General features: G+C 42.0%; 2 pseudogenes; both read right to left on the bottom strand.

The window, feature by feature from the left end:
* Nucleotides 1-35,993: 35,993 nt before the first annotated feature.
* LOC749973 (RNA-binding motif protein, Y chromosome, family 1 member F/J-like) lies at nt 35,994-52,360 on the bottom strand (annotated as a pseudogene).
* Nucleotides 52,361-71,389: 19,029 nt separating this feature from the next.
* LOC129138918 (endogenous retrovirus group K member 6 Env polyprotein-like) overlaps nt 71,390-72,089 on the bottom strand; it is a 2,060-nt pseudogene continuing 1,360 nt past the window's right edge.

Below are 72,089 nucleotides of genomic sequence, written 5' to 3'. Positions count from 1 at the left end.
AAGACCATGCAGATGAAACGAAGCAGAGGCTACATTACCAGGCAAAAGCCAAACACGGCTGCCTACTTCTCATCCTACAGGAATCATGCAGCCTTCCGAAAGAAGTGAAAGAACAAGAGTTTCCTTGTTGGCAGCTGTAAAGGCAATTTACAGGATTAAATTATCAATGAGGCACAGTCATTAAAACCTCACAGGGTTTAGAAGAAAACACTCAGGCAATGGATTCCCGTGAGGGTGGTTCTCGAGAATTGGGAAAATTTACTTTGGAAGTCATTGGGTGGAGACCCAGGAAACCCTAGGCCAATGAGGAACATGGAAGTCAAGAAAAGAAGAGGCCAGTTTGGAGGCCACACCCCTCCCAGTATTAACCCATTCCAGTTCCATTTGGCTATGGGTATGAAAACCATACATCCAGACTTTGCCAGGATGGGCCCAATTTGCACTCAAAATGTTCCCTGCATGTTGGATTACTTCCACCTGAACGCCGGGTCATGGTTGGACTGCTTGTGCAATTAACAGAATAGGGGGATGGGGTTGGAAGCACCTTCTGTGTCATCTGTCTTCATATTTTTTTTGCAGTTGAAATTGCAGGACCCATCCACTCCTCACCAGATTGTATTCTCACCCCTATCTGGCCTTATTTCTGCTCACACTCTATGTCCCAGGATGAAATCTCAAGACAATTGAGGAGTGCCCCTTTAACCTGAAGTACCTGCTCAGCTAGAAACCGAATTCAAGGTAAATTCAACTGGTCCTGGGGACAGGACTGCTAGTGTCCCTTGCTGGGTTGACCGCAGGACAATGAAACACTGGAAGATGTCTGCTTTTTGGTGTGTTGGTGTGGTGTGTTCCTCTTCTTTCTAGAAGAGTGTTTTGTTTTGTTTTGTTTTGTTTTTTTGCAGGGGAAGGTGATTTAGACACTGCGTATTCATGATCCACAGAAAAATAAAAAAACATGGAGCCCCAGAGCCCAAGCAGAGCCAAACAGACAAGCAACCAAAAGAAAAGGTGAGGGACTCAAATAAAGAGGATTGAAATGTGTTAGCCACACTCTTTTAAGCAGACTCCATTTGCAGGCACACACACACACACACACACACAGAAATCCTACACTCACAGCACTCCCAAAGGAACACAGAACCTGACAGCTTCTGAGGCTGCATGTTTCTGCAGGAAGCCCTACCTGGGAGAGAGCAATCCCAGGGAACACAGGTGGGCTTTACCTAAAAATATCCGAGGGGCAAGTTTCAAAAAGACACACCCCTAAAACATCTAGGCAGGCCTGAGGAATCCTGCAGATGCTTTTGGATCCTTAGGGATTTTGCAGTTTATTCCTAGGGCTCTGCTTGACATTTCTTCAGGCTCGCTCACATCTGCCATCTCATAGGATCATGAGATTATTCTGTGGATCCCACAGAGAAGACAGGCAAAGAGTGCACCACCAACGCACCTCCACAGAGGTCTCCTCTGGAGTTCAAAATCAGGAATGGTTCCCTGAGCTTAGCTCATGAACATTCGTGAGGCAGGCTCTGGTGCCCACATGTCAGAGCTCTCAGCCTGACTAAGCAGAGGAAAATGCTACAGGCAGAGACGCCTTGGTATCAGGAAAAATGATGCCTATGAAAACCCACTGTGAGACTCTAAAAGTCTCAACCTCAGGGCCCCTTTGGGTCATCTCCGTAGTTGGGTCCCACTGGAGGAGGAGGCACTTCAGGACTGTGAGGTGGTCGCTGGAAACTGCTCTTCTGGCTGTATTCCTGAAAGAGGCTGTGCGTAAGAATTAGGTCCCATAGAGATTGGAATAGAATCTGTTGTGTTGTTGGGGTTCTTTGGGTGATAGAATTACACCTGAAAGCCCAGAGGTGGGCATCAGTGAGAGATGCCCGAGCTTGACCTCATGGCCTCCCTTCACCCTGGGCCTCACAGGGGCTCCCTGGAAAAGTCAGGAACCATGACCAAGGAAAGCCCAAGGTGGAGCAGTTGTCTCACACCTCAGACTGGTCTCTCCTTGGTGCAGATGATGTTGACACAGTGTCTCAGAGGCCATCTGTGGTGATAGTAAGCCTGAAAATTGTGTCCAGCAGTGCTGTTAAGGGGCATTGTGGATTTTCCATGAAAGCAAGAAAAAAACAAGGCTTGCCTGAGGAAACAAGCTGCCTTGTGCTGGAGTCCAAGCAATGTTCAATGATTTCTGTCAGGGGACCCAAAACCCTACTGTAAAGTGCAAGCAACTTCAGCCCCCAAAATGTGACCATAGAGCAAAATATGGAGCACAGTAAGCCTATTCGAAGTCCCTTTTGCTCTCTGAAACCCTGATAAGCTATACAATCTGTAGTGAGAGGCAGTCCCATCCAGCAACAGCTCAATGAATGAGCCCCTCCACAGTGAGAGAGCCATGCAGATTTAATGAAACAGAGCCTCGATTACCCGGTAAAATGTACACACAGCTGCCTTCTTCTCCTCCTACAGGAATCATGCAGGCCTCTGATAGAAGTGGTAGAATAAGAGTTTCCTTGTTGGTGGCTGAAATGGGAATTTATCGTTTTAAAGTATCAAAACTGTCTAGTCATTAAAACGTGACAGTGTTTGGAAGAAAACGCTCATGCAGTGGATTCCACTGAGGGTCATTCACCAGCAACAGGGAAACGTTTAGTGTGGAAGTCATTTAGCCAGACCCAGGAAACCCTAGGCTGACCAGGAACATGGAAGTCAGGAAAAGAAGTGGGGAGTATGGAGGCCACATCCCACCCAGCATCAATCCATTCCACTGCCATTTGGCTCTAGGTATGAAAGCCCTTAAATCAGGAGTTTGCCAGGATGGCGTCAATTTGCACTCCACATGTTCCTTGCACGTAGGAGTTCTGCCAGATGAACTCCTGGCTATGGTGTGGACCGCTTGTGCAATTAAGGGAATGCGGGCATAGAATTGGAAACACCTTCTGTGTCATTTGTCTTTATCATTTTGCAGGTGAAGTTGCGGGACCCCTTCCCCTTGTCACCAGATTATATCCTCACCGTTATCTGACCTTATTTCTGCTCATATTCTATGTCCCAGGATGAAATCCCAAAATGAGGGAGGAGTGTCCCCTCAAAATGTATAGCGCCTGATCAGCTGGGAACTGAATTCGACGTAAATATAGGGGCCCTGAGGACCAGACTGCTAGTTTCTCTCCCTGGGTTGGCTGCAGGAAAATGAAACATCGGGAAATGTCTGTTTTTTTGGTATGGTGTGCTCCTCTTCTTTCTAGAAGAGTGGCTTTTATTGCATGGGGAGATACCTTGGTCACCGGCAGGCTTGGCCCGCCTCCAAAATCACTGAGGATTCATGATTCACAGAAAAATAAATAACACAAGCCCGACAGCCCAAAAGAGCCACAGAGACAGGCCACCAAAAGGTTAATATACTCAAAAAAAAAAAAAAAAAACACTGAAGTGCTTTAGCCACATTCCTTTAAGCAGACTCCACTTAATGGCACACACACACACAGATACACAAACACACAATAACACACACACAGGCAGACATCCAACATTTGCAACACTCCCACAAAAACACATAGCCTGTCAGCTCCTCAGGCTGAAGGATTATGCAGGAAGCCCCATCTGAGACAAAGTAACTCCAAGGAAAAGAGATGGGCTGTACCTAAATATCACAGATAAGACAAGTTCCAAAAAGACACCCTTCCAACATCTAGACAGCATGCAGATGTTTTTTGATCCTTAGGGATTTGGCAGCTTATTCCTGGGGCTCTTCTTGATGTTTCTTCAGGCTGGCTCACGTCCTCCCTATCCTAGGATTATGGGACTATCCTGTGGATCTCACAGAGTAGACAGGTGAGAGACCTCAGCCGATGAACCTCCATGGAGGTCTCCTCCTTGGGAGTCTTCTCCACAAAGCCGCGGGGACTTGTCGCTAGGCCACAGTGACATTCACTGTGACTCTAGACAGAGTTCACACTCAGGACTGGTGCCCTGAGACTAGCTTATGTGGATTCCTGAGACAGGCTTATGTGTCTTGCTGTAACAGCGTTCAGCCTGCCTAAGCAGAGGAAAATGGTACAGTCGGAGCTGGCCTGGTATCAAGAAAAAGGCTGCCTGTGAAGACCCATGGCAGAACAATAAAAGCCTCGACCTCAGGGCTCATTTGGACCATCTCTGTGGTCGTGTCCTGATGGAGGATGAGGTGTTTCAAGACTCTGAGGTGGTCACTGAAAACTGCCCTTTGAAATCCATCCCCAAAAGAGAATGTGTGTCTGCAAGAATCGGGTCCCATGGTGATTGGCATATAGTCTGTCTGGTGTGTTGTTGATGGTTCTTTGGGTCACAGCATCATACCTGAGACCCCAGAGGCATTTTTTAGCAAAGATGTCTGGGCTCTTGACCTCACTACCTCCATCATCCTATGCCTAGCAGGGGCTCTCTGAGAAAGGCAGGAACCATGAAAAAGGCAAGTCAAAGTTTGAACCATATTCTCACACCTTGGACTGACCTCTTATGGGTGAAGATGAGGTAGAGACCACGTCTCAGAGGTCATCTTTGATGATGGCAAGCCTGAAAATGATGTCCAGTAGAGCTGTTGAAGGACACTGTGGATTGCCCATAAAAGCAAAGAAAAATCAATGCTCACCTGACAGAATGAGCTGCACTGAGCTGGAGTTTAAGCAATGTTCAATGCTTCCTGTCAGAGAACCCAAAAGCCTCCTGCAAATTGCAAACAACTTCAGCCCCCACCATGAGACAACAGGTCGAAACTTGGAGTGCAGCCAGACTCCTCAAAGTCCCTTTTGCTCTTTGAAATCCTGGGAAGCAAAATAATCTTTGGTGAGAGGCAGTCCCATCCAGCCACAGCCCAAGGAAAGAACACCTGCTCAATAAGATGACTGTGCAGATGAAAAAAATCAGAGGCTAGACTACCAGGCAAAAGCCAGACAGGGCTGACTGCTTCTCACCCTACAGGAATCATGCAGAATGCCAATAGAAGTGAAAAAAAAACAAGAGTTTCCTTGTTGGTGGCTATGATGGAATTTATGGTTTTAAAAGTATCAAAGCTGCCCAGTCATTAAATTGTGAAAGTGTTTAGAAGGAAACACTCATGCAATGGGTTCCCATTAGGGTCATTCTCTGTGAACTGAGAAACATGTATTGTGGAAGTCATTGAGCCAGACATAGGAAACCCTACACTGACAAGAAACATGGAAGTCACAGAAAGAAGGGGCAAGTGTGGAGGCCACTTCCCATCTACTATCAAACCATTTCATTCCCATTTTGCTCCCAGTATGAAAGCCTGCAAATTGAGAGTTTGCCAGGATGACCCCGGTTTGCACCCCAAATATTTCTTGCACATTGGAATACTTTCATCTGAACACTGGGCCATGGTGTGGACTGCTTGTGCAATTAAGGGAATGTTGGGATGGAGTTGGACGTACCTTCTGTGTCATCTGTCTTTATTTTTTTGCAGTTGAAATTGTGGGATCTCATCCGGTTCCCACCAGATTATATCCTCACCCCTGTCTGACCTTGTTGTTGCTCACACTCTATGTCCCAAAATGAAAACCCAAGATGATGGAGTATTGCCCCCTTATGATGTGAAGTAACTGCTTGGCTGGGACCTGAATTTGAGGTAAATTCAAGGGCCCTATGGACAGGACTGCTAGTGTATCTCCCTGCATTGGCTGCAGGACAATGAAACACTCAGAGATGAATGTTTTTTCATGTGGTGTGCTCCCCTTTTTTCTAAGAGTGGCTTTCTTTTGGAGTGGGAGGTGAGTTTGACACTGGTGGGTCTCAGCCTGCCTCCCAATTCACTGGGGATTTATGATCCACAGAAAACTAAAGAACATGGAGCCTCACAGCCCAAGCAGTGCTGTACAGACAGGCCACCAAAAAGTTGGGAGACTCAAAAAAAAGAAGTGCTAAAATGTGTTAGCCACATTCCTTTAAGAATACTCCACTTATATTCTAACATGCACACACACAGACACACACACACACGCAGACATCCAACACTCTCAATACTTTCACAGAAACACACAGGCTGGCAGCTCCTGAGGCTGTGTGGTTCTGCAGGAAGCCCCATTTGGGAAAGAGCAACCTCGGGGAACACAGCCAGTATACCTGGATATCACAGGAGAGCAATTTCAAAAAGACTCAACCCTACGAAGTCTAAACAGGTTTGAGGAATTCTGCAGATTGTTTTGTATTCTCATGGATTTCACAGTTTATTCCTGGGGCTCTGTTTGATGTTACTTCCGGCTGGCTCATGTCTGCCCCCTCCTGGGATCATGGGACTATCCCATGGATCCAAAAGAGAAGACAGGTGAGAGTCCACTGCTGACACACCTCCACGGAAGTCTCTTTAGCTGCCAAGCTGCAGGGACTTGTCGCTAGGCAAAGGTGGCATTCATTGTGAAGCTAGCCAGAGCTCACAATCAGGCCTGGCGCCCTGAGACTAGTGCATGCACATTAATGAGGCAGGCTTGGGCGTTGGCTCTCAGACCCGTCAGCCTGCCTAAGCAGAGGAAAATGGCAGAGGCAGAGTCAGTCTGGTATCAGGAAATAAGCTGCCTGTGAAACCCATTGCAGGACCCTAAAAGTCTCAACTTTGGGGGTTATTCAAGCCATCTCCATGGTTGTGTTCCACTGGAGGAGGAGGCATTTCGAGACCATGAAGTGGTCATGGAAACTGCTCTTCTGATTCCGTTCCCAAAGGAGGCTGTGTGAAAGAATTGGGTCCCATAGGGATTGATAGTCTGGTGTGTTCTGGAGGGGTTTTTTGGGTGATAGCGCAGACCTGAGATCCCAGAGGTGGGTGTCAGCAAAAGATGACAAGGCTCTTGACCTCTCTGCCTCCCTTCATCTAGGGCCTTGCATAGGCTCTCTGGGAAAGGCAGGAAGCAAGACAAGGCAAGTATAAGATCAACACTGTTCTCATACCTCAAACTTGCCCCTCATGGGTGCATATGAGGATGTGACACCATCTCAGAGGCTGTCTGTGGTGACGGCAAGCCTAAAAACAGTGTACAGTAGTGCTGTTGAGGAGCACTGTGAATTCTCCATGAAAGCAAAGAAAAATCAAAGCTCACCTGAAACAACGAGATGCCTTTTGCCAGAGTCCAAGCAATGTTCAATGATTCCTGTCAGAGGACCCCAAAGACTCCTGCAAAGTGCAAACAACTTCGGCTCCCACAACAATACAACAATCCACAATCTGGAGTGCAGCCAGATGACGCAAAGTCCCTTCTGCTCTCTGATATCTCTGGCAGCTAAATAATTGGTGGGAAGAGGCATTCCTATCCAGCAACAGAACAATGCAAGAGCCCCTCCACTATGAGAAGGCTATGCAGATGAAATGAAACAGAGGCCAGTTTACCAGGCAAAAGCCAGACACAGCTGCCAGCTTCTCATCCTACAGGAATCATGCAGCATTCCGACAGAAGGGGGAGAATAGGTGTTTCCTTGTTTGCTGTAACAGGAATTAATGGTTGTTAAAGTACCAGAGCTGCCCAGTCAATAACAATTGAGAATTTTTAGAAGAAAACGTTCATGCTATGGATTCCCATGAGGGTCATTCTCATGAACTGAGAAACATTTAGTGTGGAAGTCATTGAGCCAGACACAGGAAACCCTAGGCTGGAGAGAAACATGGAAGTCAGAAAAAGAAGAGGCAAGTGTAGAGGCCACATCCTACCCAGCACCAATCCATCCCACTCCCATTTGGCTCTGGGTATGAAAGTTCTCACGTTGGGAGTTTGCCAGAATGGCCCCAATTTGCCCTCCAAATATTCTTTGCACGTTGAAATACTCCCACCTGAATTCTGGGCCATAGTGTGGACTGCTTTTGAAATTAAGGGAATGTTGGGATGGAGTTAGAAGCACCTTTTGTGTCATCTGTCTTTATTTATTTATTTATTTATTTATTTTTGCAGGTGAAGTTGCTGGAACCCATTCTCCATTCAGCAGATTGTATCTTCACCCCATGTGACCTTATTGCTGCTCACACTCTATGTTCCAGGATAAAATCCCAAGAAGATGGAGAAGTGCCCCCCTCATGATGTGAAGCATGTGAGCAGCTGGGAACCAAATTCGAGGTTAATCCAAGTGGCCTTGCAGACAGATCTGCTAGTGTCTCTCCCTGCGTTGTCCTCAAGATGAAGGAAACACTGAGAGATACCTGGTTTTTGGTGTGGTGTGCTCGTCTTCTAGAAGAGTGGTTTTTTTCTGCAGGGGGAGGTGATTTTGGATGCTGGCAGGTCTTGGCCCACCTCCAAATTCACTGGGGATTCAGGATCTACAGAAAAATAACACGGAGCCATGCAGCCCAAGCATAGCCACACAGACAGGCCACCAAAAGTTAGTGAGGCTAAAAACAAGAAGCACTGAAGTGTGTTAGCCCCATTCCTTTAAGCAGACCCCACTTACAGGCACACACACAAAAAAAATGCCACACACACTCGACGTCAAACACTCGCAACACACCCACGGAAACACACAGCATGGCAGATCCCGAGGTTGCATGGTTCTGCAGGAGGCCCCACCTGAGAGACAGCAACCCCAGGGAACACAGGCAGGCTGTACCTAGAAATCACATTGGCGTAAGTTTCAAAACCCATACAACCTCTAGGCTGGCCTGAGGAATTCTGCAGATCCTTTTGGATCCTTAGAGATTTTGCAGTTTATTTGTGGGGCTGTGGTTGATGTTTCTTCAGGCTGACTCCCATAAGCCCTCTGATCGTGGTTGACATTTCTTCAAGGCTGGCTCACATCTGCCCTCTCATAGGATCATGGGACTATCCTGTGGATCCCACAGAAAAGACAGGGGAGAGTCCACCGCCAATGCACCTCCGAGCAGGTCTCTTTCTCTGCCAAGCCGCAGGAACTTGTTGCTAGGCAACAGTGACATTATAAGCCTAGCCAGAACTCACCGTCAGGCCTGGTGCCCTGAAACTAGCACATGCACATTCTTGGGGCAGGTTCAAGCACCCAGCTGTCAGAGATGTCAGCCTGCCTAGGCAGAAGAAAATGCACAGGCAAAGCTGGCGTCATATCGGGAAAATGGCTACCTGTGAAAACCCACTGTGAGACCCTAAACATCTCGACCTTAGGGCCCCATGGGCAACCTCCATGGTCTCGTCCCACTGGAGGAGTACACATTTCAATACTGTTAGGTAGTGGCTGGAAACTGCTCTTCTGACTCTATTCCTGAAAGAGAATGTGTGTGCAAGGACCAGATCCCACGGGGATCAGGATATAGTCTGTTGTGTTGTTCAGTGTTCTTTGGATGATAGAATCATATCTAAGACCGCAGAGGCAGGTGTCAGCAAAAGATGGCCAGGCCCTTAATCTCACGGCCTCCCTTCATCCTGGGCCTCACAGGGGCTCTCTCAGACAAGCAAGAACCACAAGAAAGGCAAGTCCACCTTGGAGACATGTTCTCACACTTTGAACTGGCCTCTCATGGGTGCCGATGAGGTTGAGACAGTGTCTCAGAGGCTGTCTGTGCAATTCCTTATACCCAGAGAGAAAAAAATCACTTGACAGCATTGTTGGGAAACCAGCCCCACACTGCCCAGCAGGTACCCCGAGTCCACCGAAGACAAAGGAATTAGAAAGAGACAGAATGAGAGTTTAAAAGGCAGGTCCAGGGGACCAGAGAATTGGAGTCTTGTTCATGGCCTGGAGCTCTCAGCCTCCACCCAATTTATTGGTTTACAAGCTTTTTGTTCATAGGGCAGATAGGAGGAGTAGAAAGGATGAGGGGAAGGATTAATCAGTGAAGGAGAACTCGTGAGTCATTCAATAGGATGTATAGCAGTGGCGGTTTCTGTGAATTTCCTTGAGCAAAGGTGTGTGTCTAAACTACTTAATGTATTTAACTTATCGGGACTGAAATGGGTGGGAGTAGGTTTCAGGAGAAGCCAAGACATTTGATTAGACTCCACTGCTTCAAGGGAGTGTTATTTCCCTGAGCAAGCTGTGGCATACCGCTGAGGTGTTATGCTCTCCAGGCATAAGGGCATGAAGGCAATAAGGAGACTTTTCTCCTCAGACACCATCCATGGCTCCCCATGGGAGTCTCACACAGGGGAGACCAACTCATCTGGCATCCCAGAAACTCTCTTTTCCATATGTCCCACTTTTTTGTCCCCATTTTTTTTTAAATTAATAACCACCATTGCTATCATAGCTCATTCACGGTGTCTGTCTTCTCTCCCAAGGTGCTGTCCGCAACTGTAGACTAAAAAAATAAATAAATAAATAAATAAAAGCATAAACAGACACAAACCAAAATAATATTTGCAGTTGATGATCCACCTATGGTTTTAATTCACTTTAAAGGATTATTGTTAAAAAGGCCATCAGTGGCTCTAGCAAGAATATCAGCTCCAGGCAACAAGCTGAGATGAGCCTGAGATGCGGCAAAAAGTTGTTTTTTCAGTTTAGCAGTATCTAACGTTAAATTATCTTCTCCTGGTAGGCGATGTCTAATCAACTCCCAATGGTGTTCAGTGGTATTATAAGAGCTAGGAGGAAACAAAAATCAGAAGTATTCCAATCACTTTTTATTTGAATTCTCTGCTCCAAGCTCATAATCTGACCACCCATTCAAATTACTGTTTGATGAAGATCATTAATTTGATTTGCCAATTTTTGATCTATTTGGCTTTGGGAATTCCAAAGCTTGGAAAAATTTTTCTGTCAACTATCCACAGAGCTCACAGTTTGAATAGAAGAATGCAAAGCTACACCAGCAGCAGCAGCTATAGCTGTGACCGCTATAAGGCCCGTGATGACAGCTATTAAGGTAAATATGAATCTCTTTGGTCTATTAAGTATTTCTTTTAGTACTGCAGTGATAATATATATGGAGGAAGAGGCGTCTCAAGGTCTATTGAGGGAAACAGGTATCCAAATTCCTTCTCAGGCCCTAACCAGTAAAGTGCTGTTATCTTTATTAAAGGTAGAATTAATGCAGGTAAAAATATGACAGCTGAGGCATGATATGGTTTGAGAGTCAAGTAGGATATTAACTTTTCCTGCTGCTAACATAAAAGGAGGTTTAACACAACTCTGCAATGGGACTGTCTGATTAGAGATCATGGCTACAACAAATCAAAGTTTTTCACTATGAGTCTCTGTTTTATATTCTCCTTTCCAAATCCCAACTGGGGTTTGAGCCAACATTAATTTCCACAATTCTGGATGTTCTGGACTTATAATTGGATCAATCATTTTTGGCTTTGGAGGAGCCATACCATTCTCCTCCCACTTAATAGGGCAATTTGTTTCAATTCTTCTATATAATTTTAGTGCATTATCTGGGAAGTCGTTTGCAAAGGAGCCTCTCCAAAATCTTTGCTGTGTCCGGTACAATTTACAGCAAAGTGACCCCTAGGGGCCCAATCAGTGATGATTCCAGTGGAATTATTTTGCAATACTGCAGCGCTGTTTGCAATACAATCTTCCCAGGTTAGCACCTCTAGATTTTCAGACCATTTAGTGGCCTGCCTGGTGCAGGACTTCTTATTAGGTTTAAGTTTATTAATCTGATGATGTGTCATAACATAGCCATGCTCAAGGTATTTAATAGTGTCCAAAGACTGAAATGTTCTTCCACTGATTACATGAATAGAGGTCTTTCATCCATTATGTTCAGGGACATAAACCATCCAATGTTGTTTATCATAATTTAAACATCCTGCTGCTGGCCCCAGGCAGATGGGAGGAAAGTGATAACCAATGGAAACATTCATTAACATTCCTTCCTCCTCTGGATGAGTAGGACCTTGGTTATCTATTGGTCCAGGCATCCAGACACTATCATTAACATAACTTCCACTGGGGCATCTAAACTTGTAACAGGCCTAATCAGTGGTGGGAATGCAATGTAGGTCCAATAAGTGTAATTTTGATCTGCCCCACTGCAGGGAGACTCACCACCAAGGAGATTACCACCATCATAGCTACCATTAGATTACCGGTGGTCAGCAGCTTGTGCTGAGACCGCAGGTTCTCTTCTTCAGTGTGAGCTAGTCTCTTCATCTGCCCCCAGGTCGGTGGAGTTGCTTGGTAAGTTTTACTGGTTTCCATCTGCTCAACAGAGATGTTCATCTGAGCCATCTGATGAACTGGGGGTGTAGGGACTTTCTGAGGTCTTTTCCTCTTCCTCGAATTCTGGCTCCTGGCACAGCTTAAGATGTCTTGTGGGTACCCAGACAAGAAGTTGATTCTCTTCTGGTGAGATACAACCAAATCCTCAATCCCAACAAGACCCACTGGGGCCTTTTGTTTGGGCCGGTTTTTGGGCCATTGATAAACGCTATGATTGACACATCTGCTCCTGTATCGACCAGAGCCTCAAATTGTTTTCCTTTAATAGTGACCTACAAATAGGACTATTGTCAGAGACTTGATTTACCCAATAGGCCGCCCTGCCTGCTGAATTTGTGCTTCTACATCCTCCTTTTTTTCTGAGCTTTCTCCTATCTTAACATATGGTAAAAACAACAGCTGAGCTATTCTGTCACCTGGATTAGCACTCCAGGGAACAGTGGAGGAGATAACAATTTGAATTTCTCCCTGGCAATCAGAGCCCACTACCCCAGTATGTACTTGAATTCCCTTTAATTTTAAGCTGGACCTTCCAAGTATAAGTCCCACCATGTCCTTTGGCAATGGGCCGTAAACTCCCGTTGGGATCTTCCTGGGAGTCTCCCCAGGAAGGAGGAATACAGCTTTTGTACAGCATGTATTTACTGCCCCACTTTTATCTGTGGAGGGGGACAATTGCTCTGCATTTGTGCAGGGATAGACTGGGCTGGGAATCCTCTGTTTGGGGTCAGGGATGACCCACCCTGAATTGGGAATGCCCTGTTTTGAATCAGGGCCTGGTCCTGAGTTTTGCCTTTTTTGGCTCTTTGTACACTCTCTTTTTGCATGTCCTATCTGTCCCCAATTATATCAAGATCCAGGGAACACTCATGTGTTTTTTGTTACCCTTAGTCCAGCCATTGCCTGAGAAAGGAGGCTGGCCTCGTATAAGGGCTCCTCACTGCCATCACAGGCTGTAATATATTCACTTACAGTTTTTTCCTCATTTAGATCTGCCTTTACCTTAATAGATCTAATTTCTGCCTGACATTCTCTATTCACAGTTTCATAAGCAAGCAGCTGAATGATCACTTTCCTGGCACAAGAATTTGAAATAGTCTTTTGAGCAGCTTCTTGCAAATGGGGTGATAAAATCTGAATAAATCTCCCTTGGACCCTGTCAAACTGAGTTAAAAGAAGGATAAATAGTAACAGGGTCATGAATTTTTTTCCTGGTATCTTCAGCATATAGTTCTGAGCTGATCAACAGACTCATCACCCATTACCATCTGTTGATTTGCAGTACCCCATGCCTGTCCAATTCCAAGCAATTGATCAGATGTGATATTAATAGGAGGTTGGGCCTGAGCATTTCTCCCTGCCTGACTTGTTGCTTCATCTGTCCACCAGGTTTTAAATTGGAGAAATTGAGAGGGAGACAGGGTGGATGGAGCTAATGACTCCCAATCCATAGGTATTAAGGGCCTGTTATAAGCCACAAATTATAATGAAGAATGAACCTAAGAAAAATTTGGCCCATATTGTCCAATTGCTTGCTTAAAGTCTTTTTAATATTTTAAAAGGAAATGGCTCCCAGCAGGCCCGAGCATGTTCTCTGGGCTCCTCAGCTGGAGAAATAATTACCAGAAACTGCCAAGCATCCAAATCCCCCATTTCTTGTGCCTGTCAAATGGATGCCTGAATTGCCCCTGCACCATAATTTGTATTTGGACTGGCTCACAGCATTTCTCTCCCATAATTAACAGGTGGACAAGCCTAGATCATTCCCTCACCGTAATTGGCTGTTGGGCTGTTGAAGCTTCCCTTTACCATAGTCAATGGTAGGCCGTGAAACAATGGGAGTGGCAAGCCGTGTCTCAGTCTCCCTTTCCAAAAATTCATAAGGCTGAGGTGGAGGTGGCTGTTCTGCACCTTCTTCTAAAGGGGCAGTAGGGGGAACTGTTTCTTTCATATGTTTTTGGAGGTTAGCATATACACCTTCCCATTTCTCCCCCTTTTTTAAACTAGACTGTGATGGTTGACTGTGCTGATTATCAGACTCCTGATTATTAAACTTTTTTATGTCACCCTGAAACTTCTCGTCCTCCTTCTCAGTGTGGAAGGGCTCCAGTGCTGTTTTAATTGCTGACCACACAGACCAAGTGGAGAAGGGAGTATCGTGGCCCTCTTGTTGTGCTCCTTTTAAGTCTGGTCCGATCTTGTCCCAGTCTTTTACATTCATGGTTCTGTATTCCAGGAACCAAGGAGAATACTTTTCTATGAGATGGAAAAAAGATATGAGATTTTTGGTACTCATAATTACTCCTCTATGGCTCAATAACTGCTGCACCAGGCTTAAGTAATTAACAAACTTGTTTCCAGCCTGACCCATATTTTCCTGAGGTTGCCCTGGAATTCTCTGTGTGCCCCACTTACCTGTAGAGTGTGAAGGGAAAAGGTACTCGGACATCCTTTGTCAGTCATCCTGCACTTTCTACGCTCTGGTGTTCCCTCACTGGATGATTTGTAGAGATATAAGGAGCACCGTGTTGGGCACCAGATGTTGAGGAAACAAGCCCCACACCACTGGGCAGGTACCCCGTGTCCAGCGGAGACCATGGAATTAGAAAGAGGAAGATTGAGAGTTTAAAAAGCAGGTCCAGGGGACCAGAGAATTGGAGGCTTGCTCACGGACCCGAGCTCTCAACCTCCACCCAATTTATTGGTTTACAAGCTCTTTGTTCTTAGGTCAGATGGGAGGGGTAGGAAGGGATGAGGAAAATGATTAATCAGTGAAGCAGAACTCGTGAGTCGTTCAATAAGATGTATAGCAGTGGTGGTTTCTGTGAATTTCCTCTTGCAAAGGCATGTGTCTAAACTATGTAAGATTTTTAACAGCCAGGAGCAGTGGCTCATGCCTGTAATCCCAGCACTTTGGGAAGCAGAGGCGGGCAGATCATGAGATCAGGAGATCAAGACCACGGTGAAAACCTGTCTCTGCTAAAAATACAAACAATTAGCCAGGTGCAGCGGTGGGTGCCTGTAGTCCCAGCTACTCGGAATGCTGAGGCAGGAGAATGGTGTGAACATGGGAAGTGGAGCTTGTGGTGAGCCAAGATCACACCACTGCACTCCAGCCTGGGTGACAGAGGGAGACTCCATCTCAAAAAATTATAATAGAAATAATAAAAATAACTTTTCAGGACTGAAATGGGTGGGAGTGGGTTTCAGTAGAAGACAAGATGTTTGATTATACACCACTGCTTCAAGGGAGTGTTATTTCCCTGAGCAACCTGTAGCATGCCGCTGAGCTGTTATGCTCTTGAGCATAAAGACATGAAGGCAATAAGGAGACTTTTCTCCTCAGAGGCCACCCATGGCTCCCATGGGTGTCTCACACAGGGGAGAAGAACTCATCTGGCATCCCAGAAACTCTCTTTCCCACAGAGAAAGGAGTGAAACAAGCTGCCTTGTTCTGGAGTCCTAGCAATGTTCAATGATTTCTGACAGAGAACCCAAAAGCCTCCTGCAAAGTGCAAACAACCTCAGCCCCCATAAGGAGACCAATACCCACAACCTGGGTTGCAGCCAGCCTACCCAAAGTCCCTTGTCCTTCCTGAAATCCCTGGAGACCAATAAATCTGTGGTGAGAGGCAGCCCAACTCAGCAAAAGCCCAGTGAAAGACGCTTTCCACAATGAGGAAGGACATGGAGATGGAATGAAACAGAGTCTAGATTACCAGGCAAAAGCCAGAAATGGCTGCCTACTTCTCCACCTACAGGAATCATGCAGCCCTCTTGTAAAAGTTGGAGAGCAAGGGTCTCCTTGTTGGTGGCTGTAGCAGGAACTTATGGTTTTAAAATTATCAGAGATGCCCAGTCATTAAAACATGACACTGTTTAGAAGGAAACACTCATGCAATGGATTCTTTGAGAGTCACCTTCCATGAAGAGGGAAGTGTTTAGTGAGGAAGACATTGAGCCAGACCCAGGAAACCCTAGGCTGATGAGGAACAGGTAAGTCAGAATAGGAAGAGGCAAGTGTGGAGGTTACGTCCTATATCGTATCAATCTCTCTCACTCCCATTTGGCTTCTGGTATGAAAGCTCTCATATGGGGGTTTGCCAGGATGGCCCCAATTGGCAAACCAAGTCTCCAAATGTTCTTTGTACATTGGAGTACTCCCATTGTAGCAGCATAAGCCATGGACAAAACCCTTCAGACACTGGCTTAAAGAAAGAAGTGACTTTATTCGGCTGGGAGCATCAGCTGACTGTCTCAAAAACCAATTTCCCCAGAGAGAGATTTCTGCCATTTTTAAAGGCTTACAACTCTAAGAGGGTCCCTGGGAAGGGGTCGTCATTGATTGAGCAAGCATGGGGTATGTGGCTGGGGCTGCATGTATGGGTAATCAGGATAGAAGAGAACAAAACAGACGGTTTCATGATGTTTCCTCATACAGTGTCTGGAATCTATAGATAACACAAGCGGTTAGGTGAGGGGTTGATTTTTAACTGCCAGTCCTGGAGTGCCGTGCATGTTCTGCCTGGCAATTGAATTCATCTCTGCCTTTCTTTAGTTTTTGATTCCTTTTTCTTTTTTTTAAGGTATGGACAATAAGAGAGGTGATCTCCCTCCTTATTCCCCGCTTTGAGAATCTCACTTATTAGTGGGAGTTCTCACTCTCATCCTCCCTTCCTAGGTCTTCCTGCAAGACAGATCTATAGTAGTTCACGTAATATACAGGTGCTGAAGCATTTTGGTGGACCAAGCAGACATCCGACACTCACAACAATCCCACAGAATCACACAGCCAGACAGCTTCTGAGGCTGCATGGTTCTGCAGAAAGCCCCACCACAGAGAGAGTAACCACGGGGTACACAGGTGGTCTGTTCCTCGAAATCACATTGGAGCAAGTTTCTAAAGGACTCACTCCTACAACGTCTAGGCAGGCCTGACGCATCCTGCAGATACACTTGGATCCTTAGAAATTTCACTGTTTATTCCTGGGGCTTTGCTTGACTTTTCTTCAGGTTGGCTCACGTCTGCCCTCTCCTAGGATCATGGGACTATCCCGTGATCCCACAGAGAAAACAGCCAGAATCCACCACCTATGCACCTCCATGGAGGTCTCCTTCTCCACCAAGCCACAGGGACTTGCTGCTATGCAATGGTGGCATTCATTGTGATGCCAGACAGAGCTGACAGCTTAGGCCTGGTAGCCTGAGAAGAGCGCATGTGCATTCGCAAGGCAGGCACAGGCGCCCAAATATCAGATCTGTGAGCCTTCCTAAGCAGAGGAAAATGCTACAGGCAGAGCCAGCCTGGTATCTGGAGAAAGGCTTTCTGCGATAACGCACTGCGGGACCCTGTAAGTCTCAACCTTAGGGCTCCGTCGGGCCATTTTTGTGGCCTGGTCCAGCTGGAGGAGTTTCAAGACTGTGAGGTGATTGCTGGATGCTGCTCTTCTGACTCCATTCCCAAAAGAGGCTGTGTGCAAGGATTGGTTCCTATGGGGTTTGGAATATAGTCTGGTGAGTTGTTCAGGGGTCTTTGGCTGACAGAATCATACCTGAGACCACAGAGGCATTGTCAGCGAAAGTTGGCCACGCCCTTTACCTCATATCCTCCCTTCACTCTGAACCTTGCAAGGGCTCTCTGGGAAAGGCAGGGACCATGGCAAAGGAAAGTCCAAGGTGGAGCAGTGTTCTCACACCTCAAAGTGGGCACTCACAGGTGCAGACGAGGTTGAGACAGTGTCTCAGAGACCATTTCTTGCCGTTGCAAGCCTGAAAATGGTGTCCAGTAGTGTTGTTGAAAGTCAGTGTGGACCCACCATGACAGCAAAGAAATCAAAACTCACCTGACAGAAGGAGCTGACTTGTGCTGGAGTCCAAGCAGTGATCAAAGATTCCTGTCAGAGGACCCAAAGCCTCTTGCAAAGTGCAAACAAATTCAGTCCCCACAAAGAGACCAGGACCCACACCCTGGAGTGCAGCCAGCCTAACCGACTTCCCTTTTGCTCCCTGAAATCCCTGGCAGCCAAGAGATCTGTGGAGAGAGGCAGTTGCATCCAGCCACAGTCCAATGAAATACTTCCTCCACAATGAGAAAGGACATGCAGACACAATGAAACACAGCTTAGATTACCAAACAAAAGCCAGGCATGCCTGCCTGCTTCTCATCCTACAGGAATCATGCAGCCCTCCAACAGAAGTGGGAGAAAAAGAGTTGCTTTTATGGCATCTGTAATGCTGATTTATGGTTTTAAATGTATCAAAGGAGCCCAGTCATTAAAATGTGACAGTGTTTAGAAGGAAACATGCAAAGAATTCCAATGAGGGTCATTCTCCATGAATGGGGAAACATTTAGTGTGTAGGAACTTAGTCAGACCAAGGAAACCCTAGGCCAACAGAGAACATGGAAGACAGGAAAGGAAGAGGCCAGTATGGAGGCCACATCCCACCCAGCATCAATACATCCCACTCCCATTTGGCTACGGGAATCAAAGCCCTCAAATCAGGAGTTTGCCAGGATGGCCCCGGTTTGCACACCAAATGTTCCCTGCACGTTGGAGTACTCCCAGGTGAACACAGGGCCATGGTGCAGACTGCTGGCGCAATTAAGGGAGTGCAGGGATGCATTTGGAAGCACTCTCTGTCTTCACCTTTTTTGCAGGTGAATTTGCAGGACCCCATCCACCCCTCACCAGATTGTATGCTCACCCCTATGTGAACTTATGGCTGCTCACACTCTCTGTTTCAGAATGAAATCCCAAGACAATGGAGGAGTGTCCCCTAATGACATTAAGCACGTGCTTGGCTGGGAACCGAATTGGAGGTAAATTCAAGGGGTCCTGTGGACAAGACTGCTAGTGTCCCTCCCTGGGTTGGCCACGGGACAATGAAACACTGGGAGATGTCACACTTCCTGGGTATGACGTGCCCCTCTTCTTTCCAGAAGAGTAACTTTTTTTTTCTTTTTTTTTTTTTTTTTTTTTGCAGGGGGAGGTAATTTGGACTCTGGTGGGTCTCAGCCAGACTCCCAATTCACTGCAGATTCATGATCCACGGAAAAATAAAGAACACAGAGACCCACAGTCCAAGCAGAGCCACAGACACACAGGTGACCAGAATGTTGAGTTACTAAAAAAAAAAAAAGAAGCTCTGCAATGTGTTAGCCACACTACTATAAGCAGACTCCACTTACAGACATGCACACCCACACATACACCCACAAATACACAAAGCCACACATGCAAGCAGACATCCAACACTAGCAACACTCCAACAGAAACACAGCCCAGCAGCTTCTGAGGCTGAGTGGTTCTTCCGGAAGCCACACCTAGGAGAGAGCAACCCCAGGGTACACAGGCAGGCTGTATCTAGTAATCACTGTGGGATAAGTTTCAAAAATACTTACCCTTACAATGTCTAATTAGGCCTGAGGCATCCTGTAGATCCTTATGGATCCTTAGGGATTTTGAAGTTCATTCCTGGGGCTCTGCTTGATGTTTCTTCAGGCTGACTCACATCTACCCACTCCTAGATTCATGGGACTGTCCTGTGGATCTCTGAGACAAGACAGGCAAGATTCCACCACCAACACACCTCCAGGGAGTTCTCCTTCTCCGTCAAGCCACAGGGACTTGTCACTAGGCAATGGTGGCATTCACTGTGAAGCTAGCAATAGCTCCCTGCTCAGGTCTGGTGCTTTGAGGCTATCACAGGCGCATTCATGAGGCAGGCTTGGGTGCCTGTCTGTCAAAACTGTCAGCCTGCCTAAGCAGACAAAAGTGGTACAGGCAGAGCTAGACTGGTATTGAGAAAAAGGCTGTCTGCAATAACCTACTGTGGGACCCTAAAAGTCTTGAACTTATTGACCCTCTGGGTCATCTCGCTGGTCAGGTCTCCGTGGAGAAGGAGGTATTTCAAGACTGTGAGGTGGTGGCTGGAGATGGCTCTTCTGTCTCCATTCCTGAAAGAGTCTGTGTGCAAGAATCAGGTCCGACGGGGATTGGAATAGAGTCTGGTGAGTAGTTGAGGGTTCTTTACGTGATGGAATCACACCTGAGACCTCAGAGAATAAAAATGGCTCGTCACTTTACCTCACTGCCTCCCTTCATCCTTGGCCTCACAGGGCCTATCTGGGAAAGGCAGGAACCACGACATAGGCAAATGCAAGGTTGAGCAGTGTTCTCTCACCTTGATCTGGCCTCGCTTGTGGGCAGATGAGCTTGTGACAGTGTCTAAGAGGCCGTCTGTGGTGATGGCAAGCCTGAAAAAGGTGTCCAGTAATGCTATTGATGGGCAATGTGGACACCCCAGGAAAGCAAAGAAAAATCAATGCTCACCTATGAGAATGGGCTGCCTTGTGCTGGAGTCCAAGCAATGTTCAATGATTCTTGTCAGAGCACCAAAAATCCTTCTGCAAAGTGCAAACATCCTCAGCCCCCAAAACGCAACCAGGACCCACAACCTGGAGTTCAGCCAGTCTATCTGAAGTCTCATTTCCTCTCTGAAATCACTGGAAGCCAAAAGATCTGTGGCAAGAGGCAGTCCTATCCAGCAACAGCCCAACAAAGGAGCCCTGCAACAATGAGAAAGGATGTGCGCATGAAATGAAACAGAGCCTAGATAACCAAGCAACAGTTAGACACTGTTGCCTACTTCTCATCCTAAAGGAATCATGCCACCCTACAATAGAAGTGGGAGATCAGTAGTTTCCCTGTTGGTGCTGTGTGGGAATTTACATTTTAAAACAATCAAAGCTGTCCAGCCATCTAAAACATGAGTGTTAAGAAGGAAACACTCATGCAATGAATTCCCACGAGGGTCATCCTTCTTGAACTGGGAAATGTTTTGTGTGGAAGATGGTGAACCAGACCAAGGAAACCCTAATTCGATGAGGAACACAAAGTCAGAAAATGAAGAGGCAAGTGTGGAGGCCACATCCCACCCACATCAATCCATCCCACTCCCATTTGGCCCTGGGTATGAAAACCCTCAAAGGGAAAGCCCCAGTTTGCACTCCATATGTTAATGGCAGGTTGGAGAATTCCCACTTGAACACGGGGCCGTGGTGTGGGCTGCTTGTGCAATCAACGGAACGTGGGGGTGCAGGTGGAAGCAACTTCTGTGTCATCTGTCTTCACCTTTTTTTCAGGTGCAGGTGTGGGACACAATCCACACCTCACCAGATTGTATCCTTTTCCCTATCGGACCTTATTGCTGCTCACACTCTCTGTCCCAGAATGAAATCCCAAGATGATGAAGTAGGGCCCCCTCATGACGTTAAGCACCTGCCTGGCTGGTCTGACATATTGATTAATCATACTTATAATTGTTTACATTCATTGTTAAACACAATGTTTCATTTTTCTTCCTTATTCTCCACCATTTATTTTCTTCTCATATTAGTTACAGTTTGTAACTTATTTAGTTAAATATATACAATGAAGTAACACTGCAGTATTGCAGAAAACATACTGCACTGGAAACAGATTCATATTGAAACAGGAAAATGTTCCTTATCCCCCATTACTGGGCAAGAAATGAGGACAGGTTTTGGGTCTCCGACCCCAGGCAGCATCCAGGGGTGAATTTTTACAGCTCCTGAATCCCCATTGGGCATATGTTACATGGTGTTAATTTAGTTTATGCTAGGTCAGTGAGCATAGTCCTGAGGGTGGATCCCTAGCCAAGAACCACACCCTCCTCTACCAGACACTTCCCTGCCCCCCTTCCATATCAATAGTTTTTAAATTTAAAACTCCAAAAGTAGTACCCAAATCCTTTAGGGAAGACAATTGGAGAAGATGGCATTAGAAGAACCAGTCTAGGATTAGGATCACTGCATAGAAGATGGAAACACAGAGAGCATGTCCTGTAGGCCATGGAATCACTGTGGAAACATATCTCTTACTGAGAAGGAAAGGGAAACAAACTGGCTTCTCTCATCTTGTTCTCTAATCTCTGCAGTGTCACCCATTAACTGAACTAAAATAGAAAGTCAATTTTATGTGAGCCTAGGAACCGTGCTTCTCAGGGGCCAGGCCTCTCTATAACAGAATAGTGCCAGGGAGAGGTGAGTGATGTTATCTGTGGGCATACAAACCCAGGACCTCAAACAAAGGAGTATCAGAGACAAATATAGTATGAAGAGATTAAGAGAGAAGTAATATCAGGAACAATTCATGCATGATATTTGTGAAAAGACCAAAAAATAAAACAGAGCTTATGAGGTAGTAGACATAATAAGAACATAAAGAAAAGCAGGCAAAATTGTAATGTCCAGGGTATTTAACTTTCCTTTATAGGATTTTGAAAATCCCTTCCAGAATCGTTTTCCCAATAGCTTCCTTTCATGGATTCATTCAAGAAATATTTAGTGAGCTAGCATGGTCTAAGAATTGGTCAGATGGCATCATATGCATTGTTAGTACTTCTTTCATTGACAAAAAGAATGTTTCTTTTTTTCTACAATGTTTTTCTCCCAAACATTCTTCATACAAATTCGAATCCTTACTGATCCAGTCAATTGTTCCTGCCCTAAGAATGTTCTCCAAACCGCTGCAAACCCCGTTAAGAACTTCATTCCTCTCCAAGTTACTAAATTGTGTCTATTTTAACACTTGTCAGAGTACATTGCAATTATCTCTGTTCTCTTTATTCTCCAATTAAACTATGACTATTTTGAAGGAAATATCTATAAACACAATAGCTTGTCATTTGTCAATACTTATTGTACCAAAGGTTATTAGATATTAACATATAATATTCTAATATAATTATCCTAATTTTTGGAAAACAATACAAACAATGTTCACTGCCCATTCCTCATGAACTGCTCAACTTTAAACAATGTCTATGCTTTGGAGCAATTATACAAACTTCCAAAGAACACCTGAAAGTGTTTTTATTTTGTTTGACTTTGTTTTGTTATATTGAATTATTTTGTAGAAACAAAGTCTTGCCCCATGGCCCAGGCTGAAATGCAGTGTGCAATCACAGCTCACTGGAACTTTGATCTCCTGAGTAAATAGAAAAACAGGTGTGTGCCATCATGCCCAATTTAATTAATTAATTAATTAGTTACCTTTGTAGAGATTGGTCTTGCTATGTGGCCTGTGCTAGTCTCCAACTCTGGGTTTGAAGCAATTCTCCCTTCTCAGCCTCCCAAAGAGCTGTGATTCCAGGCATGAACCACCAGATCTCAAAGAGGAAATTTTAGATTTTAGAATATTGCAATATGTTAGACTTCATTTCTTCTTTCAATTTTGCATTTGCAGTGGCACTTAAGAAGAATTATTTCTTATGGTGAGAGTGTGATTTCTCATATTTGGTCAACAAATTTTGAAATCTTTGTTTACTTAAACCCTAATAACTGGTAGTCAAGTCAGCTGAAAGTCAAGTACATGTCAAGTACATGGGTGTTTTTGTGTTGAGGTTTTGAAGGCAAATGTAGAGAGATATTAAGAACCAAAGACATTATATATATATATATATATATATATATATATATATATATATGCTAAAGTTTCATCCTTGCAGGTGAGGCATCATACACAGCAAGGATAGTTTTTATAAAATACCGTGAAATACATAATTTAGTAAACAATTCAGCACTTGAAATTTCCCAACTTTGTTTTCACCAGGAGTTAATGATATATGGCACTTCTAGTAAGTAAATTAATGTTTGAACTGCTGTTATTTAAGTCATTGCTCAGCTAATCATTTATCAAAGATTTTTACTTGTGCAATATCATAAATGCTGGACATTAAAAATTAACCACTAGGGTTTATGTATCTAAGAGCTACCATCTAATGTGATATTCTTCACTAAGTTGACAACAATAATTATGCGGAAAAATAGTCATTCCCATAGTGTGAGCCATTACAGCAATTTCCACCGGAGGATTTCACAGTCAGAGTCCAGATCTAGGCAACAGTGATTAATATAAAGGTTTTTTATGAGAAGAGATTTTGATATATCTAGCTGTCTTTAGATGTCAGTGCCTTGAATAGACGGTTTGGTATTAATAAGAAAGGGTGCATTGGACTGGATACTAAGAAACATACTGAATTGTTTTTCTTGTTCTCTATAACATGAAAGCTCAAACAGAGATATAGAAACAATGGAAAATTTCACAGCATGGCCTGACATTTCACAGCACTTTTATTTTTTTTTAGCCATGTACAAATTCTTTAAATATACAAAGGTAGGACTGTTATAGGAAAAAAGTGTTGGCGTGAGAAGTCACAATCCACAGCAAAGTAAGTGTCTTGTGGATGGCACCTTGAGTGATGAATTAGAGTGAGAATCAACTTTCAGGCTGCCAACAGGGGACAAAGAGAATGAAGTTATCATCAGTTAACATTATTGGATCAATTAAAGTGAATGTTGACAGAGATTTTGTTGGTTTTACATCAAATTGAGTATAGTACTTCAAATTGATTATTTGATAAAGATAAACTCTTACCAAATTTCCCACATGTAAAATTGAGGATTAAAAGATTACACAACCCACACATTATGGGTATCTCATATAAATTTATATACACATGTGCAAACTTGCAGTGTGCTAATATTTGTCTGTATCTAAATATATCCAAATCCACTGATGAACAGTTAGAAATTTAGAAATTATTCTCCCATTTTACCATTCCCTTTCTTAGAATTTTGTCACAAATATAATTTTTCCATCTATTTGAAGGCTACTCTCTGGAGTCATGTAATGTATGGTTACAGTAAAGCCATGAGCTATCACAGGGTTTGTATCAGAGAAATCGATAAAACTGGTTTTATAAAAGATCCACTGTGAGGAGAAATTTATACTTCACATGACTACAAATACAGAAGTGCTATTTCATTGAAAGCTGGTGTCAATACAATTTGTTTTTAAAGTTTTATTTAAAATACTTAATCTCAAAAGGATTATTCAAGTAGAATAATGTTATTGGTAATAAATAATGATTAAGAATTTCCTTTCCTTTGTTGATTATTTAAAATGTAAGTAAAATACTAAAAAGTATTGTATAGTGTAGTTTCACAATGCATTCTCTATGGTTTTTGTAAAATTAATGGCCTCAATGGAATTTTTTTGGCACAGAGAAATTTCCTTATATCATTTTATTAGTGTACTTTCACTTTGTTACTTGCTTGCACATCATAACTGATGGAAATAAAAATATTTTTATTTACACATATACAAAGCATGGAATTTTGTTTTCTAGTGAGAAAAAGTCACCAATAATTTTATCTGTATAGGAACATTTTGACATGCCCAAAGTTCTTAACTTCCTTTTCTTTAGAAGTTTCATATTTCAGTCTAGGTATGAGATGGAATTGACTGTGATCATTGTTTTTATTTCACTGTGACTACTGAGTTTCTGACACAGTGATACTAATGTATAGACTTAAAAGCTTGCCACTTCCTCCTCCTCCTCTTCCTCCTCCTCCTCCTTCTTCTTCTACTTCTTCTTCCTCTTCTTCTTCTTCTTCACCTCCTCCTCCTCCTCTTCCTCCTCATCCTCCTCCTCCCCGCTTTGGACCTGTCCATGTGATTTCTGCAGTAATATGCACCGTTTTCTGAAATAAGGTTGCTGAAAGATACAAGCGTAAGTGGAATTCTTTATTTTTGGGAACCCTTAGGAAGAGACAAGTAAAACTGAAACATAGTTGTGATATGAATTTAAGTCTGCAGTTTCTCAGAGAAGTACAAAAAGGATGAAAATAAATTTAAAAATACATGGCTTATCCAAAACAAGAGGTAGAATAATGAAAAATTTAAATTGACATAAAGACCAATTTAAAAGTTATAATTATTCCAGGTGAGAGAAAGTAGCACTAAAAATCCTATTTTCCCTGTTTAAATACATAACTATTACTGTATCTTCAGGCTTAAAAAGTGTTAAGTCTAACTTAAGCAACAATTTGGCAATTTCTAACAATGAGTGCATCATCTTAGAATTTCTCCAAGAATCTTTTGGGAGAAATATAATCTAATCTTGCTCTATAAACAATTGAATTAATCAAGGAAATTATTATGACTGTAGTCTTGCAATTTCATTGTCCTTCTCTTTTCAGTTTTTACATATTTTCTTTAAAATTCAAAATCCCCTGGGAAAATATGATAAATAACAATGACTGAAACAGTTGAAAAACAAAAACTGAGTAGCGGACACATTTCAAGGTTTCCTTTATGAGAATGCTACACTAACCATGTAATACACACGATATAAATCACTGTGAGAAAAAAAAAATATTTGTATAGCTACTTAACAGTTTATACAGTAACAGCAAATATTCTCATTTGAACTTCAAAAGGGTTTTTAAACTTGTGTTTCATAAATGAGGAAAATGTGGTTTCTATTTCCTGTATTTGCCTATTACAGCAGTTATCACACTTATTATTCCTCATTTATCTCTGTGCCTGTAACAACTGCACTCTCAGAAGGACCATGTTTTTCTGAGCTTCTTGCAGACTGCCAGGCTTACTGTGGCATTTAGAAACTATCTGCTGAATGTTTGTGATATCTTAATGCAAGTTAGATTCTAGGCCACAACTAATTTTCTATTTGGTATTTTGGTTTGTAGAGCTATTTTTCCTTTTCAGTTTTTTTTTTTCTTTTTTTAAAATTATACTTTAAGTTCTAGGGTACATACTCACAATGTACAGGTTTGTTACATAGGGGTACACATGCCATGTTGGTTTGCTGCACACATCAACTTATCATTTACATTAGGCATTTCTCCCGATGCTATCCCTCCCCAGCCCCGCATCCCACCGACCGCCCCATGTGTGGTGTTCCCCACCCTGTGTCCCTGTGTTCTTATTGTTCAACTCCTACTTATGAGTGAGAACATGCGGTGCTTGGTTTTCTGTCCTTGTGATAGTGTGCTTAGTATGATGGTTTTCAGCTTCATCCGTGACCTTGCAACCACAAAGAGATACCATCTCATGTCAGTTAGAATGGCAATCATTAAAAAGTCAGAAAACAACAGATGTTGGAGAGGATGTGGATAAATGGGAATGCTTTTAAGGGTTTTTTTAAGTATACTATAAGGATATACTTATCTGGACCTGGAGTGGACAGTGAGTGGACAGTGCAGGTCATGGTCAGTGGGACCTCCAAAGGAGGCACCCCATTCAAATTGGAGGCTCTGCAGGAGAGGGCAGCCAGGGCGCAGAGTTCGAAGGCACCCTTGGGGGAGGAGAAGGTGCTGGTGGTGGACAACATCATGGCATGGTCCAGGTGGTGGTTGAGGAGAAGCCTGACATGGAGCCTGGTGGAGGACCAGCAGACAGCCTGGCCCTGGCTCCAGCACACCCCAGCCAGCCACAGACTCGCTGGAGGCCCTTCACTTGAAGCAGAGTTCCATGAATAACCAGTCCACATGGCCTGCCCACAGCTGAGATGTAAGCTTTGGCAGAGGTGCCTTCCCGGCCTGGATAGCACAGGGGCCATCAGCCAGGGCATCTCCAGCTTCTGGGCCAGAGGCACATCTTTGCAGCTGCCCATTCGGAATGACTGGCAGCAGGGGGTGGGCATCTGGCTTCTTGGGGTGGGGAGCAGGGGAGCCAGGCAAGGGGCACACGGGGACAACCAGGAGGCAGGGGATGGGGGATAGCGAAGGGAGCTGAGGCCAGGGTCCTGCAGATAGGAGGGCAGCTTGCTTGGGGGTGCCCTGAGAGCACATGGTAGGGACTGGGAGCCAAGCTCAGCACTCACAAGGGAGAATAGCAGTCCCATGGACCCTTCACTCACAGCAGAAACTTGAAGGGCATGTTTCCATGAGAAAGTCCTTGGAGGAAGGGGAGTCTGCAAGCCCACGCCAGCCATAGAAACCACCCTGGCTGCCCATGTCTGTGGCCAGCAGCCTTACCCCAGAAACACAAGGTGCTTAAGACTCGGGTTCACGGTGCACTGGGCTGCTGTCCTCTGCAAGGCAGGCACAAACTCCCCAGATAGGCTTTCTTCCTTCTGCCTGCACTGCACCCAAAGAGCTGGAGGCCCTGAGCATATACAACCTCCGTTGCACAAACACCTCCATTACACACATGGGAGCCCCATGGGGAGCGACAGGCACAGCCCTGCAGTCCCCTCTGTCCACAGCAGCTCCCTCAAGTGAACACGCCCACCCCTCAGGAAGAGCAGGAGAAGAGGGGACTGCACACCTGGACACCCTCAGCAGAGCCTGTCCAGCATCCAGCACACAATGACCATGTGCAGCTCAGCAACTCTGAAGATACAGCCGCCTCACACAACAGCACCCCAAACCCAATCCCCTGCCTACTTGTGCCGCCCGCTCCTTGTTGGCAGGAGCTTTCTGGGCCTCCCTCCACCCTCCCACAAGACCACCACAACCACTACCATGCCCCCAACACTGGACAGAGACAGGACCACCAATGCAGGGTACCAGGTCAAAGGTTTTGGGATAGCCCTGCCAAACACTCTCCCAGCTCTTGCAAAGTTGTGGGGTGTTTCCTGGCATGCCCACCCAGTCATCTGGAGGTTCCTTGACCAGAGGCAGATTGTGCAGCACACCTACATGTCGGCAGAGTTCAGAAACCATGAGGAAGTCCTGCTAAGTAAGCTACAGGATGGATTTGAAGCTCAGGCTGAGGAGCCGGGGTCTGCGGGACGGGTCCAGAGTCCTGTTCAGGTTGAGGTCTTCCTGGGGCACAGGGGTTCTGAGTGGTAGAGCTGGGAAGGGGCAACACATGCTGCACCCCAGCCAGCAGGCCCTCAGCCCAGATAGATGAAATGGATCCTTTGAGTCTGTCCTCTTCTTCTTGGCATGGCAGGTGGAGGAACTCAGCCATCCGGGGTACCGGCAGCAGGATGAAGTGTTCCTTTCGTCACTACCTTTATTTCCACAATAAAGTGATCATTAAGGAATATCGTGTTCGCATCCTTGGTAAGGAGTGCCTCCTGGTGTGGTAGAGAGGGTGGAGTGTGGGACGCTAGGCCTGGCATGAGCCTTTCTGACTCTTGTTCCTGGATGCAGGGCTTCTGGCTCTAGTGTAGTCCAGTGGTTCTAGAGTCATCAGAAGAAGCCCCACCTTCAGTAAGGACACAGCCTACCTGAGCTTCCTCAGCTAGTTGGCTGACTGTGACCACTCAGGGTCAGCCAGGACTGCTGAGGCAGGGGCCGCTGTGGGGCGTCATGGGAAAGGACCTTGCTGGTCTTTCCTTGGCATCTTGGGAACTGGCTTTGAACTATGACCTGACCTTTCACAGACCACTTTCCCCACTCCTCCAGATCATCAGTCAGGGCTTCCGACTCAATCCCCTGCAGCACTACCTAAGGATTAGGTCCTCAGAGAGGGAACAGAGAGGAGGCCAGGTAAGCAGCCCACAGCTGGGCGCTCAAAGGCCTGTGGGTCCTGCAGCTGTGACACACATGGAGAACTCAAGGCTCAGGGAGGAGCCTGCAGTGAGAAATCCCAGGCCATCCCTGGACTGGGGCAGAAAGGCCCATCAGGGAACTGTAACACTCATATTTCAGAATTGGGGAACCTGAAGTGCCTAAGAGGCAGAAGTGGCAAAGGTCAATGGGTGAGAAGCAAGGCTCGAGGGATAGCTGTCTCATCATCCTTCTCTGGCTCCCTTCTATGCCTTGAGGCCTGCTACTACCTGGGGCTCAGTTTGGGCTCCACTAGAGTGCACGCAGGGCATGCCTAGGTCTACGTACTTCTAGAATGGCTATCCCAGCCGTGTCATGTTTTGTTTCAATGACCCCAGGCTCCCCTGACATGCTTTATGCCCACTGCCATCCTCATTCATGCTTCCCCGTCTCTCAAGACATTTCCTATGACATTAAAAAATAGACATAAAGTTTTTTAAATGCCTTAATAATATAGATGCAGATAAAAGATTTCATTATAAAAAGTGCTTTTCCTCTTTACTTGTATCAAAGTCTTTTTCATGATGGGGAAAAGAATGCAACATACTTTGGTAAGTTAAAAAAGTATAAAAGTAAAAATAAATCCTACTGCAGATGATCAATTAAATGGCAGGGGATCTTCTGTGTGTGTCCAGGGAGGGTACGTGGCTGAGCAGTAAGCCTCACCTGAGTATTGGTGTAGACACCCAGTTTCCGTCGTACCAGTGTGGGTATGGGCACGTTCCAGTTTGCGTGTCCAGCCTGTGTGTCTAAGCTGATGCACGCATGTGCACACCTGTGCCTGTGTGCCTTTGTGTACCTTGGTTTTGGGAGGGCCGACACTCCTGCCCACAGGTGTGCCTCAAACTCAGCTCTTAAGCTGGCAAGCAGGGTGCCGCTGGGTTTGGCAATCCAACTTCAGGACCCGCGAAGTCTGCATGCTAGGGAGAAGCAAAGAGTCCTCATGGTTCTCACAAATGGCAGAGGGAAGAGGAAAAGGGTGGCTGGCACGAGCTACCTAGAGGAGATGTCATAAACCTGAAATGACACCCAGAGGGATATAAAACCTAGTAGCTGCCTGTGTTTACCTGTGTGTTCGGCCGGGGCATTCAGGTAAGAATCAGTGAAACCTGCAGGGCTTTGGGATTCGCTATTCGGGAATCCCTATGCACCAGAGTCTCCGGCCCATGACAGAGGACAGCATGTGGGTCTGGCAGGACCTGAGTCTCCAGGGAGGCTGGCATTCTCCCCAAGAGGTCATGGGTCGGTAGGTGGAAGAGAAACCTGGGCTGTGGGTTCAGGTAGATGGGACACTTACCACTTAGCCAGGTGGGAGCTCAGGAGAGGGCCTGGTGAGCAGCGACCTAACTGGCCGGTGACACCCCGTTCCAGTGCCGGGTGTGTGCACACCAGCTTTGCCCCATGCACCCTCTCCAGGATGCCTCACCTGGGCAGACAGGAAGCAAGGCACACAAGATCCTAAGCTTATGGTCATGAGTGGACCCAGACTGGGGGGTCCCTAGGATCACTGTTCCCAGGAGAACCAGGCATGCAGGGTCTCTTCAGGACAAGGGTAAAATGCATAAGCCCAGCTCTCCACCCAGTGGGTGTCTTGCCCTGATGATGTCAGCCATGGCAGATACAGGTCTTCCACCTAGATTGCAGATCCACAGGCTTACAACCTCCCCCTGGCCTTCTCTGGGACAGACGCCTGGACTCTGGAACAGCCAGTGCCCCAGGACAGTTCCTTCCCCGCCTCCAAGCTTGCGGGAGGCTCAGTGGGGACTCTCCTCCTAGTACATGGCCACCCACAGGCACTGTCAACAACCCAGGGCCCTTCTACATTCCGCGGTCCTGCCACCTTTCCCAGCAGTGGAATAATGGGAAGGCAAAGAGCGGGAACAGACAGAGCGGGGGCCACAAGCCTCACCCTCCCACATGACAAGGGAATGAGTGGATCCTTCTAAGCGCAGGCAGCTGCTTTCAGAACATACCTGGAAGCCCAGCACCAGCTGAGGGATTCACTCTGCCACAGCTGGGCATGGGGGATTTCATTGTGTGCCGGGGAACTTGATCCTCATTACCATACCAGGTGTACCTCTCTTCCAGATCACAATATGCTCACACCCTCCTTTACCTGAATGGACTCCTTGTCCTCACCACATGGTGTTAGCTGGAACTGCTACTCCTGGTGCCCCAGCTGCAGTTTCAAGGTAAAGAGATAGAGCAGCACACCCCTGAGTCCTTGTCCTCTTATCCAAGTAATATCCATAGAAATAGTAAAATAGTGGCACATTAGACCTATTGACATTTTAAGGCTGATTTCTTTATAAGCATTTCATCCATATATTTATGACTTTATCTCATGTATTTTATTTACAACTCTCATTTCAAAATCAATTTTTGCTCAAGAGTTATTTCAACTTATAGCCAAATGTTCAGAGCTATGCTACATAGATTTCAAGTTTAAAAGTCTGTATCTGCTATTATTTTGGGAAAAAACCTATCCATCACTTGTAAAAATAAGTAATTATTAGGCATGGTCACTGTAGCAGTCTAAAACACACTTTGAAATTCTTCTCAAACCCATTTGAAAATATTCCTGATGGAGCTGAACACAGTACTTGCTTCTAATGTATAGCAAACACTGCAAGCAGTTTCTGGATACTGGACCACCTCTGGCCTAGTTTAGAGACGGTGACACGGCTCTGCCTAAGTCTCCTGCTCTCATGGGGACAAACCCCTTAGGAGCCCCCGACCAGTACATCACGTAGTCTAACACCCTGATAACACTATGCCGAAGGGACATCCAATGGAGAGACTCAAAGAAACAGAACAAGGTGTCTGAGCATCTCAGCAGTCCAGCCCCTGCTATTTGAGTCACGCTAGCCACGGCACCAGGGAGATGAGAAGACACCCGCCAATGTCCCCATCTTTGGCCATCACTAGATTGCATCCTCCTGAGTGCCCCTGAACCACATTCATTTGGCTGAGAGACTGAGGGCGATTGCAGAGACTGACCGTTAGGAAATTATAATTACGGTTTTAAGCCACTAAGTTTTAGATAATTCTGAAAAGCACTTTAGACTCCTAGAAAAACTGAGTTGTCTACTGACTTCATTGCAGAGAGCTGTAAAGGCCAACATCATGAATGCTAATACCCTGGAAAAGTCAAATCATCCAGACTCTTCTAAGCACAACAGATCTTTAATGTCCCTTCGCTATGGCTGGAGAATAATCTAACATGTATCTGATAGAGTTGTTTGAAAGCCTCTGTTCACATCTCTCAGACTGGTATGGGTCAACTCTGGTCTGGTTTAATTCTAGGCAACTGCAGCAGCTCACCTTTCATTTAGGTCGTGGCCTACCCTGATTTTTTTGATCACTGACTGTGTCTTTGTCTGTGTGTGTATGTTTTGTGTGTTACCATATTTTATCTGAGGAGGCTAAATAGTAGTACTATAATTGTTTTGTAAACATAAAACATTCCAGGAAGTCAATATTGCTGATCAATCCAGCTTTAAAACAGATACGCAATTAGACATGACAAGATGCCACGTCTAGTATCATACCAAAGCTAGCCAAGCTTGGTGGCCCATGGATGTTATCCCAGCTACTTGGAAGGCTGATGCAGGAGACTCCATTGAACCCTGGTGATGGAGTTTACAGTCTAAGTGAGATCACACCACTGTGCTCCAGCCTGGGCAGCAGAGCGAGAAGCTGTCTCAGAAATAAAAAGAGAATAAAATAATAAAATAGGAGAGATCACGGGAGAGAGAAATGCATACAGCTGGGTGGGCACTGTGGCTCATGCCTGGATCCCAGCATTTTGAGAGGCTGATGTGGGTGGATCACTGAAGGAAAGGAATTCAAGACCAGCCTGAGCAAATATTGTGAAACCTGGTCTCTACTGAAAATACAAAGAATTTGCCAGGATTGGTGTCATATGATTGCAGTCGCAGCTGCTTAGGAGGGTGTGACTGGACAATTGCTTGAACCCGTGATAAGGAGGGAGCAGTGAGCTGAGATCACGCCACTGCACTCCAGCCTAGGTGACAGGGCAGGATTCTGTCTGAAAAAAAAAATAAATCAGTGAGAGAGAAAGATACAGAAACAAAAAGAAAGAAAGACAGGAAGGAAGAAAGGAAGGGAGGGAAGGAGGAAGGCAATGAAAATTTGTACCTAACAGTTGTAAATACTTTTGGCATACATGTGATATTTTGATACAAGTAATGTGAACTGGTAAGGGAGGGATCAAAGAGGGGATGGGGGTGGGTTAAATTATACTTGCTTAGAAGGAATCATATCTAGTGTTCAGTGGCACAGGATGACTACACTTAATAATGACTTATTTTACATCTCAAAATAATTAAAAGAGCAAAGGTGAAATGTCGCTGATACCAAGAGAAGATATGCCAGACTCAGTGAGGTGGAATGTCGCTCAGAGTAAGAAAAGATATGCCAGACTCAGTGGCTCACTGCTATAATCACAACACTTTGGGAAGCCAGGGAAGGAGGATCATTTCGGTCTGGGAATTTGAGACCAGCTTGAACAATATATCCAAAGCATTGTCCCTACCACACACACACAAACACAAAAGCTGGGCATGGTGGTTGGTGTGTGTCTGTAATTCCAGCTACTTGGGAGGCTGAAATGGAAGGCTTGCACATTTGAACCCCGTGTTCAAGGCTGCAGTGAGCTATGATGGTGCCACTGCAGTCTAGGCTGGACAACAGTGTGAGACCTTGTCTCTAAAAAAGAAAAAAGAATCGATAACTGCTTGAACTGAAGGATACCCTATTTATTATTGATATATTTGTTGATTGATATAATTATTTTTGTGTTGGAGTCGCACTCTGTCACCCAGGCTAGAGTGCATGGTGCAATATCTGCTCACCACAGCATCAGGCTCCCAAGTTCAAACCATTGTCCTGCCTGAGCCTCCCAATTAACTGCAACGTACTACAGGCAGGCACCACCATGCCCGGCTAATTTTTGTATTTTTGGTAGAGATGGGGTTTCATGGTGTTGGCCAGCCTGGTCTTCAACTCCTGTCCTAAAGTGCTCTGCAAGCCTCGGCCTCCCCAAGTGTTAGAATTAGAGACCTGAGCCATCACACATGGACAGTAAGATACACAAGACTCGGGGGATTTATCTTTTCACTTCATCCTCACAGTGCTACAGGTGAATGAAAACACTTCATAACACGAATAACTCACTTGAAAATCAAAGTTGGTAACTTCTCCCTTTAAAATTATTTGTAAACTTACCCTATAAAAATTGATGATTGTGTCAAAATTTTTCAAGAACATACTTCCTCCTTGCAGATTAGTCTGTCAATTGTAAGAATTATGGACTGCAAAACTTCTGGAACTTGATGTATTTCATTTCTTTAGTTTGTATGATCAGGAAAATTAATTCATTTAGTTATTTCGGTCTAAATATTTTTATCATTCAATGATGTCTTAAAACTTTAAGCAATCCCGTCGGAAACTTTATGCTGTTGTTTATGTTTTATACACTTCACTTTCCTCTAAGTATGAGGTTTAAAGTGTTTCCATTCGTATTATCAATTAAATACGATAGGCTGACAGTGGAGGCACATGCCTATGATCTTAGCACTTCGGGAGTCTGAGGAGGGTGGATCAGGATTTTAAGAACAGCCCGGCAAACAAGGTGAAACGCTGTCTGCACTAAAAATACAAAAATTGGCCCAGCTGTGCTGCACACATATCTAATACCAGTTACTCAGGATGCTGAGGCAGGAGAATAGCTTGGACCCAGAAGGCAGCGGTTGCCATAAGCCAAGACAGAGCCACTGCACCCCAGCTTCGGCGACAAAGCTACACTTCATCTCAAAAAAATGTGATACTATCCCAACCACTCTAGATTATTCCTATCTGTAAGAACATATTACTACACCATTATTTACAACATCCATTGGCAAAATATTCAAGAAAAAATTAACGTGGGTACCTCACAAGACAAAACACTTTCTTTCCACTATTTAAACTACAAACATTTAAATTCATTATGGTATGCACCTGAGAAACTTAGCTGGTTCACTTCTGATTTAGGTGAAAAAAAAAGTTTTCATTACCGTTATCCTCTTCAGTCACAGAATGCTTCACACAGAATGTTCTGGATGTCTTAAACTTTAGTATCAATACATCTAATTATTTCCTTTGACCTGTACTATTCCTCTAAAAAATAAACATTTTATGGTGAGGCAGACAGTTTTGTAGTCTTTCTGAAGACTTCTCCAACATTTTAACCTTGTTAGTTTTTAAAGAGAAACAGCCTAATTAGAAAACTTGAGCAGCTTGCAAGGGCGACATAACACATCCCTAATTTTGCATCTGTGTTCAAAGAAACAAAGGAAAACGTACAACAAACTACACAATTTACTCTCCTATTGAATTTGCTTTAAGCATGTGCGGCTAACCAATAACACCAGGCATCTTGCAGTACATGTAAAATTTTATTGTGAAAATTTTAAGGTAGATATTACATCTAAACACTTTTCAAATAGCATCAACAAGTATGAAATTACATTGAAAACAATTCCTTTTCCTTTGAATACCTCAAAAAATTCATGGAGGAAGTCAGTATCTACCTCTCTCCACAAAACCAACATGTTTCTGTCAGTAATATGCAGGTAACGATGCAGAAATAACATTTCAATTTTTGATTTGCAAACAAGGATTGGTATGCAATAACTATTATTTTGAATGCTTGCTTTAATATCTGCTCAAGTCTCCTTTTTCAGATCGACTCTCCCCACCATCTACTATAGATGCCACATAAAGTGAGCTACCATATGCTTCACGAGGATCAGGGAGCACCCTACCCAGAGAAGGCGGATTCCTTTGGTCTTTTCTGCAAACATGCTCATGATCACAATAATGAAAATCACCACAGCTCCTTGAGTAACTCTCCCAACTTCTGCCATATCTATCTCGTGTATTACTATATGCATGGCAGGTGCTTCCACCATAAGACATCCGAGGCCCTCGTGCAGGTGGTGCATCATGAGAGGTCCCTGCAGGGTTGATAAAATAATATGTGGGACTACATTTAAACATTTGTACTGCTATCATTAAAGCATGAATTAGTTAAAGTACTATTTGGAAATATCTGCTTTCCTCCGCCTTTGTTGACAGGATATTAATCAAGTCTTCAATAGTCAGAAGGTTTTATTTAAGAGAAGTGTAAGAGTAGTATTTTGCAGCTTAACAAACTTAATTCTAAAGTAAATGCTCAGTCACATTTTCTTAACGTTAACTGAAGTTCTCACCTTCATATCATTCCCTAGGCTTTATACTGATAATGAGTACCAGATAAGCACTGTTTATTTTATTATTTGTGCACAATGATGAAAATGAATAAATATGTTTCTTGGATGATCAAAAAAAAAAGAATACTCAATATTTAAACATGTTGCATATGTCCTTTACAATTTTCCTTAGAATTTCATTAAAATAACAATCCGGTCTATTAAATAAAATTCTGTAATTTACAAATCCATCCTGGACCCTTACCGTATCCCTGAAATGCATCTCTATAAGAACTTCCACGTAGATGTTCAGAATGATCTCTACCAAGGGCCTCACCGTAGCCATCGTGATAACTAAATTGAAAAAAAAAAGTCTTTTCAATTTCCGAATGAACAATTTAAGAAATCCATTTGATAAATCCAGATAACATGACAGTACCTATATCCTCTAGAGGAATGTTCATCCCAACTAGAATGACCATAATCACGGTATGCATAGTCTCTAGGTGGTGGAGTATAATCCCTGGTTTCTCGGGAACTTGGACTATTTCTGCGTGCACAAGTTTAAGCAAGGAATGTTAAATTGTCAACTTGTAGTATCCAAAATAGAACTACATTACAACTTAAACACAGTTAAATTGCCAACCATCTAAATAAAATACCCACAGATCCCAAATGCCCAAAATGCCCAAATGCCCAAAAAGCACATGAAACAGATACTGATAATCAATGATGCAGGAAATGCATTTCAAATAAAAAAGGAGCTTCCACACTTCACACACACACACTGGAAGGGCAATAAATTTTCAAAAGCAGGAAATAACAAGTGTTTGAGAGGATGTAGATAAATTGGAGCCCTGACACAATGTTATTTGGAATGAACAATATAAGAAATCTATTTGATAAATCCAGAAAAAGTTACAGTATCTATATCCTCTAGAGGAATGTTCATCCTGCCTAGAATGACCATAGTCTCACTATGCCTAGCCTCTAGATGGTGGAGCATAATCCCTAGTTTCTCGGGAACTTGGATGATTTCTCTGTGCATAAGTTTAAGCAACAAATTTTAACTTTTCATCTTCTAGTATCGAATACATGACTAACTTACAACTTTAAATTAAAAGGCCAAACATCTAAATAGATATTTCTCCAAATAAAATAGGCAAATGCCCAAAAAGCACAAGGGACAGATACTCATATTCAGTGATTCAGAAAATGCATTTCTTTTTGTTTTATTATACTTTAAGTTCTAGGATACATGTGTGCATGATGAGTTAATGGGTGCAGAAAATGCATTTCAAATCCAAAATGAGATATCATATTTCACACACACAGATGAATGGCAATAAATTTTCAAAAGCAGGAAATAACAAGTGTTTGAGAGGATGTAGATAAATTGGAGCCCTGATACAATGTTAGTTGGAATGAACAATTTAAGAAATCTATTTGACAAATCCAGAAGAGGTACAGTACCTATATCCTCTAGAATAACTTTCATGCCGACGAGAATGACCATAATCATGGTAAGCATGGCCTCTAGATGGTGGAGGATAATCCCTAGTTTCTCAGGAACTTCGATGATTTCTGTATGCATAAGTTTAAGCAACAAATTTTAAATTTTCTACTTCTAGTATCTGATATATGACTAACTTACAACTTAAACAAAATTAAAAGGCCAAACATCTAAACAGATATTTCTCCAAATAAAATGGGCAAATGCCCAAAAAGCACATGGGACAGATACTCATATTCAGTGATTCAGAAAATGCATTTCTTTTTTTTTTATTATTATACTTTAAGTTCTAGGGTACATGTGCATGATGAGTTAATGGGTGCAGAAAATGCATTTCAAATCCAAAATGAGATATCATGTTTCACACACACAGATGAATGGCAATAAATTTTCAAAAGCAGGAAATAACAAGTGTTTGAGAGGATGTCGGTAAATTGGAGCCCTGATACAATGTTAGTTGGAACGAACAATTTGGGAAATCTATTTGACAAATCCAGAAAAAGGTACAGTACCTATATCCTCTGGAATAAGTTTCATGCCGACGAGAATGACCACAATCACGGTATGCATGGCCTCTAGATGGTGGAGCATAATCCCTAGTTTCTCGGGAACTTCGATGATTTCTGTATGCATAAGTTTAAGCAACAAATTTTAAATTTTCAACTTCTAGTATCCGATATATGACTAACTTACAACTTAAACAAAATTAAAAGGCCAAACATCTAAATAGATATTTCTCCAAATAAAATGGGCAAATGCCCAAGATGCACACGGGACAGATACTCATATTCAGTGATTCAGAAAATGCATTTCTTTTTTTTTTATTATACTTTAAGTTCTAGGGTACATGTGCATGATGAGTTAATGGGTGCAGAAAATGCATTTCAAATCCAGAATGGGATATCATATTTCACACACACACACTGGAAGGGCAATAAATTTTCAAAAGCAGGAAATAACAAGTGTTTGAGAGGATGTAGATAAATTGGAGCCCTGATAGAACGTTAGTTGGAATGAACAATTTAAGAAATCTATTTGACAAATCCAGAAAAAGGTACAGTACCTATATCCTCTAGAGGAATGTTCATCCCGATTAGAATGACCATTATCACGGTATGCATAGCCTCTAGATGGTGGAGCATAATCCCTCGTTTCTTGGCAACTTGGATGATTTCTGTGTGCATAAGTTTAAGCAACAAATTTTAAATTTTCAACTTCTAGTATCCAATACATGACTAACTTACAACTTAAACAAAATTAAAAGGCCAAACTTCTAAACAGTTTTTCCCCAAATAAAATCGGCAAATGCCCTAAAAGCACATGGGACAGATACTCATATTCAGTGATGCAGAAAATGCATTTCTTTTTGTTTTATTATACTTTAAGTTCTAGGATACAAGTGCATGATGAGTTAATGGGTGCAGAAAATGCATTTCAAATCCAAAATGGGATATCATATTTCAAACACACATTGGAATGGCAATAAACTTCAAACAGCAGGAAATAACAAGTGTTTGAGAGGATGTAGAACAATTGGAATGCTGATACAATGCTAGGTTGGAACGGAAAATGATGCAGCTACTATGGAGAAATGTGGTGGTTCCTCAAGAAAACAAACATCATTATCATAGGACCATGCAATTCCACTCATATACACCCAGAACCGAATAGGCATACTCAAACAAATATTGGAGCGTAGAAATACTCGGGTGGAAACAACCCAGATAAAATAATGGGTTAATAGCTTGTGGAAAGAGTGAAGTGCTATGATGTAAATGAACCTTCAGGACATCATGCAAAAGGAGAGGAGACAAATACAAAAAGTCATGTAGTGTTTGAGCACATTAACATTAAATACCCACAACAGGTAAGTTCAGAGGCAGAACACTGACTGGTGTTATCTAGCAGCTGAGGAAAAGGAGAAACTGGGAGGGACTGCTTAACTGGTAGTTGGAGTTTTAATTTGGAGTAATGAAAATGTTCTGGAAGTCGATGGAGATAGTCGTTGCCTGGCACAGAACGTATTAAACACCACTTAACTGTTCACCTTATAATATTTAATTTTGTTATGTGAATTTCATCACCACAGAAAAAAAAAATCAACTGTGTTTTTTAATTTTTCCTTTACCCATCGTTAGTTGCATAACCATCATATCTTGGTGACATGCGATCATTTCTCCAGGAAGATATTGTCCCTCTGCGTGGAGGAACTCCATAATTCTCTCTTCTTTATGACATGGGACCTGTAACATTCAAATGATGGAACATTACGTAAAGAACACCAAATCTGAAACACTATTTTCTCTTCTCTCAAACAACTTTTTAAAATTATTTCTTCTATGACTCCATTCTTTGTTTCCTAAATTACTAGACAGACATGACACTGTGAATATTTCTCATGGCTTTGGATAATCCCATGGCTTCCACAAGGCCAGTTCTTCTAATGAAGCTGAAGGCAAACATTAATGCTTAGGTAAAAGTTCATTTGTAATGGTTAGTAACTACTTAGTTCTTATTTTCCTTTTCATGTAAATTACTGATGACTGTGAGTGACACAGGGAAAACACGTAAAACCATCAAACTCTTCACTGATTTTAAAGTTTACATGCATTGTCCTTTCTCAGCCAAAGAAGGTAGATTTTCCAATATCATTCAGTCCATCTCACACACACATAAATACAGCTACCTTTAAATGACTATATGCTAAATGTTTACATAAAAGTTCTTTATCTCTAACTGGTTGGCTCTATCTTAAATGTTGACAAATTTAAATGTATTAGTGATGATTTTCTAATGATGGTCAGGATTTGCTTTTACTGCAAAGAAAGCAATGCTATGCAAGGGGTCATTACAACATTGTTGCTATTTCAAAATAGAAAGTTTCTCCTTTAATATATTCTTCACTTGCTATTCCTTAGAGGTCAGTGTTTCACATATGATACCTTCACTGGCTAATTTTCCAATGGAAATGTGTTGGCTTGGGTATCCTGAAGCCAATAAATACCTCCTTTCACCGACACTCTACGTATGAAATGTAAAATTGAAAATGGCAGTTTTTAACTTCCTCCATATGTGGATGGAGGATTAAGAAAGAATTTTAATTTGCTCTGCTTAAACTTCCTTGCTAAGAACTTTTATTCATTGTCTTATTTTCTTCTGCTCAGTCTGCAGTCTTACAATTCTCAAAAGTATTACTTGCATTCAACCCTACTGCTCACCTCATGTTGCTTAGTTCTAAATTCCTCAAATAATTTCAAATCTTACACTAAGGACCTTGTGTTAATGTTTAAACATCCCGGTACAATCTCAATTACTGATTTACATACACCTATATTTCACAACTCTGCATTTCTGTGATATCCACTTAATTTAAGAATTTTGGACTCCTACGTGTCTACCTCTCGAGCCTTACATTTATTTTTAAATCATATTTAAGCCCAATGACTCCTTGTCTGCTAAATGCTCTTGTAGTTCTTTTGAATCTTCATGCAAGCAGTGAGTATGCCTTGCACATACGCATTACTGAGGTCTCAGAAGCTGGATGGCCAGGCTTAGCGGCTCACACTGTGAGTGAGTGTGGAAGGCTGAGGCAGCTGGACCGCTTGAGCACCGGGCTTTAACATCAGTTTTGACAATGTAGTCAGATCCTCTCTCTACAAAAACATAGGGAAAAAATGTAGCTAGGTGTGCTGCTGCATGCCTGTAGTTGCAGAAACTCGGGAGGCTGAAACAGCAGAATTGCTTGAGCCCAGGAATTTGAGGCAATAGTAAGCCGTCATCTCACAAATTTGAGGCTATGGTAAGCCGTCATCTCACATAGTGCACTCTCACCTAGTAAGAGCAAGACTCCAACCCGGCAAAGTCACCGAACAAGCAATTTTTAGAATGGGACACCAGGGGACTTAGGAAATGGAAGAATTAATTACATCAAGAAGCCTACCATCAAAGAATACTGCTAGGAACTTTTAGAAAAATTAAGGGGAATTTTCTAGCCAACACAGGATTAAAAGGAATGTTGGCCTCACTCTAATCACTTCTTTGATCTGCAATGAGAAGCTCAAGTATTTCTTCAACATAAATCTGAAATGTACCTAGTGAGATAGAAACTATAATAAAAGCTATCAATCAGCAATTATGCTCACGTATGTGTCACTTCCCTTTTGTTCAATGAACTTAAAGCTAAGCATTCAGGTAAAACGGCTCATTTTCAGTCATACAAAAACTACGGTCTTTCTGTCAGGTAGCATTTACCTTGGCTTCCCATCCAACTACTGCTTCTTGCCACAGCAGAAGGAGCAGATTTTTTCGGAGGAGGACCTCCACTTCTTGAAGATGGACCTCTTTTAACTGGAGTGAGTCCCCTAGAATAACTCATCTTGAGATCAGGAGTGTATCCACCATCCTCTGTATTTCAAACAAAATCTTTTTAGTTAACTAACATCACTGTTTCTTAAATGGCTAAGTTTTAGTTGTTTACAAATATTTTCTACATTTTATAACAAATTCACATTTTGTCTAAACTAATAAAATTAACATTTTTATCTGAAATTAGTACAATTCAAGCAATATAAGTCCCTTTAGAGACTCTAGAAAGAAACCCAAGAATCATAGTACATTATTGTGAGAGAGAGAGATGTGGGAAAAGTAAGGAGTGAACAGGAAACAGATATATATATATATATATATATATATATATATATATATATATATATCAGTAAAATATATAAGTATGATATACATAAAGAAAAAAATATTAAAAGAAAAATGATCAATGACTGTTTACATAATTCTGTTATGAGTACAAATTTTCAAAGCATATCATAAAGGTAAACTAAATTCCATTGAAAGAAACTCAAAAAGTGACACATCAGAAAAATACATTATCTATAAAATTTGTTAACATTATATAGAATTCTTAAAATTTCCTTCTGAAACAGTAATTCTCACGTTAGACTATGCTAAATTTTAATAATCTTTAAGAATTGCATATTAAATAATATAAAATGTTTTTATATATCTACAAAAAATGTAGATATATGCCAATTGCCAAGTGGTGTTACAGTTTAGAATATGCACATTCTCATGTTATTGAACCTCACCCTGAGTATTATTGAACCTCACCCTGAAGATCAATGCAGACAAAATAACCATGAAGCTATGCATCTTAAAATGGAGCAAACACTGCAATTTAAACTTCAAAAAAATATCCAATTAAGTGCACATCTTGTTATTAAAACACAAAATTAAATGACAGATATTTGAAGGTTGGTTAATAGATAATACAAGTTAACCAATAGGTTTGTTTGTTTGTTTGTTTGTTTATTTACTGAGATGGACTCTTGCCCTATCGCCCAGGCTGGAGTGCAATGGCGTGATCTTGGCTCACTGCAGCTTCTGCCTCCCAGCTTCCAGCGATTCTCCTGCCTCAGCCTCCTGAGCAGCTGGGATTATAGATGCACACCACCATGCCAGGCTAATTTTCTGTATCTTTTTTTTTTTTTTTTTTTTTTTTTTGAGTCAGAGTCTCCCTCTGTCATCCAGGCTGAAGTTCAGTGGTGCGATCTAGGCTCACGGCAAGCTCTGCCTCCCAGGTTCACGCCATTCTGCTGCCTCAGCCTCCCAAGTTAGCTGGGAGTATAAACACCAAACACCACGCGCTGCTAATTTTTTTGTATTGAATTTTTAGTAGAGACGGGGTTTCACCTTGTTAGCCAGGATGGTCTCTATCTCCTGACCTCGTGATCCGCCCACCTCGGCCTCCCAAAGTGATAGGATTAAAGGCGTGAGCCACAGTGCCCGGCCTAATTTTTTCTGTCATTAGGAGAGACGCGGCTTCATCATGTGGGCTAGCCTGGTCTGGAGTTCCTGACCTCGTGGTCCACCTGCCCCATACTCCCCAAGTGCTGAGAAGACAGGTGTGAGCCATCTCGTCCAGCCCATCCAACAGTTTTTTTTTTAATGGTTTTTCTTTTTTATTTAAAAATTGACCCCATTTCTATTGTGTAAATCGCTCATAAATACCGCTTTCAGTGACTTATCATCCAGCAAAGAAAGATACATACATATCTGTGAAGCAGTGGTTTTCAGACCTTTCCAGAGTCACAGACTCTTTTCAGAAACTAAAGTTCTGCATTTCTTAAATTGAAAATGCTTTATGGCAGGCCAATGTACAAACTCTCTGTATAAAAATTACAAAGCAATAGATTTGCATAGATGTTTGCACATGTATACACAAAAAAACCACATATTGCAAAATGAATCTTTTTTTTTTATATACTTTAAGTTTTAGGGTACATGTGCACATTGTGCAGGTTAGTTACATATGTATACATGTGCCATGCTGGTGCGCTGCACCCACTAACTCATCATCTAGCATTAGGTATATCTCTCAATGCTATCCATCCCCCCTCCCCCTCCCCACCACAGTCCCCAGAGTGTGATATTCCCCTTCCAGTGTCCATGTGATCTCATTGTTCAATTCCCACGTATGAGTGAGAATATGCGGTGTTTGGTTTTTTGTTCTTGCGATAGTTTACTGAGAATGATGGTTTCCAATTTCATCCATGTCCCTACAAAGGACATGAACTCATCATGTTTTATGGCTGCATAGTATTCCATGGTGTATATGTGCCACATTTTCTTAATCTAGTCTATCATTGTTGGACATTTGGGTTGGTTCCAAGTCTTTGCTATTGTGAATAATGCCGCAATAAACATACGTGTGCATGTGTCTTTATAGCAGCATGATTTATAGTCATTTGGGTATATACCCAGTAATGGGATGGCTGGGTCAAATGGTATTTCTAGTTCTAGATCCCTGAGGAATCGCCACACTGACTTCCACAATGGTTGAACTAGTTTACAGTACCACCAACAGTGTAAAAGTGTTATTTCTCCACATCCTCTCCACCATCTGTTGTTTCCTGACTTTTTAATGATTGCCATTCTAACTGGTGTGAGATGATATCTCAAACTGGCTAGCCATATGTAGAAAGCTGAAACTGGATCCCTTCCTTACACCTTATACAAAAATCAATTCAAGATGGATTAAAGATTTAAACATTAGACCTAAAACCATAAAAGCCCTAGAAGAAAACCTAGGCATTACCATTCAGGACATAGGCGTGGGCAAGGACTTCATGTCCAAAACACCAAAAGCAATGGCAACAAAAGCCAAAATTGACAAATGGGATCTAATTAAACTAAAGAGCTTCTGCACAGCAAGAGAAACTACCATCAGAGTGAACAGGCAACCTACAACATGGGAGAAAATTTTTGCAACCTACTCATCTGACAAAGGGCTAATATCCAGAATCTACAATGAACTCAAACAAATTTACAAGAAAAAACAAACAACCCCATCAAAAAGTGGGCGAAGGACATGAACAGACACTTCTCAAAAGAAGACATTTATGCAGCCAGAAAATACATGAAAAAATGCTCATCATCACTGGCCATCAGAGAAATGCAAAGCAAAATGAATCTTAAGTACTGAATTACTTTTTTGTTGGAAATTTGTAAATATTCCATCATAATTTGATAATACAACTAATGTGAAGTTCTGGGCCCCAAAGTAGAAAACTCTAAAGTATAATGAGTATAAATGAGTTCTTCAGAAAACCTGTTGAGTACAATCAATCAGCATTCATAAACTCAATTCAGTTTTATGTTTATTTTATTTCAATGAAAGTTATTACAATATTAAAATGAATTTTAGATATTAGATCAATCATTCCTAAAATACACCTTCATTACTTAGAAATAATTTTGCTTATCAGTAAGTTATTTTTCTGTTCATAAAGGAAATAAATGCAATTGAGAAATTTCAATATCTTCAAACTTATTTTCTTTCAATCCTGTGGTTCCATCTTTATCTTTTAAAACATTACCCAAGTGTCCTTCATGTGAGGGAATCCACCCTCCTGTTCTTCACTACTTCCTCTTGCAGATCTCAGACTTCCTGAAGGGCTTCTGTTTCTTGAAGAAGGTGGTGGTCTCTGTCTACCTTGACTTTGATAAGATGGTTTCTTGGCTTGTTCTATTTTTATTGCTTTTCTATCCAAATACTAAAAGTATTAAGGGTATTATGAATAACACTGGCACATTTAACCTAAGCACCTTTTACAAACATTTTTACATCAACTATAGTTCATAGTTAATTAGGTGACAGAAAGATGTTGGAAAAATGGTTTTTGAAGTTATATGCCTTTAAAAATGCTTTACTTGAGCAAAGACTAAAGCCATGGGGAAGTAATCTGGGCAGATATTTGGAGGAAGAGAATTTCAGGCAGAGAAAATAAACATTGAAATAATTATGAGACTAGAATTAAGCAAGTAGTCATACTCCCATCATTAGGCAAAATGAACAAAGGAAAACAGTTAAGTGAGATCAAAGACAAATCCTTTTGATTTTATTCTGAGTATAATTCTGGCTACTAGGAGAACAAACTGTAAGCTGCAAGTGAGCATCAGAATTAAGCAGAGAAACCAAACAAATGATGATGCTTAAACAAATGTAGTGGCAGAGGAGGTGATACATCCAGTCTTTTCATGTGACTGTATAAGTTGTGCTTTGCTTAAAGTTACTTGGCTTAGGGCATAAGTAATATTCAGTTAACTATGTTTTTTATGTAGGTGATTTTTTTTATAGTTTCTTTCCTCTAAATTTCTTCCAGGATTTGATTTCACTCTTTTAACCAGAGTTACAATTCTTTATGCGTAAGTGTTATAAGGAACTCATGAAGTATGTATCATGTAAAATTTCTTACTTTCCCTCAAGTACTATGAAATTTACATGTGATAGAAAACTATAATTTATACTTATAATTTAATATCTTATAATGTAATATGTATATAAACCATATAATTTATATAAGTAATTTATATATAAGCATTCCTAAACTTATACAATATATGTATCTGTATATTTTATAATTAATATGTATGCATCATATATTAATGAAATTTATGCATTGATATATATTTATACATGTATATAGTATATGTCTATATGTATTTCTTTCTTTATATACTTTAAGTTCTGGGGTACATGAGCAGAATGTGCAGTTTTGCTACATAGGTATACATGTGCCATGATGGTTTGCTGCACTCATCAACCCATCATATACATTAGGTATTTCTCCTAATGCTATCCCTCCCTTAGCCCTCCACATCCTGACAGGCCCCAGTGTGTGATGTTCCCCTCCCTGTGTCCATGTGTTCTCATTGTTCAACTCCAATTTACGAGTGAGAAAATGTGGTGTTTGGCTTTCTGTTCTTGTGTTAGTTTGCTGAGAATGATGCTTTCCAGCTTCACCCATGTCCCTGCAAAGGACATGAACTTGTCCTTTTTTATGGCTGCTTAGTATTCCATGGTGTATATGTGCCACATTTTCTTTATCCAGTCTATCATTGATGGACATTTGGGTTGGATCCAAGTCTTTGCTGTTATGAACAATGCCTCAATAAACATAAGTCTGCATGTATCTTTATAGTAGAATGATTTGTAATCCTTTGGGTATATAACCCATAATGGGATTGCTGGGTCAAATAGTATTTCTAGTTTTAGATCCTTGAGGAATCACCAGACTGTATTCCACAATGGTAGAACTAATTTGCACTCCCACCAACAATGTAAAAGCGCTTCTATTTCTCCACTTCCTCTCCAACATCTGTTATTTCCTGACATTTTAATGACCGCCTTTGTAATTGACGTAAGATGGTATCTCATTGTAGTTTTGATTTGCATTTCTTTAATGACCTGTGATGACGATCTTCTTCTCATATGTTTGTTGGCTGCATAAATGTCTTCTTTTGAGAAGTGTCTGTTCATATCCTTCATGCACTATTTGATGGGTTGGTTTACTCTTTTTTCTTGTAAATTTGTTTAAGTTCTTTGAAGATTGTGGATATTGGTCCTTTGTCAGATGGATAGATTGCAAAATTTTTCTCCCATTCTGTAGGTTGCCTGTTCACTCTAATAATAGTTTCTTTTGCTGTTTGAAACTCTTTAGTTTATTTAGATCCCATTTGTCAATTTTGGCTTTTGTTGTCATTGCTTTTGTTGTTTTAGACACAAAGTGTTTACTCATGTCTGTGTCCCGTATGGTATTTCCTATGTTTTCTTTGAGGGTTTTTATGGTTTCAGATATTACACTTAAATCTTTAATTAATCTTCAGTTAATTTTTGTTTAAGGTGTAAGGAAGGGGTCCACTTGCAGTTTTCTCCATATGGCTAGCCAGTTTTCCCAACACCATTTATTAAATAGGAAATCATTTCTCCATTGCTTGTTTTTGTCAGGTTTGTCAAATATCAGATGGTTGTGGAGGTGTGGTGTTATTTCTGAGGCCTGTGTTCTGTTTCACTGGTCTATATATCTGTTTTGGTACTGGTACGTTGCTGTTTTGGTTACTGTAGCCTTGTATTACAGTTTGAAGTCAGGTAGCATCATGCCTCCAGCTTTTTTCTTTTGGCTTAGGATTGTCTTGGCTATGCAGGCTCTTTTTTGGTTCCATATGAAGTTTAAAATAGTTTTTAACAATTCTGTAAAGAAAGTCAATGGTAGCTTTATGGGGATAGCATTGAATCTGTAAATTACTTTGGGCAGTATGACCATGTTCACAGTATTGATTCTTCCTATAATCAGCATGGGGTGTTTTTCCATGTATTTGTGTTCTCTCTTATTTCCTTGAGCAATGATTTGTAGTTCTCCTTGTAGAGGTCCTTCACATCCCTTGTAAGTTGCATTCCTAGGTATTTTATTCTCTTTGTAGCAAGTGTGTATGTGAGTTAACTAATGATTTAGCTCTCTGTTTGTCTGCTATTGGTGTATAGGAATGCTTGTGATTTTTGCACATTGATTTTGTATGCTGAGACTTTGCTGAAGTTGCTTATCAGCTTAAGGATATTTTGAGCTGAGACAATTGGGTTCTCTAAATATACAATCTTGTAATCTGCAAACACGGACAATTTGACTTCCTCTTTTCCTATTTGAATACACTTTATTTCTTTCTCTTGCCTGATTGCCCTGGTCAGAACTTCTAATACTATGGTGAATAGGAGGGGTGAGAGATGGGGCATCCTTGTCATGTGCAGGCTTTCTAAGGGAAAGCTTCCAGGTTCTGATATTCAGTATGATGTTGGATGTGGGTTTGTCATAAATAGCTCTTAGTATTTTGAAATACATTCCATCAATAACTAGTTTATTGAGAGTTTTTATCATGAAGGGGTGTTGAATTTTGTCATAGAGCTTATCTGGATCTATAGAGATAATCATGTGGTTTTTATCATTGGCTGTGTTTATGTGATGGATTATATCTGTTGATTTGCATATGTTGAATCAGCCTTGCATTGCAGGTATGAACCCGACTTGATTGTGTTGGAAACACTTTTTGATGTGCTGCTGGATTTTTTTTGCCAGTATTTCATTGAGGATTTTTGCATCAATGTTCATCAGGGATATTGGCCTGAAATTTTCTTTTTTTGCTGTGTCTCTGACAGGATTGGGTATCAGGATGATGCTGGCCTCATGAAATGAGTTAGGGAGGATTTCTTGTTTTTCTATTGTTTGGAAAAGTTTCAGAAGAAATGGTAGCAACTCCTTTTTGTATCTCTTGTAGAATTCGGTTGTAATCTATCTAGTCCTGGACTTTCTTTCTTTTCTTTTTTTTTTTTTTTGGTTGGTAGGCTATTAATTGCTGTCTCCATTTCATAACTTGTTATTGGTTTATTCAGGGATTTGACTTCTTCCTGGTTTAGAATTGGGAAGGTGTATGTGTCCAGGAATTTATCCATTTTTTCTAGATTTTCTGGCTTATTTGCATAGAGGTGTTTATAGTATTCTCTGATGATAGTTTGTACTTATGTGGGATTGGTGGTGATATCCCCTTTATCATTTTTTATTGCATCTATTTGATTCTTCTCTCTTTTCTTCTTCAATAGTCTGGCCAGTGGTCTACCTATTTTGTTGGTCTTTTCAGAAAATGATCTCCTGGATTCATTGATTTTTTGAAGGCTTTTTCATATCTCTATCTCCTTCAGTCCTGTCCTAATATTAGTTATTTCTTGTCTTCTGCTGGCTTTTGAATTTGTTTGATCTTGCTTTTCTTGTTCTCTAGTTCTTTTAATTTTGATGTTAGTGTGCCGATTTTAGATCTTTCCTACTTTTTCTTGTGGACATTAAATGCTATAAATTTTCCCCAAAACACTGCTTTAAATGTTTCCCAGAGATTCTAGTATGTTGTGTCTTTGTTCTCATTGGTTTCAAAGAACATCTTTATTTCTGCCTTTATTTAATTATTTACCTAGTAATCATTCAGGAGGAGGTTGTTCAGTTTCCATCACATAATGACATTATATATTACATATATATGGAATATATACATTGTATATTTTAATACATGTATATGTAGAGAAAAAGTAGGACCCAGTGGTTTCTGGGATGCCTTGATAAGCCATCTCATAAAAGATATGTATGCGGCTGTCCTGATGACAAGAACAGGATCATAACAGGCTTCTGAGTTATCATTGAGCAGGTCTACCAGTTTCCAGTGACTGGCAAAGAGGCAAAGAACAGGACTACCTGCTGTATCTGAATGAGTAGAAACAAAGATAACCATTAGAAATACATATACACATATAGTATACATGTATTAAAATATATAATGTATACATTACATATATATGCAATATATAATAATAAAATGCATATATATATTATACATGTTTATGAATATTTATATTTATACATTAGTCATATAGCTTTTATGATTTATACATATATTAAATTATAAGAAAAAATTATATTTTTCTATCACATGTAAATTTCATATTACTTGATGGACAGTAATAAATATTACATGGTACATACTTCAAGAGTTCCATGTAACACTTAGGCTTAACTAATTGTAACTCTGGTTACAAAAGTAAATTCAAATACTAGAGGGAAATTAGAGGAAAGTTCTAAACAATAAAAAATCACCTACATACTCAACATCATTATCTGAATATTACTTATGCCCTCAGCCAAGTAATCTTAGGAAAAGCACAACTTATACAGTCATATGAAATAACTGTTTGTATCACCTCCTCTGCCATTATGTTTGCTGAAGCCATCATCATTTGTTTAGTCATTCTGCTTGAGTCTGATACTCACTTGGATCTTACAGTTTGTTCTCCCAGTAGCAAGAATTACACTCAGGGTTAAAGAACTTATTCTAAAGTTGACTGCATAATTGGAAGTAAAAAAATTCCTCAGCAAATGCAAAAGAACAGAAATAATAATAAAGAGCCTATCAGGACACAGTGCAATCAAATTAGAACTCAGGATTTAAAAACTCACTCAAAACTGCACAACTGCATGGAAACTGAACATAACATGTACACAGACAAAATCTCCAGCAATCAATTCCTTGTTACAGCCTTTACCTGCTGCAGTCACATGGATGCAAATGAAATATCCATCAGTAAACACTTGGAACCAGGCTGAAATTCCAGCTGTAAATCCCATGATGCAGTCTAAGTCTCCAATTGTAACTATCTGGACAGGCTCTGAATCTCCATCCCCAAGTCCTCTGTTACAGGCTGAGACTGATGTAGTCATACCATGGATGCAGACTAATTTTTGGCAGTAAATCCCTGGACAAAGCCTACTGCTGATACACTCACACTGTCTACGCAGTCTGTAACTTATCATTAATCTTCTTGTCACAAACTTTACATGGTACACTGAAAGCATGGACTCAAACTGAAGTTCTACTAGTAAATACCTGGAGAGAGGCCGTGCTTCCAAAATTATAACTTGAACTGAATTTCCAGCACTAAATCCCTGGAAAGAGCCTGTTTTTTATACAGCTACAGTTTGGGCACAGGCAGTATCTGCAACAGTAAAGGCCTGGGCCTTTACATGTAATTAATACCATCTTCAGTATTAATTACAGATACAGCCTGTATCTGACACATACATAAGATTGATCCAATTTGAATCTTCAGAAGTAAATCCCTGGATACTGCCTATATCTAATACATTACCATTGTGGACCCAGTACGTATCTGTAGCAGTCAATCCATGGATAGAGGCAATAGCTTCCATAGTCACACCATGAACCAAAGTTTTACTTCTAGCAACAAATCCCTGGACACATCCTGTATCTGATATAGTTGCACTGTGGTCCCAGACTCAATCTTCTGCAGCCATTACCTCCACACAGCAAGTGTCTGACAAAATTATACTGCAGCTGCAGGCCTAGTCTCCAGTAGGAATTACCTGGATGCAGACTATATCTGATATACTTACATCATGGACCTATGATGAATCTTCAGCAGAAAATCAAGGGGTATGTGCTATAGTTTCCTCAGTATTACCACGGACATAGGTTATCCCTATATCAGGAAAACCCTGGACGCTACCTGTGTCTGAATCAATCACCCCATGATTCCAGTCTGAGTCTCTAGTTGTAAACACGTGGACAGGGGCTGCAGCTTCTACAGACACCGAGTGGACTCATGATAATTTTCCAGATGTAAATTCTTATACACAGAGTGATATGGGCTCATTTTGGACAATGCTTAAAACTGAAGCGAAGAAACTCTGGGCATTGCCTGAAGATAAAATATTTATAGAGTTTCATTACTGCCTCAACCTGATACCACACAACCTTTGATCCAAGATGAAAATCAAGTGTCTATTTTATGGACACATCATGAAATTGAAAATATCATTGAATGGACCTTGTCTGAATTTGGAACACTTATATCCTCGATAGTGCGTGTGCCTGAGGCAGCAAAACCATGGTCCAAACCTGAAGCTTTAGTTAGCAGAACTTCATTTAGAACTGGAACAGAAAAAAATAAAACCTTGGGCTCAGCCAGAATTTCAAACACTGAGCACATTTACTCCATTTGGACCTGGTAAAATAGAATCCTGAACCAAACATAACACTACTACATTGAAAACATGGATCCAATCCAAAACTGATGTCTTCTACCAGTTTACCCAATCTGATGTAGGTTCAGTGAGATCCTGGACTATTTCTGAAGATGATACAATAAAACTATGAAACTGGACTGAAGCAGGCACAATCCACCCCGGGACTCAACCTAAAACTAATACAATCAGACTTTTGACTCATGTGAATTTCAAGCAGTCAGACCCTGGGCCCTGTCCTTGTCTGATACACTATTGTATCAGGCTGAAATGCAGGTAGCAAAATGCTTGAACATATCTGACGATCATACTCTGAGTTCCTGGTTTCAGACCCAAAACAATGTAAGAATAAATGTTACTCAACCTCATTCTTGAGCAGGTACTACCTGGATGCAGCCAGAATGGCAAATAATCCACCCATGGAACCAATCTGAAAAGAATGCAGTCAGACCCTGGACCAAGTCTGAAGGTGATGTTCTGCAACCTTGGATCTATGCTGAAAGCAATACAGTCAGACTCTGGGCCCATTCTGAAACTGATAAAATAAAACAATGTACTGAGCCTGAATCTCAAGCAATTAGGACCTGGCCTGAGGTGGGTATGTTGACACGTTTGTCCCCAACTCAAAACGATGCATTTTGGCCCTGGACCCAGCTTGAATCTCAAATGACACACTCCTGGACCCAGAATTAAGTTAGCATAAATTACCCTTGGATTCAGCATGTACTTGCTGCAATCAGGCAAGGGACTTACTCTGAAATTCATCCCTGGACACACCCTGAAGCCAGCAGAGTGATAAGACACAGATTCCAGATTAAAATGAATTAAATAAGATCCTGGAACCAAGCTGAGGCTGAAGTATTCCAAATTTGGACTGTAAGCGAAGGAATAAAACCACAAAACATGACTGAAATTGATACAGTCACATCATGCTTACAGACTCAACGTGAAACAGTTAGACCCTGGATTTATCCTGAAAATCAGCTGCTCTCTCCCTTGCCCCAGACTGAAGTTGCTATATTTTGACCCTGGGCTCAGCAAAGAGATGCTACATATTGAAACTGGACCCACCCTGAAACCCAAGCAGCGAAACACTGGATCAAGCAGGAAACTGATATAGTCTGATCTTCATTTTACGTTCCATTGAATAAAGGCAGATCATGAGCTTATTCAAAATCTCAAATAGTTAGTTCCTGGATCCAGCCTGAAGTTGATATAATTTCTGCTTTTAATCAGTCTGAAACTCTCGTACTAAGATTCTGGCCCAAGGTTTCATCTCCTGTAGTGAAACCATGGACCTTGCTTAAAGGAAGAACACTCATATTTTGGATACTACCTGTAACCGAAGCAGACAGACACTGGATCTGGTCTGAAGCTGATATTATTGAATCCTTTGCTGTTTTTGAAGCCGACAAAGTGAGAACCTTGATCAAGTCTGAAACAGAGACCCAGAATCCATTATAAGGCTGATATAATTGCATCATTTTCTCCTCCTGAAATTGAGCCTAGTGGAGAAACACTATTAATGAGTCATTTTGCTCCTTGTCTAAATGTATACCATTTTTGCCAGTAAAACTGTTTTTTCCCCCCAGGTTGGTATTGTATAGCTCTGTTAAATGAGATAACTGCCACAGATAGCCAAGATAAAATCAATTCTCTCCAACCAAGCCATCTTATAAGCATTTGGTTTCCTGGAAGAGTTGTTTAGCAGCACTATGGCAGGAAATTAAAAATTATCATGATTTAAAAAAGCCCTGATGTCTCATGTACCTCTCTTATCTCTCTTTCTTCCTCCGTTTTCCTTCTTCCTTTGTGTTCTCTTCCATCTCCATGTACACTATGCCCTTGTTGTTGAGTCTTTTCTTCTTGTACATTCTCTTCATTCTGCATTTTCCCATCTTGCTCAGTTTTTTCTCCTCTTGTCTATTATCCTATCCATAGCATCTTCTGCTAATTCTCTTTAGAAAATATCTTCCTCAACATTTACTGAAGAGCCCATTCTTTCTCATTCTTTTTCATCCCTGCATGCTGCTCCAGCCACTCTTTTAACAAAACCTTTCCTAATGCCTCAGTCTCCATCTGGACCCAAGCCTTGACAACAACCTCTTAGACATTAAGAACTCAATGTTTCCCTGGTTGAGTGTCAACTAGCTGTGATCTAGAAAGAAATTTTCCAGGCTTTCTGGCTCTTCAAGGCAGCTGTTATTTCTCATGAAACCACAGGCATCTTTAGTCTATTCACATGTTTGAGTTAATATATTTGGTACACAGACTTTTGTTGAACCCTAAAACGAGAGTTCTCAGACCTTTGCAAAACCAAAATTTTGGTTATTGTATGAATCAGCAGAGATGTCTAAATATTGAGAGAATATCTTATTTTTGCCAAACAGGATTTATGGGATATGTTTTATAAACAGAATTCTATTCAGACAACAGTATTTTAAAGATAGTCTTACTTACTGGAAAGGTTTTGTTATTCCACTTAAGGTATATGAATATATACACATGTTACTGGACAATAGTATAAGATCTTGAATATTAATAATAAGATACATTATATATATTTATATATATCATTTAAATTACTATTTGAAGGGAAATATGCAGACAACGTCTGTAGTATATCTAAAATTGTAGGATGAATAATGTATATTTCCAAGAATTTTCTCAGAATTGAAGATAGTGAATTTCCAAGTGTATTTCTAAAAACCTAAAATTAGATTTTAGAAATGGGAGAGTAGCAACACTAATTTCACTCTACTCCACATATGTATTCCTTCTGCAGAGTGTGGATTATGCCTTGGCCATGTCCCCTTCTGTCCCAACTACTGGGAGTCAGAAATTGGTGAATTCTCTTGGACTGGTTCTGTGCAAGTGTCTTTCTCCCATTTCTGTGCTGGCTCCATACTAAGTGAACAGTGGACCCTTACCACAGCTAGATGTACATATTTTATGTAAGGCTGAGTAATTCATTTCAAGATTAAGATATCATTATAAAGCAATGATAACATTGAGATTGTTAATGAATATATTTCTTTTTATTTGTGTGTGTGAGAGAGACAGAGAGACAGAAAAAGAGACAGAGACAGAGTTTTGCTTTATTGCCCAGGCTGGAATGCAGTGCTGAGATTCATAGTAGGCTCAATCTCCCAAGATTAAGAGATTCTCCCACTTCTGCCTCCTGAGTACATGGGACCAGAGGCGTACACCACTGCATTTGGCTTTTTTTTTTTTTTTGGCATAAATAAAGTCATATACTGTTGTCCACCTGGTCTCAAATGATCCTTGAAAATAATTTCTAAAGTAGTATTTGTAATTTATTTCTTGCCTGGACTTCATCTGATTAATGTGATCTCCAGGGCTTTTTTCAAATTGAATTGTGGAAATAATAAGAATTTTTCTGATTTTTTTTTTCACCAGAAAAAAACTCAGGAGACCTGGCCTTGGTCCAAGTGGGGCTTAGTCATCTGGATTCTGCCCAAGCTCAGACTGTCAGCATTGACTGTGTCACAGCCTACTTAGGTCCCAAGGGAACTCTAGGACCTGGGTTGATCTTCCCAAAGCAGCCACTGTATTTTCAACCCCTGGTCCTTCCTCTATGCCCTTTGGAAAGTCTGGAACAGGAGAAATTTATACAACCATATCATTGTTGGCTACCTAGTTGATCCCTTATGAGGGGTGAGTAATGAAGAAGACACTGGGATGGAAGAGAAGCATGTTTGGAAAGAGAATAGTATCCTCTCTTGAATAATAAAAAAATTGTCTTTCTCTTCACCATACTTCTCCCTCTAATCTAGGCTAGATTTGAAAACAAACAAACACAAACACCTATTCTCTGTTTTCCATCAGGAAGTCCTGGAATTCTGCTAAAAAGACACCTGACCATCCTACAAGTCAGCACTTTTTCCCAATTTTTCCCAAAGATGAATGAATTCCCTGTTTGTGTGGAGGCCAAGAAAGCTATGTGGTAGGCTGACTCTAAGGTGACTCTGGTGTGAATGCCAGGGAGAAAGAGAAATATCTTCAACACCTAAAGTTACTTCTGAACCTCCTTCAAAATATTGATTGATATCTCGTCTCTTCTTTCTTGCAGGGTGACCTGCGAGCATGTTTGGTGTGCCATCTACAGCAAAAGGACAAGTGGATGTAAGTGGGAATCTTGAGTCACTCTGAATAGCATTGCACAGAGCCCTGTGCCTTCACTCATATGCACCCTTTCGTTTTCTGGCTCTAGGGGGTGACACGGCCTAGCCATGCATGCTGGCACCAGGAAGTGTCCATGACTACATCTGCTTCAATATCCCTTTTAGTCTCTACCTCTACAAATGCCTCGGTTTTTACCTCGACTCCCATTTCTATTCATTCACACTTCATCTCTCTGCCACAGCCTCAGAGTAAGGCTCAAAAACTTGGTAGGAGAAGTAAAGGAAGTAAAGAATGGAAATAGAAAATAATAGATGGAAGGAGAGGGGAGGGATAGCTCTTCTTGAGAAATGCATGAGTTTTTTATCTACCAAATCATAGAAATTATTTTCCTTATGGCTTACAAAGGCATTTCATAGTTGATATAAGACTCAATTTACATAGTATCTCTATAGATTATGATATAGATCATACAGCATGATTATTATAGTTATCTTAATTGCATATTCTGATACTAGATGAGTAGAATGGATTGATGAAGTTCTCATGGCAAAAGATGAATAGGGCTAACATTAAGACACACTCTCCTAACACAAAGACATTTCTTTACTCTAACACAATACTTTAATTTGTAGTAGAATTATTTTAAATTAAGTATATTTTAAGTTAAAGATTTTATGATGTTTGGAAACAGCATAGTAGTTGTTCTGTAATGTGTTTTAGGTGCTGGTGTACTAGAGAGTATTACATTGTGATTATCAGTTTCCTCCTTCCCTTGGCTATCAGAAAAACTATCACAATATTTGCAATGTCTATTTCACATTACTGTAATCCCACTTATTTTCTTGGAAATTGATGGAACACTTTTGGTCTCATGTATTAAATGTGCACGTAACCACAGCTATTTTATAGCTACTCCCTATTGCCATAGCTACAGTGAATAATTCATTTAAAATGCAAAGGAGCCATAATCATTTGCTCACATCCTACAAAGTCTAATTCAAAGACAACTACAGTTAAAGTCTTAGATATGCTTCTAATTTCATCTATATTTCCTTACTCCATCTATAGACAGGTTATCTTCACCATTTTTATCTCTCTCTATATATATTAATAAGCATTGCTTCAACTCAGTTTTCTGAGTAACTCTAAAATAATTTTTAAAATATGAGCTCTTTCCTCAACCTCAAACTTGAATTTTCTATTTAAGCATTAGTTTGATATCTCACTAAGATTGTAAGTTTAGGAAGGTAATCTCCTCTAATTTAGAGACAGGTGTCTTATCTCCAAGTTTTTCATTATTTATCTAATATCTTCAAATCATTTTTTTTGTTGCCTATCTACTTCAATGACTTCTAAGTAGCTAAAATCATAGTTATATAAATGTTGCAATGAGGGAGAAAGCTGGAATGATTCCCAATATTTTGATCAAAGAAACTTAAGCTAGGACATAAAGAAACTATGAACTTGGAAATATAAGAGAAACACCTTTTTTCAAGAAAAATGCATAAACATAAAACAGGTAGAAGTTTGTCTTTGCTAGACATATTTAACAATGCTGACTCAGCAAAAAATATGAGGGATTTAACATTTTAAAAATGGTCTACAAATGGCAATTCTATTCGAATTAGCACAATTAGCTTGTTTTTCTCCTCAGCTTGCAGATTTCTCTGTGATATGCCATGCCTTGGCAGGCTATGATCTTCAGCTGTGGTTCCATAGTTAGCAGCTCTTGGGTTCTTTTTTTTAATATTATACTTTAAGTTTTAGGGTACATGTGCACTCCCCACACCCCACAACAGGCCTCAGTGTGTGATGTTCCCCTTCCTGTGTCCATGTGTTCTCATTGTTCAATTCCCACCTATGAGTGAGAACATGCAGTGTTTGGTTTTTTGTCCTTGCAATAGTTTGCTCATAATGATGGTTTCCAGCTTCACCCATGTCCCTACAAAGGACATGAACTCATCATTTTTTATGACTGTATAGTATTCCATGGTGTATATGCCACATTTTCTTAATCCAGTCTATCATTGTTGGACATTTGGGTTGGTTCCAAGTCTTTGTTATTGTGAATAGTGCTGCAATAGACATACATGTGCATGTGTCTTTATAGCACCATGATTTATAATCCTTTGGGTATATACCCAGTAGTGGTATGGCTGGGTCAAATGGTACTTCTAGTTCTAGATCCCTGAGGAATTGCTGCACCGACTTCCACAATGGTTGAACTACTTTACAGTCCCACCAACAGTGTAAACTGTTCCTATTTCTCCACATCCTCTCCAGCACCTGTTGTTTCCTGTCTTTTTAATGATTGCCATTCTAACGGGTGTGAGATGGTATCTCATTGTGGTTTTGATTTGTATTTCTTTGATGGTCAGTGATGATGAGCCTTTTTTCATTTGTCTTTTGACTGCATAAATGTCTTCTTTTGAGAAGTGTCTGTTCGTATCCTTTGCCCAATTTTTGATGGGTTGTTTTTTTCTTGTAAATTTGTTTGAGTTCATTGTAGATTCTGGATATCAGCCCTTTGTCTGATGAGTAGATTGCAAAAATTTTCTCCCATTCTGTATGTTTCCTGTTCACTCTGATGGTAGTTTCTTTTGCTGTGCAGAAGCTCTTTAGTTTAATTATATCCCATTTGTCAATTTTGGCTTTTGTTGCCATTGCTTTTGGCTTTTTACATATGAAGTCCTTGCCCATGCCTATGTCCTGAATGGTATTGCCTATGTTTTCTTCTGGGGTTTATATGGTTTTAGGTCTAACATTTAAAGCAGTGTGTAGAGGGAAATTTATAGCACTAAATGCCCACAAGAGAAAGCAGGAAATATCTAAAATAGCTCTTGGGTTCTCATAGCTGCCCACTGTGTCAGGGACATGGAAATTTGTGCCTACATCTTCCCATACCCTGTAATTCATTATCCCATAATTACATTGCTAAAGGTTTCTCTGTTGAAATTCACTTCTATAATGCATGACCATCTCACTTATACTTATAACATTTTTGTTTTAGGCTAAAAATAAATTGTCTCACTGTGTTTGGCTTATTAGTAAATCGGTTAGTAAAGTCTTTCACAATCCCATTGTCTGTGTACTCTTTATTCATAGATTTCTGATTTCTCTGAAGATGAGCTAAGTGCCTTGTGTATCATGACTAAAGCAATATGCTGGAAAGTCTGATGTAGGTTTAAGGTTCAGATTTTCTAATGAATGTACTATAATAAATATTTGCCTATGCACTCTGGAATCCTGAAGGCACTGCTGTGATTCTGGGCTGGAGACACCCTGGGGCACCGCTGAGAGTTTTGAAGGTGTCTACTGTTCTACTGCATGAGAGATTCCAGTTGGTGAGTGGGACAGCAAGAAATGACCTGGCATTGCTACTCCTTCAATATGTCCAGACTCCCATTCGGCTTTTAGCGCCCTTCGGGTATCTGAAGAACCTTAATAGTTTAGAATGCTGGCTCTCTGGGCCACAGATTATTATACCAGGTCAGCAGTTACTTTTCTTATTAGGGTAGCAGTTCTAAAAAAATAAGCTTCATATTTTTAGTATTATGGTTCAAGGAATAACTATAATCACAATTATATACATTAATAGTTATAAGGTATTTAATCCACATAACAGACCCACTAGGAGATTTGTTTTTGTTTTATAAGATGATGGTTCTGATGATAACTTCACACGATTTTAGAACTGAAAACAATTATATGAGGATATTTTTCTGTACGGTCAATTTTGTAAACCAAAGTAGAGATGATTTGCTCTCCAACTCTGCTAATTTCTAAACAAAGGAAAAATAAAGTTTTCTTTATTTTGTTTTGTTTTTACTTTTTTATGAAATTGAAGCTGAACTTGACTTGGAATTTGGAATTTCATGAGTGAAAATTTACTTGTTACTTTTGAAGAGTGGCATTTAAAAAGTGATTAAAGAGGGACGAGGCTGTCTGCAGTGGCTCACTCCTGTAATTCCAGCATTTTGGAAGCTTGAACTAGGAGAATCCTTTGGGCCCAGGCATTTGATACCCACTTCAGTAATAAAGCAAGACTTCATCGCTAAACAACAACAACAAATAGCCTGGTGTCGTGTTGCACACATATAGTCTCAGCTATGCGGGAGGCTGAGACAGGATCATAGCTTGAGCCTGTGAGCTTGAGGCTGTAGAGTGTGAAGATTTTACCAATGCACTCCAGCCTGGTTGACCAAGCTCAGAACTTGTCTCAAAAAAATAAAAATAAAATAAAAAAGTAGGGGGAGCAGGTGTGGTGTCTCATGCCTGTAATCCCAGCACTTTGGGAGGCTGAGGCTGGTGAATCACCTGAATACAGGAGTTTGAGATGAGTCTGACTAACATAGGGAAACACCATCTCTATTAAAAATACAAAATTAGCCAGGAGTGGTGATGTTTGCCTGTAATCCCAGCTACTCAGGAGGCTGAGGCAGGAGAATTCTTGAACCCAAGAAGCAGAGGTTGCAGTGAGCTGAGATCAGGCCACTGCATTCCAAACTGAGTGACACAGTGAAATTCCATCTCAAAAAATAAAAGTCACTAGAAAGATAATGAAATAGATAAATGTGTGATGTAAAATGTTAATGGTGACAGAATAAACTGAATTTATTTGTATAAGTTATACATAGAAGTTTAAAGAAATAACAAGACAGTGATAAGACAAATCATGGTATTATCTCAATACTTAGTGTTTAAATGTAACATATGTTCTTTAGGATAGTTATAGCCCATTTGTCTTTCTAGGAGAGGCCGATAAGAATGCAGAAATATTAAAGTTGCAAGGGATGGAAGCTTCCAGCTGTGCCCACCTGTACGCTGACGTGTGCAGTTCCATTCTTTGCTTTATTACTCAGGCCAAAGATTCTAATGCACATGTGATACACAGTAATTTTTTTTATTTCTACATGATAGAAACTGTGACTTTGTCCCTATATAAAAGGGTATACAGAGTATGCCTAAATGATTAATATAAGTGAACCATTGATCAGTAGGAAACCATTTTAAAAGGCTTTAATTACTGAACAATATATCTGAGAAAATTTTGTTGTTAATCTCTGAGTTTTCTTACATGGGTTATTAATCTCTAGCCATACTAAATAGCTAGTATGCTGCTCTTCAAACAAATTAGACTTTTTATATAATCCCTGTATTCTAATTATAGTATCTTTACACTTCAGAGTTTAAAAGTAGTCCAAACATTTTCTACTTCCTAAATTAAATTCACTTTTTAAGGTTTAAACTTCAGTGACTTTTTTGTAGTAATATTTTTGAAGATATTTGATCAAGATTATTTACTTACGTACTTATCTGATGTCTCCCTTTCTTCTGAATACATATTTTATTATCCACTTATTAGATTTAAGTTTGAGAATTTGGAATATGGATTTAAGTGCAAATTCTATGTTTGAATTTACAGGAGTCAGTGAGTCCAGGAAGTGCCATTATGTGCAGACTAGTATCTGTCAATGGCAGTTGGAGACAAATAGGCTTCATTAGTCTCAAAGCCCTAGCTACTACAGTGAGTCCACACTTCTCCTGGATCTTACCTACTTCAGCAAAAGAAGGCCACCCATTAAACCAGGCCCTTATGCCTAGGGTGGAAACTCCTAAGTCCTCTAGTTTACTTAAACAGCCAACCACACTGCCACTTTCTTCAATAATATTTACTGTAGCCCTAAGACTTTGGTAACCTAGTGACTACAACTGGTGATGCTACAGTCTTGTCACAGCATGATAAAACACCAGAGCAACAAAAACAAAAATGTTGACAGAAGCCTTCTAAAATGTCTCTAAATATACCTTTGATAAGTACAGTTTTTCTATGTAACAACTGCTTTCTAGTTACTTCCTGAACCAACGCTTGGCCTTGGCTTGTTTTCATTTTTGAAAATGATTCAAAGTATGTATTTAATATGAATGTGAATACAGAATTTCATGTGTCAACAAATACAATTTTCAAAATAATGCAAAATACAAATATGAAATTGTATTTGTGAACTTTGTCTTTCAAATTGTATTTTCATACCTACTCACATAATTTTTTGTAACTATCTGCATGGGGAAAAACAGGTGGAGAAAAACAGTATCAGAGTTCTTGAAGAATTTATGAAAGACAGAATCACAATACTATGTAAGGTTTAACCTATTCACGATACTGTATTTAATGATTGAAAACATTACTTTTAAAATCCTACTAAAGTATTGAGTAAATAAATAAAATATATTACTTATATGACTCTAAAATATGTGTACTTGAAGAAAATAGAACAAGGATTAAAATACATTAACAAAGAAATGAGGCCAGGCATGGTGGCTCACACCAGGAAGCCCAGCATTTTGGGAGGCCTATGTGGGTGGAGCACTTGAGGTCAGGAAAACAAGACCAGCCAGGAAAATATGGTGAAACCCAGCCTCAACTAAAAATACAAAAATTAGCTGGACCTGGTGGCATGTGCCTGTAATCCTAGCTCCTCAGAAGGCTGAGGCAGGGGAATCGCTTGAAGCTGGGAGGCAGAGGTTGCAGTGAGCTGAGATCCTGCCATTTCACTTCAGCCTGGGTGGCAGAGTGAGACTCCATTTCAAAACAAACACACACACACACACACACACACCACAGAAACTAATGCATAAAAAAAATCTGTAGCAGAGAACGTGCTCACAGGAAAACTCACATATCTAACAGAAAAAAAAAATCTTTAAAAGAAAAGTTTCAGAAGGGCAAATAAGAAAATAAATTTAACTCCTCACAAACAAAGTACAAATTGTAAACTGAAAGAATCCACAGGGGGAAAATGAAAATTTACAAGTAAGTACTCTAAAAGAAGCTGAAATTCCCTCAAAAACTTTCTAGAGTATATGCCCCTGTATTGTAAAAATCATCATAGAAATTGCCAGAAGTAGAACAATGAAAATGTATCTTAAAACTTGATAAACATTTCAAGTCTTAAATAATAATTTAATGGAAAATGGATCCATCTGCAGTTTTTCCATACAATTATGAACAAATTATATTTATACATATTTAATTTTTTTTCAATATTCTAAGAAATTAACTTTTATATTAATAGTAGGTGATGTAACAAATCAGGTCTTTATCAAGATAACTGACACTGGATGCCCATACCATTACTCAGGTGGGCCTTATTCCCAGCCACATTCCCTCCCTAGACACTCACTGAAGGTGCCCAGCCATTTTGCAATCTCTTAACATTTCCTCCCCTGGAGGAAACTCTAAAATGCCTGTACATGAAGAAAATAGAATATTTCCTCACACTGGAGCCCAGTGTGGTCCTCCAGATTCCCTGTGCAGTGTCCTTTCTTATCTGGGTAGGCAGGGCAGTGGCAGTGAGAATGGCAGAGAGGAGAATGCATGTCAGGGGAGACTGGCATCATCAAAACAGAATATAGCAGGCCTGGGACAGCCTTTTGGCAAGGATGTAGACCCAGACATGCCTCAGGTGGATGTCTGTGTGGAGAGGGAGAGGGCCCTGGTTGAGCTCAAACTTAATCCCTGCTGGTAGAAGCCTCAGGGCAGGGAAGGGAGCTGGCAAGTGATGATGAGACAAATATCCCTTAAGCCTTGTTTCTCACCCACTGACCATAGCCACATATACATCATAGGTGGCTTAGGGTTCCCCCATCCTGAAATGTGGGTGTTATTGTTCCCTGATGGGATATTCTTCCCCAACCCATGGATGTCCTGGGATTGCTCGCTGCAGTCTTCTCCATGATTCATGATTGCTCACTGCAGTCTTCTCCATGATTCATGGGTTCTCCATGTGGAGCACAGATCCAGGACTCAAAGGTCTCTAAGTTCCCGGAGCTAGGCTGCTCACCTGGCCTCCTCTCTATTCCCTCTCTAATGCTGTCCCTCCCTCCCTGGGGTATTACTGCAAGGGATTGAGCCATAGGCCCTGGCTGATGATCTGGGGTACTGCAGAAGATGATTCATGACAGGTCATGTCACAGTTCAAAGCCGCTTTCCCAGAGGCCAATGAGTGACCAATGAGGTCCTTTCCCATGATGCCCCACCACACCCCCCACCTCAGCAATCCTGCCAAAACCTGGGCAGTCATGTTCAGTCAACCAGCTGAACAAGCTTAGGTAGGTGATATCCTGTCTGCAGCGGGAGGCTTGACCTTCATGGTCTCAGAACCACTGGACTGCAGTGGAACCCCTACTATGCAGGAAGGCACTCCTTAACGAGGATGCCAATTCAGTATTTTGTAATGATCACTTCATTTTGAAAGAAAGGTTGTGACGAAAGGAAATCTTCATGCTCATGCCAGTAATCTGGATGGCTGAGTTCTTCCACCTGCCTGACCAAGAAAGAGAAAGAGGATGGACTGAATGGGATCATTTCATCTAGCTGTGCTGAGATGGCCTGCTAGGTGGAGTGAAGCATGAGTTTCCCCTTCCCAGCTCTCCCACTGAGACATCCCGGGGCCCCAGATGGGACCTCAAACTGACTCCGACTCAGGGTCCCTCCCAGAGACCCTGACTCCTCAGCCTGACCTGCAAATCCATCTGGTAGCAAAGCAGGATTTCATCATGATTTCTGACCCAGGCTGACATCTGGGTGTGCCAAACAATCTACCTGGTTAAGTAGCCTCCAGATGATTGGGTGGACAAGTCTCGCGACACCCTGCAACTTTGCAAGAGCACAGAGAATGTTAAGTAGGGCTATCTTTGAGATATTTGGCCTGTCACCCTCCCTTGTTGGTCCTTGGTCTCTGTCTGGTGAGGAGGTAATTTCACAATTGTGGTGGTTTTGGGGGTGGATGGAGCCAGCTCAAGATGGCCTAACCTGACCAGGGGCAGGTGGCAGAAGAAGTGGGCAGGTGGTTGTGGCTGAGGGGTGCAGTGCGGGGTGGTGTGAGGAGGCTGCTTCCTCAGGGTTCATGAGTTGCTGGAGACCCATGTGTGCTGGGTGCTGGACACGCTCTTCTGAAGTCCAATATTGCCGTGTTCTTTTATCCTGGTCTCCCTGAGAGGGGAGACCTGTCCACTTGCGGGAAGCAACGTAGGTAGAAGGGGCTGAGGGTAGTGCCTGGTGCTCCCCATGGGAATTGCTTGGGTGCAAAGGAGGTTATATATGCTCAGAGCCTATACCCTTTTGGGTGCAGCGCTGGCGGGGGGAAGATAACATATCTGGGAAGCTGGTGCCTGCCTTGTGGAGGTCAGCAGACCCGTGCACCGTGAATCCGAGTGTTGAGCATTTTGTGTTTCTGGGTTTAGCCTGTTGGAAACAGGCACTGAGAGCGGGGGTGGTTCAATGGCTGGCAATGAAATGCAGACTCCACTTCCTCCAGGGAAGTTCTCAGGGAAATGTGCCCTTTAACGTTGTGCTGTGCCTGAAGGGTACTTGGAGCCATGATTCTCCCTTGTGAGTGCTGCGCTTGGCTCTCTGTCCCTACCACATGCTGTCAGGGCTCCCACAAGAAGGCTGGCCTCGTATCTGCAGGAACCTGGCCCTAGTTCCCACCCTGTTACCCATCCCCTGCCTCCCAGATGACCACATGCACCTCCCTCCTGGCTCATCCCTCCACTCAGCCCCCAAGCCCACCTGAAGCCTGATGCCCATACCCTGCTGCTAGCCATCCCAAATGGGCAGCTGCAAGGATATGGCTCTGGCCCGGAAGCCGAAGATGCCCAGTGGCCTCCGGCATTCACGGAGCCTAGTTCCAAGTGAAAGATCTCCAGTGAGTCCATTGATGGCCCAGATGTGCTGGGTCCAGGGTTAGGCTGTGCCCGCTGGTCCTCCTACTATCACTCCACGTCGTCTCCTCCTTAACCACCACATCCATCTCAGCCATTATGTCTTCCACCATCAGCACCACCTCCTCTTCCAAGGCCACCTCCTTGCTGGGTGCTCTGGCCATCCTCTCCACCACAACCTCCAGCTTGAACATGGTGCTCTCCCGGGTGCTCCCACAGACCCTGACCTGTGTAGCCCAGCCCTCCCCGGCATGCTTAGGCTCTGGGGGCCGCTCCCTGGCATGCTCACTCCCCGAAAGACCCACAGGCCTTGCCCTGTTGAAAACACAGTCTCACACCTACATGGACCCATGTTTCCTGAAGATCATGGCCGGGCTTGTAGATTGCTGCACTCACCATGAATATCAGCTCCGCAGCAGGGTCAACTGTGCACAGGAGCTCAGGAACCAGAGGCCAAGGCCCTGGCTTGCAGAGCCTTGCTAGCAGGCACCACAGCTGCTGCTGCATGTGCAGGAGCCTCTGGGTCGGCAAGGCAGTGCGCAACAGGGAGCAGGCAGGCCATCAATGGCTAACCCTGGCAGCTGGCCTCCACTGTGCCCAGGTCATAGGACCAGAGGCCCTTTGGAATGCTCCTGGTAGTACAGCATCCTCAGGGAGGAAGCATGATAGTCAGAGCCTGTATTTGCCTAGACCAGCGAGAGTACATGCTGGGTTTCTGGCCTCTGGAGGAGACAAATTCTGCCTTAGCACCATCAGGCAACTTTCCTCTCAGGGGCCAGTCCCGACCCACTTCCCCCAGGCCACCTCCACCTCCCTGGCCCCCGGCAGCCAGAGAGAGAGTTATCCTCTGGATCTGCAATATTCTGTACCACCTACCTCACCTGCCTAATGAAGTGAAATGTTTCATGTGTTCCCCATGGGTCAATGGCTTGCCATGATCCAGATGTCAGTTAGGGCACAGGGCTTCCATGCCCACAATGCCAAAGGTCATGCAGCCCGCATGTGCCTGGATGCAGGGCTACCTGGCACAAGCTCCAAGAGCTTCTTAGAGAAGGCTTACCGTGGGAGACTGGGGCCAGCCTGGGGTGGTGCTGCCCAGGGAGATGCCCGCCGCTCTCGCATTGATTGGATGTATGGGGAGGCTGGCAATTGTGTCGCAGCTCATGGTGCCCTTTGCGTGCAGTTCATAAAGGGGCACCTGGAAGCCCAGTGCTTGCTCCCTGAGGGCCTGCCAACACTCAGGTTCCAATAAGGGCAGTGGCAGAGTTCCCATAGCATGGGTTAGGCAGCACAGGTGGTGGTCTGTGGGATTTCCAGATGAGGGCACCGTCTTCAGGATGGAGGCTCTGCAGGAGGAGACGGCCAGGGCACACAGCTAGGAGACAGCCTTCGGGGAGGAGGCGATGCTGGTGTTCCATGACATAATGGCAGAGGTGGAGGTGGTAGCCCAGAAGGAGGCTGACGTGGAGCAGCAGGAGGAGGACCAGTGGGCACAGCCAGGCCCTGGGCCCATGACCCTAGAGTCTGCACTGGAGGACCTGCTGGTCATTTGGTTGGAACTAGAGCTGGTTAATATCTGAGCCAGGAAGGCCTTCTCTCAGCAGAGGGAAAAGATGGAGTGGAGGTGCCAGCCCCACCTGGACCACAGAGGTGCAATCATCCAGAGCATTCCTGGCTTCTGGGACAATGTATCCTTTTCAATGTTTCTTCTAACTTTCCATTTGAGAGGTGCTCTTGGGGAAGTGTAAGTAACTTACGGGCAGCTCAGCATCGATGTGACTATTTGGGGGAACAATGGTGAATTGCCTCAGACAAATGTGGCTGTAGGAAGCCTGAGCAGGCACAGGTACTATTTTCCTGCATGCAGCAGAGAAACCCTTCAGGATGTCGATCAGCAGATGTTTAGGGCATCTTTTCGAAGAGCAGAAGCAAGTTCTCACCACAACAGGTTTTTTTGTGAATTAAGCTTTCTTAAGGAATTTTGATTGCTCCCCATTGCCAGTCCGATCTGGGACTGAGTGTCTTCTGGTATAAGCAGATTCTGCCACTCCTCCGACACCAGCAACTCTCTGCAAATCGCTCCTCCTCATGTCAGTGCAGTCAGCTTCAGAGTTATACACTCTCCCTGAACCAAAGAGGCCTTAATTCAGGGGGAGGGGGAGGAAAAAGGGAGGTCATACCTGAAAGCAGATCTGAGAAATCCTCTACCCCAGCCTCTCAGTACTCTTAGGACTTCTTCTCTGTTTGCTTCTAGCTTTTCCTACCATTGCATGTAAAGGCTCTTTGCCCTAAATCAGATTGTGAACCATCCCAGATGTCAGCCCTGATAACTGACCAAGATGAAGACATGCTGAGATACATGATCGACTTGGAGGTGACACCAGGAAGACTGAGTCTAGAGGGTTTTGTGGGGAAGGGTAAGGGAAATAATTCATTCCTGTAAGCAACAGTGGGCACCTCACTCAAAAAGGTATTTAAGTTTTCTCCACCTTGTCCTGATAGGTGAAAGAAGTGAAACATCCCATTCATCTCTGCAAGATCATGTTCTTTCAGAGTAACCCCTACTTCCTGAATAAAGTGATTATCAAGGAATATCTTGTGAACATCACAGTTGACAGGTGGCTCCCAGGATGGGTAGAGGAAGCAAGATGGTGGGTGGATCATTGCCAAGGTGATCCAGCCCCCTTCACAGAATATCCTCTCTCTGTAGAATACAAGACTTCTCATTACATTCCAATTCAGTGGTATCAGGATTAGGAAGTTCAGGCCTATCACCGCAAAGACCACAACAGCAGCCTTAACTTCTTCAACTGGTTTTCTGACCACAACTTCACAGGATCTAATAGGATTGTTGAGGTGGGAAACATCAGGAATGACCCAGGTGTATTCCCAGTTGCTTGGGTCACCAGTCTGAGCCCTGATGAAGTCTTTCCTGATTGATTCCCCTGATAGATGCTATGTAAGGACCTGTGGTACAATCTCTTGCAATACTACATGAGTATGAAGCCACCTGAAGAGGAAACAGAGGTTTCAGGTGAGCCATTCAGTTGGAACTGGAGCTGTTTGATGCCCAGGATGAAGGGTTTGAGACAACTCCCTATTCAGGGGGGCTGGATGCTCATTTCAGAAATGTAGAAATTGAGGCTCCTTTCATACATGTAGAAATTCTTTGAAAGGAAGACACAGAGTGACAGAATCTAGGAAATTCAGGGCATTGGACTGAAAAAGACACATTAGAGACTGCACTGTAAAGCAGGTTATGCTGTGGAGTCTTAAGCCCAGGGAAGCATAATGCATGTCCAGACTCACTGAAAAGTTAAGCTGAATCATTAACTTCAATTCATGGCACTTGTTTCCATGGCCGTCTGAAGGGTTGGCCTGCCCCTCCACACCTGTGAGTATTTTTTATCAGGTGGGAAAAGAGACTGAGAAAAGAAATAAGACACAGGGACAAAGTATAGAGAGAGAACAGTGGGGCCGAAGAGACTGGCGCTGAGCATATGGAGGACCTGCACCAGCCAAGGTCTCTGAGTTTTCTCAGTATTTATTGATTATTATTTTTACTATCTCAGCAAGGGGAATGTGACAGGAGAACAGGGTGATAGTGGGGAGAAGATCAGCAAGAAGACATGTGAGCAAAGGAAACTGTGTCACAAATAAATTCAAAGGAAGGTACTATGCCTGTATGTGCACATAGTCCAGATTTATACTTCTCTCCATCCAAACATCTCAGTGTAGTAAAGAATAACAGAGCAGCATTGCAACCAGCATATCCCACCTCCAGCCACAGTGCAGTTTTTTTCGTATCTCAGAAAAGAAATAATGTACAATCAGGTTTTATACCAAGATATTCTGTTCCCAGGGTCATGTTGGAGACAGAGGCCTTCCTCTTATCTCAACTTCAAGAGACCATCCTCTTTTACTAATCCCCCTCAGTACAGACCGTTCATGGGTATTGGGATGGAGGATGGTCAGGTCTTTCATGTCCCATGAGGCCATATCTCACACTGTCTCAGTGGGGGAGAAACCTTGGACAATACCTGGTTTTCCTGGGCATTTGTCCCTGTGGCTTTTTGCAGTGCATTGTGCCCCTGGTGAATCAAGAATGGAGAATGGCGATGACTTTTTACCAAGATTACTTCCTGCAAACATATTGTAAACAAGGCATATCCTGCACAGCCCTTGATCCCTTAGACCTTGATTCCATACAACACATGTTTCTGTGAGCTCAAGTTGAGGCTAAAGTTACAGATTAACAGCATCTCAAGGCAAAACAATTGTTCAAGGTACAGATCAAAGTGGAGTTTCTTATGTCTTCCTTTTCTACATAGACACAGTAACAGTTTGATCTCTCTTTCTTTTCCCTGCATATCCCCCTTTTCTTTTTGACAAAACTGCCATCATCATTATGGTCCATTCTTGTTGGTCGCTGTCTCTTCGGAGCTCTTGGATACACATGTAGACTAACAACAGAAGGAACAGGCATAAAAGGATTAATACAAAATTTACCATAGTGGAACTTCTGATGGTTTTTAACCAAGTGACGGGGGTAAGATTTGTGAAGCCATCAGGAGATTTCATGATTGCCTCAGTTCCCAAATTTAAATGGGCTTTTGATGCCTCAAGATTTTGTTCTTTTAATTTTGAAATATCTAAAGTAAGATTATCTTCTCTTCTTTGTAGATGATGTCTAACCATGTCCCAGTGATGCTCAGACTCATTATAGGCTCAGCGTGTAATACAAAATCTGATGTATTCCAGTCACACTGTAACTGAAAAAGATATTCCAAGCTCATGAGCCTATCTCCCATCCAAATCACAGTTTGTCTAAGATCATTAATTTGGTTTGCCAATTTTCAATTTATTTGGGTCTGAGAATTCCACAATTTTCAGGAATTCTTTTGTCAATTATTTACATATTCTGCAGTTTGAACAAAGCAATTCCAGCAGCTGCAGCAATAGCTGTAACTGCAATAAGGCCCATAATCACTGTAATCAAAGTAAAAATGAATCATTTGGATCT

This window comes from Pan troglodytes, chromosome Y (genome assembly GCF_028858775.2).
Source record: "Pan troglodytes isolate AG18354 chromosome Y, NHGRI_mPanTro3-v2.0_pri, whole genome shotgun sequence".
Classification (NCBI taxonomy): Eukaryota; Metazoa; Chordata; class Mammalia; order Primates; family Hominidae; genus Pan; species Pan troglodytes.
Note: the sequence above shows the minus strand (reverse complement) of the source record. Positions and strands in the feature narration are given on the sequence as shown.